This window comes from Pongo pygmaeus, chromosome 15 (assembly GCF_028885625.2).
Source record: "Pongo pygmaeus isolate AG05252 chromosome 15, NHGRI_mPonPyg2-v2.0_pri, whole genome shotgun sequence".
NCBI lineage: Eukaryota > Metazoa > Chordata > Mammalia > Primates > Hominidae > Pongo > Pongo pygmaeus.
Window position 1 is genome coordinate 9,745,454 of NC_072388.2, and position 72,089 is coordinate 9,817,542.

The 72,089-nt window shown below is 45.1% G+C and overlaps 1 non-coding gene and 1 pseudogene across 1 annotated transcript; one reads left to right on the forward strand and one right to left on the reverse strand.

Moving 5' to 3' along the window:
- Positions 1 to 20,318: 20,318 nt before the first annotated feature.
- Positions 20,319 to 20,418, reverse strand: LOC134738192 (small nucleolar RNA U13). The gene has a single exon (XR_010123804.1). It is a non-coding gene; the product is annotated as a small nucleolar RNA U13 (small nucleolar RNA).
- A 19,181-nt stretch (positions 20,419 to 39,599) lies between these two features.
- On the forward strand, positions 39,600 to 42,569 carry LOC134738100 (disks large-associated protein 4-like; annotated as a pseudogene).
- Positions 42,570 to 72,089: the final 29,520 nt, after the last annotated feature.

The window sequence follows — 72,089 nt, forward strand, 5'->3', positions numbered from 1 at the left end:
TGGACCAGGGATCTCCATGTTTAAACATGAAACCTCATAACTACTCGAAGAAAACAATGAGTAAATTCCTTAACGTTGGTTCAGAGAAAGACTTTCCAACTATGACTCAAAATCCAGAGGTAGCAAAGGAAAAAGACTGATAAATTTGACAAACCACTTTAAATGCATGACCAAAACAATAAGTCAAGGGCAACTAACAGAGAAAATACTTATTACGTACATAGCACACGTTCTGTCATGTGGAAGGGTGGGTTGAATGAACAGGTGAATTCACACAACAGGGCGCTGTGTGGCTTGAGGAAGGAGGAGGGTCCCTGTGAGGAGAAGCAGACAGGTTTCCAGGGTGGACTATCCGGTGAGAGTGGAGAAGCCCTAAGAATATTTGTCTCCAGTGCCCCCACACGAGAGAAGGAAGGGGAACAGGATCACGTGCAGCTGCCACCTGCTTACTCATTGAACCAGAAGTCTTAGAAACCGGTTCCTGTGTGGTGCGAGCACTGGGGAGTGGGAAGGGGTGTCAGGATGGGGAGAGGCTGAGCATCTTTGCTGAGTCTCTTTTCTGGTAGCTGTGACTTGAAGAACAGTCGTGATGTTCCCCATCCCTCCATCTGCTCCAGAAATGAGCGACTGTGACCCATCAGGACATTTGGTGGGGGGTAACCCAGGATGGACAATAGTCACAGAAAAATGAGCCTCATGCACTGCAGAGGGACAGATCCTGGAGGGCAGGGAGATGCAACCAACCCAGGCACCCCGGAAACAGCCTTGACTGGGCGGGGACACAGCAATCTAGTGAGTAAAGGTACTTATCGTAGCATGTGGGTTTGAAATTCTGAAACTAGAATCAAACAAATATGTAAATATGCTATAGACAAGGAGAGGCATCTTTTCACTCCTAAAGACAATGAACAACTCAGGCTAAAATAAACCGTGTTGTTGGATTGGAATCAATGAGACCTGGGGTCCTTGGAGAACTGATGGATGCCAGGGCTAAGACGGGGAAGATCCAGGACCAGCTTAGAGCATCTTGTGTTCCGGGAACCAAGGACGTGCCCCCAGAGAGGGTGTGTGTTTGTCAAGAGAACACAACAAAAAGCCTGTCCAGCCTGAAGGAGCTTCCAAGGGTCAGCGTGGGACAACTGAGGCAACAATATTTTAAAAAATGTATTTTGTGCCTTAGCATATAAATACTCATGAGTCCATACTGAAATAAGTAAATAATCAAATAAATGCATGTGCAGAGGGGAAGGGCCAGCTCTTCACTGGAGAAGCCCACCGGTGAGTCAACAGAGAGCCACAGTTAAACTCCACAGTAAAGAAGGGTCAGGGAGGTCCCCAGATGGATGTGGAAGCTGCTGGGTGGAAGATGGAGAGAAGCAGCTTTGGCAGCTCTGAGAAGACCACAGGTGCGTTAAGAGCGTCAAGGTTAAACTCCACAGTAGCCAGGGGCAGGGAGGTCCCACAGTGGATGTGGAAGATGGAGAGAAGCAGCGTTGGCATCTCCGAGAAGCCCACGGGTGAGTTAACGCAGTCACAGTTAAACTCCACAGTAGCGAGGGGCAGGGAAGTCCCCCGATGGATGTGGAAGCCAGGGGGTGGAAGACGGAGAGAAGCAGCTTTCGCATCTCCGAGAAGAGCAGCTCCCCCAGATGCTCATCACCGTGGAAGGACCCTGGCCCACATCCCCGTTGTCAGATGACCCCGCCTCAGGACGCCGTGACAGGACACTCGGGAGGCTCAGCTGGGCCCCCGGGGGGCTCCCGCCAAAATTCCATAGCCTCACTCCAGTCAGCAGAAAACACGGTGCAAATGAAACCCAGGCTGATTCTACCCAACAGCTGAACCGCCGCACAGCAAGAAGCGTGGAAGTCACAGCAGGCAAGCGGAGACGGTGAATACCGGAGGATGGAGGAGAAGAGGGGGAATATTGAATGAATCACGTGGGATCCAGGATGGACTCAGGAGGGGCATGCGTGAAAAACCGGAAGTGGCTGCGTAGGGGCCGCCCTTGGTCTGCGCGGTTGCACCAGTGCCTGCGCCCACCCCGGCAGCGCCACACGCCAACCAGCCGGCAAGGGGCGCGCGAGCCGCAGTCTCTGCAGCCATTCGTGAGTCTATCACCGGTTTAAAATAAAACGTTTGGGAAAAGTGGGATGAAAAGGGAGAAAGCTGTAAGGACTCTGCACTGCGCATTTTAGGAAGGGGGACTCATCACCACCATCAAAGGCAGCTGAGAGTGAAGAAAAGCAGAACCGACACCGGGCCAGGAGAGACGCCATGCTGCCACGGCGAGGCCCTGCTGCCCACGGTGATGCCCTGCTGCCCACAGCAAGGCCCTGCTGCCCACAATGATGCCCTGCTGCCCACGGCGAGGCCCTGCTGCCCACGGTGATGCCCTGCTGTCCACGGTGATGCCCTCCTTCCCACGGCGAGGCCCTGCTGCCAACAGTGATGCCCTCCTGCCCACGGTGACGCCTTGCTACCCACGGTGATGCCCTGCTGCCCATGGCGAGGCCCTACTGCCCACAGTGATGCCCTCCTACCCATAGTGATGCCCTGATGCCCATGGTGATGCCCTGCTGCCCATGGTGATGCCCCCCTGCCCACGGTGATGCCCTGCTGCCCACAGCGAGGCCCTGCTGCCCACGGTGATGCCCTGCTGCCCACGGCGAGGCCCTGCTGCCCACGGCGAGTCCCTGCTGCCCACGGTGATGCCCTGATGCTACGTCGAGTCCGTGCTGCCCACAGTGATGCCCTGCTGCCCACAGTGACGCCCTGCTGCCACGGCCAGGCCCTGCTGCCCACGGCCAGGCCCTGCTGCCCATGGCAAGGCCCTGCTGCCCACAGTGATGCCCTGCTGCCCACGGTGATGCACTGATGCCCATGGCGAGGCCCTGCTGCCCACGGTGATGCCCTGATGCCACGGCGAGGCCCTGCTGCCCACAGTGATGCCCTGATGCCACAGCGAGGCCCTGCTGTCCACAGTGACGCCCTAGTGCCCACAGTGACACCCTGCTGCCACGGCGAGGCCCTGCTGCCCACAGCAAGGCCCTGCTGCCCACGGTGATGCCCTGCTGCCCACAGGGACACCCTGCTGCCACAGCACCACGGCCAAGGCATTTGTGTCTGTGAGACACAGCACCACCCTCCCGAGTGTCCTGTATAACAAGACCTTTGAGACTTATTGCGTAGCAGGACTTTTTAAGCCGGGCAGTGCCCGAGTGAAGTCTGTGGCTCACCAGTTTGGCCTCAGAAGCTTTTGCAAGTTGCTTCTGTTCTGTTCTCACTGCCCAGCTGCCCTCAAATTCAGAGACGCCCCTGCTTATGGATGAGCTGTCACCACATGAGGGTCACCTTCTTGAGTGTGTGACATCCCACGTAGTGACGAAAACATCATTCTCCCATCATGACTTTAATAATACATTGTACAACGATGAGGGTCAGATGAGACCTCTGCTGACTCTCTTTTTTGATAGCTCCGACTTGAAGAAGAGTTGTGATGTTCCCCATCACTCCATCTGCTCCAGAATGAGCGAAAGGAATGGCTACTCCAAGAGTTCCCAGTAAGGTGTGAGATCACAGAGGGCCTGCTCAGTTTTGCATTAAAAAAATCCCTATAGCCGGGCATGGTGGCATGGCCCTGTGGTCCCAGCCACCCGGGAGGCTGAGGCGGGAGGCTCGCTTGAGCCCAGAATTTCAAATCCAGCCTAGGCAGCGTAGCAAGATGCTGTCTCTAAAACAGTAAAAAATAAATAAATAAACAAAAATCCCTAAATGGCCACAGATGCAGCAGCTCTTTTCTCTGTTGCCTGCCATTTTCACTCTCTGAGGGGCTGAAGTCGCTAATGCCAGGTCCTGTGCTTTTCAGTGACTAAAGTAGTGGATGCTTCCATTGTGTGCGGAGGAATCTTCTACTAGAAATTTCTGTGTACACCGTCTTACTTAACTCCTCAGCGTTTCTAGAATGACTCTTCAAAAAGTTAAACACAGAATCATCAATATGGGCCAGCAACTTCACTCCTCAGCATATGCTCAAGGGAGCTAAACACAGGTTCCTGAACTAATGTCTGCACACGAATGTCACAGAAACATTACCCACAATAGCCTGGATGTAGAAGCAACCCCAGCGTCCACCCCTGAAGGTGAGAGAAGCAGATGGGGGTTTGTCCCTGCAACACAGTGGCGTCCATCATACTGAGGGATGAAGTGCTGACCCAGGCTCCGCACAGACTAACCTGGAACACAGGAGGCAAAGGGAAAGGCGCCAGGCACAGAAGCTCTCATGCTGGGTGGCTCTTCTTATATGAAGTATCCAGAACAGCTACATCCACAGAGACAGAAAGAGGGGTGGGTGCAGGGGTGGGAGCGGGTGGGAAGAGCCTGCTGTGAGTTGCAAGATTTCCTTCTAGGATGAGAAACATGTTTTGGAACTGGACAGAGGTGGCAGCTTGCACAGAATGGAGGGTGCTAAATGCTACTCAGTCTTGTAACTTAAAATGGTCGATTTTATGTTGTTTGTATATACAAGTATCTAGAGGACAACTTATTATCCCTCATTTACAAATGAGATGACAGATTCAGAGATGGAGCAAATTTGACCAATTTCCTGCAGTTAGTAGTTGTGTTGTTTTAAAATATTATTTTAAAATAGCACGTTATTTTAAAAGTCAGACTTTGTTCACTTAGCCAACTTAGTAATTATATAATGATACTCCTGCCACTCCTAGTGGTGCCTTCTATTCCAAATGTGTATGTAAATACTTCAACAGTTACGCCTGCTATCTGGCTATAAGTCATTTGACCAGGATGTCTTTATAAAGTGCGTTCCTGTCTGGTTTCTGCTCCGTGTCTGCCTCAGCAGGGAAACGCTCCCAGCAGGAGGGGCTCTGACATTGCCTGGGGGTCAGTGGGGACCTTCAGGACGCTGAGCACAAAGTTCCCTGGGATATGGGCACCGGAAGGTGAAGCTGCAGACCCAGCCTCCTTAGAAATGATGATAGATGATGGACAGATAGATGATAGATAGATAGATAGATAGATAGATAGATAGATAGATAGATAGATAGATACATAGGCAGACTGACTGACTGAGGAACAGACTGATAGACCCACAAATACATAGATAGACAGCCAGATACTGGCCTGCTTGTCCACCTTTCTGAGAGCCCAGTGACGTGGGTCATTTGAAAATAACCCCAGCACTAATGAGCTTGGAGATAAGGGAGGAGCCAAGTTTGGGCCCCCCCAAGGTGCACCCAGTGTCCCCCGGGACTCTGCAAGGCCTCTGGGTCACCTCCCCACACCTCCTGTGGGCAGGTGCACACTGCTGGTCCTGTCCACACGCACTGAGTCCACCCCCCCAATTCAGCCCGCAACAGAGGAAGAGCCACCCATGGGATGTCCAGGCTGCTACGGCTCCTCTCAGTGCTTATGTTTTAAATCCAACATGTGTTTTCTGATTTGGACAACATTGCAACAGAATTTCACCAATGATTTTCATTAGGAATGAAGTATGAATAGCCTGCAGAGCCCTATGGAGTTCAGGATGGGGCAAAACCAGTTATAAGAGAGACCTGGGCAAGGGCGTTTATGTGCCATGGAGTCTGGGGTAAGCAGCTCACACTGAGAAAATCACATTTGTTCATGCAGAAGATCGAAGACCAACACCCCTCCCCAGAAAACAGATGGACAGAAGGAAGGTCCCTGCACCCTCCCTCAGAGTCGGAGCCCCCTGCCCTTTCTCTTGGTGATATGGAAGGACACCTGCCATTTCCCTCTGGCCCACCCGGGATGGTGGTGGCAGGACGCCTCCCCTTTCCCAAGATGAGCCAGTCGTGGCCTTCCTGTGGCAGCATTTCCCAAGGAAAGGGACCTGAGCCACTCTAAGGAGACTGGGCTCCATTGGGCAAGCACATTCTTTGCCAGGTATGTGTGTGGTGAGTGCTTTCTCCAAGTCCATGGCTTCACTTTTCCCTTTGCCAATGGTGGCTATCAAAGAGAAGAAGGTCTATTTCATGAAGCCTGCTCTACGTTGAGTGTGAGTCTCAGAGTTCATGTGAGGGAAACTTAATTCCAAATGCAACAGTGTTGGGAGGGGGGCCTTCACAGGGTGAATCTGAGCCCTCATTAATGGATTCCTGCTGCTATCACAGGAGTGAGGTAGTTATCACCGGAGAGGGTTAGTTATCCTGAGAGTGGGTTAGTTATCCTGGGAGTGGGTTAGCTGTCCTGAGAGTGGGTTACTTATCACGGGAACAGGTTAGTTATCAGGAGAGTAGGTTCGTCATCATGGGAGTGGGTTAGTTATCCTGAGAGTGGTTTAGTTATCATGGGAGTGGGTTAATTATCCTGAGAGTGGGTTAGTTATCTTGAGAGTGTGTTAGCTGTCCTGAGAGTGGGTTAGTTATCATGGGAGTAGTTTAGTTATCATGGGAGTGGGTTAGTTATCATGAGAGTGAGTCAGTTATCCTGACAATGGGTTAGTTATCATGGGAGTAGGTTAGCTGTCCTGAGAGTGGGTTAGTTATCAGAGGAGTAGTTTCATTATCATGGGAGTGGGTTAGTTATCCTGAGAGTGGGTTAGTTACCACAGAGTAGGTTAGTTACCACGAGTGTGGGTTAATTATCAAGGGAGTAAGTTAGTTATCCTGAGAGTGGTTTAGTTATCATGGGAGTACGTTAGTTATCCTGAGAGTGGGTTAGCTGTCCTGACAGTGGGTTAGTTATCACGGGAGCAGGTTATCACGCGAGTGGGTTAGTTATCATGAGAGTGAGTTAGTTATCCTGAGAGTGGGTTAGTTATTATGGGAGTGGGTTAGTTATAATGGGAGTGGGTTAGTTATCCTGAGAGTGGATTAGTTATCACGGGAGTGGGTTAGTTATCCTGAGAGTGGATTAGTTATCACGGGAGTGGGTTAGTTATCCTGAGAGTGGGTAGATATCAAAGGAGTGGGTTATCCTGACAGTGGGTTAGTTACCATGGGAGCAAGTTAGTTATCCTGAGAGTGGGTTAGTTATCATGGGAGTGGGTTAGTTATCCTGAGAGTGGGTTAGTTATCACGGGAGTGAGGAGCCTGGTCCCTTCCTTCTTGCTCTCTTGCCTGTCCACCTTCCTTCATGGGATGTGGCAGCAAGAAGACCCTCATCAGTCGCTGCCCTTCAACCTTGGGTTTCCCAGCCTTCAGAACCATAAGAAATAAATCCTTGTTCTTTACAAATTAGCCAGTCTCAGGTATTCTGTTATAGCAACACAAAATGGACTAAGATAAAGTCCAGGTTATTTCTTTTTTATGTCTTATACTTTTGTGTCCCATTTAATAAATCATTGTCTAACCAAAGTTCATAAGGACATTCTTCTACATTTTCTTCTAGAAGTTAAATAGCTTTAAGAGTTCTGTTTTGTTTAGGATTTTATCCAGAAGACATAAAGGACTATTACAACTCAAAAATAAAAAAAAATCACTTAACAAGTTAATGAGCAAGGGCTATGACTGGACACTTTATGAAAGAAGATGTAGGAATAGCCAATAATTTTGTGAAACAAATCTTGACACATTTAGTCATCTGAGAAGTGCAAATTAAACTAAAAATGGAATACCACCGCATACTGACTAGAATATGTGAATTTAAAAGACCAATGGCATAGGTATTATGAGCACTTGGAACAACCAGAACACTCACACACTGCTGGTGATACAAAAGGCACAGCGACTCTGGAAACTGTTCTGAAAGGTCAAACATCCACCTACTTACTGTATGACTCAGTCACTCAGTGCTTGGCATTCACCCAGAAGAAATGAAAATAGATCCTCAGAAAAACTCTAAGTGGATGTCTGCAGCAGCCTTATTTGTAGGAACAAAACACCAGGAATAACCCACTGTCTGTGGGCAGATGGAGGAATCTACTGTGGTTTATTTTAGGTTGAGATGCAATGGAGAGGCCTGAACTCCTGACACCTACAGCGCCTGGAGGAAGCTCACACACCCAGGTCTCACGCATGCCCAAGCTGAGCCTCTGATAACCGTTGAAAGACTGACTTCTCTGAAATTTATCAGCCAGCCCCACCTGGCTCTAGGCATGTGATCACGGGATGGGGCTACCTGAGGGCATGACCTGTGAAGGGGGGCTCATTGCAGTGAGGGGGGTTCATTGCAGTGAAGAGGGGGTTCATTGCAGTGAAGAGGGGGTTCATTGCAGTGAAGGGGGCTCATTGCAGTGAAGGGGGGCTCATTGCAGTGAAGGGGGCTCATTGCAGTGAAGGGGGGTTCATTGCAGTGAGGCCGTTCATCAGCAGGGCACAGACGGCAGGCTTAACATCGAGGGACTGTGGAGTCTGCGTGAGTGACCGTGCCTGGGGCCATGACTTGTGAAGGGGAGTTCATTGCAGTGAGTCCCGTTCATCAGCAGGGCACAGAGGGCAGGGCTAACATCAAGGGACTGTAGGGTCTGCGTGAGTGGCTGTGGAGAGGCCAGGATGCCAGGCACGGCCCCGAGGGAGGGCAGGGTTAGGAGAGAGAGGCCTTGTATGTTTTGTGCAGAGGGAGTTGAGATACTTGCTCTGAAGTAATGCACAGTAGCTTCTGTCCTGAATTTAGGAAGAGAAGCCAGGTCTAGAAATGTGGAATCCCCAGGACTTGGACATGGGGATGTGGTTGGAATGACCCGGTGGGTGATGCCAATGAGAAACACAGGGGAGGGCACGTGACAGACACCCCCCGGGGCCAGAGCTGATGCTGGGGGTCAAGGGCGAGGGCATGGCTGGAATCTCCACCTGGCTCAGGGAACTGGCGGCTGGTGAAATGCTGAAATTAGTTGCTTCATGCCCTTCTTGGACCAGGCTTGAAACTGGAGACCCTATGCCAGCCCCTGGTCTGAGAGGACAGGGTGACAGGTGCTGTCATTGCCCAGGTCAAATGAAGGGTCTGATGCTGAGGGGGTGGACAGGTTTGTCCAGGACCACACTGGTCACAGGCGCTGGAACCAGAGTGCAGACACCGTTGTTCTGAGACGGAGTGCCTTCTTACTCTCTCGGGAAGCAAGGTGGCCCCTCCGAGGAATCCTGACCTGTGGGACCACACGTCAGTGTCCCAGTAACCACAGCAGTGCCTAGAAGGAGAGAAAACCACCTCCCGGTCCGTGCAAGGATGGAGGCAGACACGAAGTGTGACATGTGTTTCCAGGGGTGAGCACCTGCCCAGGAGGTGCAGAGGGTGTGCAGGACATGGGACAAGGCAGAGAGGATGCCCAGGACAAGCTCTCCGCAAGGCCAAGGGCCCAGCAGTGCACCTCGGGGACTGGCCACACAGGCAGGTCAGCGACCAGCGGGTGAGTTACTAACAATGTTCGCCACGATTCACGTTATGCACATGGAAAGGGATTTTAGGAACAGCCGACTACAGGAAGGCGGCGTCCAGTGGAGGAGAAAGGTGGGCGTGGTGGAGGCCCTGGGAGGGGAGGCCCTTTTGCCGCCATCAGCTGCCTCGTCCACAGGTTTCCCTCTCCCACGAAGACGGCCCCAGCGGAACTCACAAGTGATTAGGGAGGAGGCAGGAGGGCCTGGGGTCTCCTTCCTGCAGTCCTGCATTTGGGAGTTAAGGCTGGGGACAGGAGCTGGAGAGGGGAGGCTGGCAGGGGATTAAGATTCCACCTGAATCCAGGAGGCTCTGCCCTCTGTGCCAGCCCCAGCTCCCCTGGCCCATGAGAGCAGGTCCCATGCCCTCTATCCTCACACGTCGCTCTAGGAAACCACCAGCTATTGCTTTGTAGGAAGGATAAGTTCTTCCATGAGCACGTTTACAAATTTGCTCCTTAAATGAAGACTATATATTAGAAAACTGTCAAAAATATTTGGTGCAAGTTTTTACATCCTATTCTCATAATTTCAAAATCTAAAATCTCCTCAACACCAAGATACTTGGCACAGAAGTTACAAATTCAGGCAACTGAAGGAATCCTTGAGATAAGTCACTGGAGGCTTTCAGTGGGAATCCGATACAGTCACGACACTCAGCCAGATACTTAGGTGGGAAGTGCTTTTCTAAAACGATATAGTTTTCTAACTTGAGATCTTATTCTAACTAATGAAAAAACATAACCTTGACTCCTCCAGAGAAAAACATCCACATTCAGGTTCAAACTCCCTTAAAGTTTATGCCTTTCACTTCACTCTTAGTTCAAACCTAGACACACCCCAGGGGCCACAGCCCTGGAACAGGGAACCTCTTGGAGGGCATCTGTGAGCTGTGCAGACACAGCAGAGACTACAAGCAGGTACATGGCACAGGTCTCCAAGAACCAGCCTTGCTCCATTCTTCACCCAGGGTAGTCCTCCCTGTCCTCCCCTAAGATGGTCTTCACCCCACTCTCCCCCAAGGATGGTCCTTACCCTACTCTCTCTTTGGTGATCCTCACCCCATTCTCCCCCCAAGATGGTCCTCACCCCATTCTCCCCCCAGGATGGTCCTCACCCCACCCTCCCCACAAGATGGTCCTCACCTCATCCTCCCCCAAGGATGGTCCTCCCCCCATCTTCCCCCAAAGATGGTCCCCCTCCCATTCTCCCCCTAGAGTGGTCCTCCCCCCATCCTCCCCCAAGGATGAACTCACCCTATCCTCCCCCTATGGTGGAGTGTATTCATGAAGTGTATTCATGAATACATGAGTATATTTGTGAAGTGTATTCATGAATAAAGAGATAACCCAAATAGCAGTAGTATCAATTAATGAAGTTAAATTTGTATTTTAAAATTTCATTCAAAGAAAACTTCAGGTCCATTGTTTTCCAAATAAATTATATCAAGCATTTGTGCAAGAAATGATATCGATTTTTTAAAACTCTTAAGACAATTGACAAAGGAGTATTTCTCAACTTCTTTATGATACAAACATTATTCAAAATAGAGGCCATTAGCAAAAAGGAAAAACAATAAGTATATCTATCTTATGAATATAGATGCAAAATGTTAACAAAATGCTGTCATATGAAATCCAAAAATATGTAAAAAAGAAAATACATTATGACCAACATGATGTATCTCATGAATGCAAGGTTGGTTTAACATTAGAAAATCAATGTAATTCAGTACAAACATACTAAAAATTAAACTGTATGGTTGCCAAAATATATGCAGAAAATCATAATATCCAACATCCATTCCCAATTTAAAAATTCTCAATAAAGAACAGGAGAGAAATTCTTCAGCCTTGTATCAGGCAACTATGCAAAACCTATGAGTGCTACCATACTCAGCTGTGGAAGACTGGAGGCACCCTCATGCTCAGGAACAATGTGAGGATATCTGTGCTTACCAAGTCTGTTATCTATCACAATGGATATTCTAGCCATGGCATATGGAAAGAAAATAAATCCATATCAGAAAGGGAGAAACAAAATGGTCTTTATTCACAACAACATGATCAGATATGTGGACAATGTTGTAAAATCTAAAAACTGGCATTTGAACAAATATGTAGTTTTAGCAAGCTTTCAGAATACACTGTCAGAATGCAAAACTAAAATTGTATGTGTTTTATTAGCAAGAAATGATATAAAATAAAATTTAGAAATCCATTTACAAAAACATGACAAAATAAAATACATTTAGAGGTAAATCTGACAAAAACTGTGCAAAATGTGCATAGCAAATACTAAAATGCATACCTACTAAAGAAGACCTAACTTGGTCAAGACACGTTCTGTCTCCAGGGATTTGAAGACTCCACATGGCCAAGATGTCAGCTCTCCCCACATTGACCTCTCCAATCAATGCAATCCAAGTTAAACTCTCAGAAGCCATTTTTTTGTAGAAATTGATGAACATTATAAAGTTCATAGGGAAACTCAAATGACCAGGAATAGTAAAACTACCTGATAGAGAAGAAGACATGCACCTGGTGGCACCACCTGACAACTATGTCCTATGAAGCTAAAGCACACTGAACAGCCTGGAATTGGGCAAAGACAGGGACGTGGACCTGTGGGGCAGGAGGCAGGAGGCCAGTTGTATGTGGCCAACTGCCTTGCCAGCATCCAACATCCATTCCAAAAAAAAAAAAAAAAAACCCAGACAAAACAAAAACAGAAAAACACACTTTTTTTTGCAAAGACAATTGAGTGAAAAAAATAATTATTTTCTAAAAACTGTGCTGAAAAAATTGGATACTAAAGAAAGGACTTTGTTCCATATCACACACTGTATAATTTCTTTCTTCAAGATGAATCATGAAGTTAAATATAGAAAACATATGGCTGAAGACATAGGAGAAAAGTGTTGTAACTTTGAGTTTTAAGAAGTATTTCATCTATGCTACCACAGAGGATAATTTCTTTAAAAAATGATACATTCATTTTCATCAAAACAGGAACTTGCTCTGCAAAAGACACTGTTGAGAGCACAGAAAAGTGAGCAACATGCTAAGCGAAAATATCTTCATCTGTAGCTCCCAGGTATGAATACAGAGAACCCCCAGCACTGAATAATTCCAAAGCAAAATACCCAACAACCCAGTGTGATTAAAACGCCGTAAGTGTTGCACAAACTCTTTTCCAAAACAGATAAATATAGGCAGAATGAGCCATGAAATAGTTCCTGACAGCTTTATACCACAGGGGACTGCAAAAGAGAATTAAAACCAGACGCCCCCGTAGGTCTACTGGAATGTCTAAGAAGACTAATCAAACCAGGGGTGAGATGATATCAGCCACTTAAAACTCTCATACTCTGCTGGAGGAAATGTAAAAAAAATCCTCATAAAACGCTTCAGCAGTTTCTTACAATATTTACCATTAACCCACTGAATTACCCAGCAAGGCCATTTCCAAGTATCTACTCAAGAGATATAAAAGCATATGTGTGCATGAGACCTGTGGAGCGGTGCTCAGAGCAGCTTCATTCCCAACATCCCACACTGAAAACCACACCAACTCTCTTCAGCTGGAGAAAAGACACACAGGTCACAATGTATTCACACAAGAGACATGAAAGCATATGTGTGCACGAGACCTGTGGAGCAGTGCTCAGAGCAGCTTCATTCCCAACATCCCACACTGAAAACCACACCAACACTCTTCAGCTGGAGAAGACACATACAGGTCATGATGTAAGTGCTCAGAAAATAGGAACAAGTAACCCCAAAAAGTGCAGAAATCTCAAAATCATTGTGTTAAATGATAGAACCCACATTCAAAAGAGGACCCAACAGAAGACTCCACATGTTCAACAGCAGGAGCAGCCATGCTAAGGAGGAGGAGGCCAGGGCAATGATGGTCCTGAGTTGGGGGTCACGCATGGTGGCAGCACACACGGGGTGGGGCCACTTTCTAGGGGAGGAATATACTGAATGGCCTTATTCGTGAGGCAATCACAGGAGCACATACAATTGTCAAGTTAAAGGTGTTAATTTAAACAATATTAGGAAAATAAGTAGGTGAACATTTCACGCTTGGGTACATAGACATTTACAGCTAGAGTCCTATGTCCTCTTCCTTAAAGAAAAGAGTGTTTTCAAATCATTCATTATCTTTAATTGGTAGAGGGGAGAGAGAGAGAAAAAGAGAGAGAGAGAGAGGAGAAGGAGGAGAGGGAGAGGGACAGAGAGAGAGAGAGAGAGAGAGAGAGAGAGAGAGATTCTCCTTGCAACTGAGGTAGTAAGCCCAACTCGACTCCAGAAGTGGGGCTTGGACCCCGGACCAGATTGAGGACTAGCCAAACCAGGGAAGAGGCAAAAGTCTCCACTAGACACACCCACCAGGGCTGTGTCACTTTACAATTGCCATGGCAACACCTGCCATGCCCCTTTACATGGCAACAACCCAAAGACCAAGAAGTTACCACCTCATTTCTAGAAATTTCTTCATAAACTGCTCCTTGATTTGCATGTAATTAAAAGTGGGTATAAATAGGAGTGCAGAGATGCCTCTGAGCCACGGCTCTGGGTGAACTGCCCATGGGGTAGCCCTGCTCCACGAGGAGCCGGACGTCTGCTGCTGCCGTGCACGGCCACCGCCTGCCACAATGGCCACCCTGGAATTCTTCCCTGGGCAAAGCCAAGAACCTTTCTGGGCTAAGCCCCAATTTTGAGGATTGCCTTCCCTGCCTCACAACCATAACATGTCAAAGCATCAGAATACGGAGACAGAGTGACAGTGAAAAACAAAAACCATGGAACATTTTATATCTGTGAATGTTATGCTTCAAAATCTCAAAAATTTTTGTTCTTCAAAGTTCAATAATGTGATTATTTCTGCAATACTAAATGCATTTCAGATTTACAGGAAGACCACTTTTATTAAGAAGTGAAGTGTTAAATACCCGGGCGATGATCATCTTAGCTGTTGGTACAATGGCTCCTTTTACTGTGGGAGTATCTGAAGGGATCTCAGATTTCAGGATAAGAATGGCTCCATGTGGCTGGAGGAAAAGAGAAACCCCCAGGTAACTGGTTCTTTTTCCCTGGTGTTCAAAATTCCGTCACATTTATAGTAGCCTGGTGTTTATCTGGATTGGAAGAAAAAAAAATCACTACAGAAACTGTTTTTCCCTAATGTTACAAAACAACCGTCATATGAGGATCAAAGCTGAGCCGAACCTGCCGGTGAAGGAGGTCCTGGGTGTGAGTGGGCACTTGCCACACACACGCTCTATCTCTAGAGAGCACAGAGTGGCCCAAACTCGAACCTGCCAGGGACTCAGCACCCAAGAGCCACTGGAGCTGCCCCTGTCGTTAGTCAGCAGAGAAGGCTACTGCAGAGGAAAACGGTTCTCAGTCCTCATACAAACAGCGGACTCAGCTGTGACCACGTATGCTCATCCAACAAGCCCAACATCAATGTGCTTGTGATGTGGTTTGGTTCTGTGTCACCGCCCAGATGTCACGTTGAGTCATAATTCCCAACGTGGGAGGTGGCTCCTGGGAGGAGGTAATGGGATTGTGGGGGTGGATTTTTCATGGACGGTATAGCACCATCCCCTTGGCACAGTTCTCATGGTAGTGAGTTCTCACGGTAGTGAGTTCTCACGAGATTTGGTTTTTAAAAGCGTCCCCTCTGCCCTCTGCCCTCTCTCCCACCCCAGAAGTGGAAGCGGCTATGTTTCCTGTACAGCCTGCAGAACGGTGAGGCAGCTAAACCTCTTTTCTTTATAAATGATCCAGTCTGGCTTCAAGCATTCAGCTTGCTTCAAGCATTCGGAAACCAGCCACTGCTGGAATTATTGATGGGCCGTGGGGATGGTTGAGAAGCAACCATCCTGATTTCACTTATGAGATAAAGACTCGGATTCCTGAAGCGGTTATTTATGCATTGTTGTTGAAAGGGCAAATAACTCCTTTGTTCTGGGCGTTACAAATGTTTCTATTTTAACAGCCTTATGATTGATATTAACTTTTTGAGCTTTACTTGGTGTGCCAAACAGACTGCAAAAATATTTTATACAAATTTTGAATTGTTGATTCATGTTAATATTAGGCTTTGGTGACTCTGAATGTGAACGTTGAGGTCAAACTGTTTGCCAAATCAGCATCTCACATTCCCACGGGCAGTGGAGGAGAGCTCCGTTCCTCACACCTCACTGACACTTGTTATTTCTGTCTCTTAGGTAATGGCCATTTTAGGGGGTGTGAAATCACATCTTGTAGTTTTGATTCTCGTATCCCCACTGACTATCGATGTTGATAATCTTGGAATGTGCTTATCGGCCACTTGTAAATCATTTTTGGAGAAATACAGTATTCTGACTACCATAGAGTTATTTATATTTTATTGTTGTGTTGTCAGAGTTTTTAAAATATCCAAGATACAATTATCTTAGATATATGATTTGCAAGTATTTTCTCCCATTCTTTAAGTTTTCCTTTCACTTTCTTAATGTCTTTTGAAACAAAACGTTTATTACTTTTAAATAAATATAACATCTCTTTTTCTTTTGTTGCTTGTGCTTTTAATATCATGTCTAAGAAGCCATTGCCTAAAGCAAAGCCATGAAAATTTTCGTGGATGTATTCTGTTAAGAGTTGTATAGTTTTATCTCTTACGTTTATGCCTGTGAGTTATTCTGAGTTACTTTCTGTGTCTGGGGTGCATGAGTAACCAACCCCACTCTTTTGCACGTGGCTATCCAGTTATCCCATTCTTTCCACCACTGGACTTTCTTGGAACCCTTCTTGAAAATGTTGGACCCCTTCTTGAAAATCAATTTACTGTAAAGGTGAGGAGTTATTCTGGACCACACACTCGATTCCACAGATCTCTGTGTTTGTTCCTATGACACCTATGACAATACGTGTCCTGATGACTGGAGCTTTCTTTTTTTTGAGACAGAGTCTCACTGTCGCCCAGGCTGGAGTGCACTGGTGCAATCTCGGCTCACTGCAACCTCTGCCTCCCGGGTTCACGCCATTCTCCTGGCTCAGCCTCCTGAGTACTGGGACTACAGGAACCTGCTGCCACGCCCAGCTAATTTTGTTTTTGTATTTTTAGTAGAGATGGGGTTTCACCCTGTTGGCCAGGATCGTCTCCATCTCCTGACCTTGTGATCTGCCTGCCTCAGCCTCCCAAAGTGCTGGGATTACAGGGATGACTGGAGCTTTGGAGTCAGCTTTGGAACCAGCACATGGGAGTCCTCGCAGTGGCCCTTTGGGGGTTTGAGGGTTTCAAGTCCCTCAAATTCCTGTGTGGAGATCTTAACCCCTAACATGGTGGTGCCAGGAGGTGGGGCTTGTGGAGGTGATGAGCTCAGGAGGGCAGAGCCCTAGGAATGGGATTAATGCCATTTGAAAAGCTACACAGAGAGCTCCCTGCCTGCCTCTCCACCAGGTGGGAATACGAGAAGAGGAGCCTGCATCCTAGAAGGTCCTCACCAGAGCCTGACCGTGTGGACTCCCTGATCTCAGAGTTCCCACCTCCAGAATTGAGAGAAATAAGTTTCTGTCATTGATAAGCCACCAAGTCTACGGTACTCTGTTACAGAAGCCTAAACTAAGACAGTCCTCTGAATTAGTTCTTTTTCAGTGTTGCCTTGTATTTTATCGTGGGTTATTTGCACTTTGAAATAAACTTTAGGATCTGCTTGTTAATTTGTGAAAAAAAGGCCACTGGAATTTTGAAAGGGATTTCATTTCCTGTGGATTCATTGGGAGAAAAATAGCACCATTTAAAAAAATGTCTTCTAATAAATGAATGATCTGTCTTTCCATTTATTTTCAGTTCTTCTTAACAGTGTTTTGTGTCTTTCAGTATATAAAATTTGTGCCTCTTTTGTAAAATGTATTCCAAGATATTTTATGCTATGTGAGCATAAAATAAAAAATAATCTTTTTTCTTAATTTTATTTTGAATTTTTATTTCTGAAGTATAGAAACCCAATTGATTTTTGTGTATTGCTCTTGTATCCTGAAAACTTGCTGAACTTGTGTATTAGCTATAGTAGTTTTGTGTGTTTGTGTGTCCTGAAAGACTGCATACAAGATCATGTCATCTACAAATAGAGAAAATGTTACTTCTTCCTTTGTAATATTCATGCCTTCTTCCTAATGTTCTTGTCCAATTTTCCTGGTGAGAACCTCTAGTACAGTGGTACCCAACCTTTTTGGCACCAGGGTTTTGTGGAAGACAGTTTTTCCATGAACTGTGGGTGGAAGGAGTGGTTTTGGGATGGTTCAAGCACATTACATTTGTTGTGCACTTTACCGTTACTATATATTGCAATATATAATGAAAAAAGTATACAACTCACCATAATGCAGAGTCAGTAGGAACCCTGAGCTTGTTTTCCTGCAACTAGATGGTCCCATCTGGGGGTGACGGGAGACAGTGACAGATCATCAGGCATTAGATTCTCATAAGGAGCGTGCAACCTAGGTCTCTCGCGTGTACAGTTCATGATAGGGTTCACACTACTATGAGAGTCTAATGCAGTCGCTGATCTGACAGGAGACGGAGCTCAAGCAGTAATGGGAGCACTGGGGGGTGGCTATAAATACAGATGAAGCTTCACTCACTCACCCGCTGCTCACCTCCTACTGTGTGCCCTGGGTCCCAACAGGCCACGGACCAGTTCTGGCCCATGGCCCGGGGGCTGGGGACAGACCCCTGCTCTAGAACAATATAAATAAAATTGGCAAGAGTAGGCAACCTTGTCTTGTGGTTGTTCTTAGGGGGAAGCCTCTGTCTTTCACCATTAAGTGTGATGTTAGCTGTTGGTTTTGTAGAAATCTGTTTAAAGGTTATTGAAGTTTGAATCTATTTCTAGTTGGCTCATTGTTTTTATTATGAAAGAGTGTGGGATTCTGTTAAATGCTTTTTGTGTATATATTGATAGTATATATTTGTCATTTATTCTATTAATGTTGCATTACATTGATTTACTTTTGCATATTAAGCAAATCTTGCATTTCTGAGATAAGTCCTACTTGGTCATGGCGTGTAATTTCTTATGCATACTGCTGGATTGCGTGTTCTGATATTTGAGAGTTTTCTCATCCATATTCTTCAGAGATATTCACTTGTGGTTTTCCTGTGAGGTCTTTGTCTGACTTTGGTATTTCAGTAATATTGGCCTCATGCGATGCGTGGAGGAGAGTCCCTTCTTCTCTGTTATTTGGGAACAGTTTGTGAAAGATTCGTGTGAGTTCATCGTTTTGTTTGGTAAATGTAGGCATGAAGCAGTCAGGTCCTGAGTTTTAGTTTGTGGGAATTTCATAAATGTAGGCATGAAGCAGTCAGCTCCTGAGTATTAGTTTGTAGGAATTTCATAATTACTATTTTAATCTTATTATTGTGATATGTTCAGATTTCCTTTTTTTCTTGGGTCACCTATAGGTTTGTCAGTTTTCAAAGCATCTTTAAATAACCAATGTTTGGTGTTTTATTTCCTTCTGTTTATTATTTTCTAGTCTCTATATCATGAATTTACATGCTACTCTATTATTTCATTCTTTTGCCTCTTTGAGTTAGTTTGTTCTTCTTTTTCCAGGTTCCTAGAGTGATGCAGCATTGACTTAAGATCTTTCTTATGTTTTAGATACATGCATTTAGAGCTATAAATTTCCCTTTTAGTAATGCTTTGACTACATTCGATAATTGCATTTAATTCATTTTGGTATGTTGTGGTTTTGTCTTCATCTCAAAGTTAGAAAACTAATTTACTTCCTGATTTTTTGTTGCTTAATTGATACATAGCGATTAATTCCCCATGTGTCCTTCTGTTGACGATGCCTAGTGTTTCCACTGTAGTCACAGAAGACACTTGTGTGCTTTCATTACTTTTAACTTTAGTCATGTTTCTTACATCTCAATGTGTGATCTTCCTGGAGAATGTTTCATGTGCAGTTAAGAGTCTGTGTTCTGCTGTTGAAATGTGGAGTGTTCTAGAATGACCACTTCGATACAGGTGGTTGATGGCACAGGTCATTTCTGTGTCCCTGATGATTTTCTGTGTGGTTGTTCTAACAATTGTTGGGAGAGGGGCCTCAAGTTCTAAGACTTATACTTAGATTCCTCTGTTTGTCCCTTCACCTCCATTAGTTTCTGCTTCACATCTGTGCAGGTGTGGTATTTGGTGCACAATTAGCATACATAATTAGTATTGGTATATATTCCTTTTAGGTTATTTTAAACATAATTGTATAAAGTCCCCTTCTGTATTTGGTAATTTTACCTGCTCTTAAGTCTACTTTTTCTGATATCAATATAGCAACTCCTGCTTTCTTTTCATTAATGATTGCATGACATTTCTTTCCCCATGCTTTTACTTTCAACCCGTATATGTCATGATATTTGAAGTAAGCATTTTGTAAATTACATAAAATTGGGTCATGTATTTAAACCTACTCTTCAAATATCTGTGTCTTAATTAGTGTGTTAGTCTGCTTACCCTTTATGTAATTATTGTTATGTTAGAGATTAAGTATGGCATTTTTTGTCTGTTTTCTGGTTCTTTTATTTTTTTGTTCTGCTTTTCATTTCTCTTTTTTTTCTACATTCTATGGCAAGAAGCAATTTTTAACATTACTTTTTGGCTCATTTTTATATCTGTGTTTTTCTTTCATCTTCTTAGAGTGATCACTCTAGATATTACAATCTATATACATATAAATTATATATAAATAATATATATAGTATAGAATATATAAAATCACAGGCTAGTGACATCATCACGTGACCAGTTTGATTACAACATATAAACATTTTCTCCATTTTGGTTCTATATTGCGTTCCCAATACATAACACAGCTGTCTTAAATATCATCCCAACAGATGTTTAGAATCACATCAGAACCACTTTAACCATCAATGAGTATTTATTCATTTTCTTTAAGTTCATGTCAGGTGGATAATGTGCTAACGTAACAGGGTTGGAGGGTGACACATCTCACATGTGTGCATGAGTGCCCGATCATCATGCTTATGAGCTAAAAAGGATCGTATTTTTTTGCTGCTGTATTTTTCTTCCTTCAGGGTCATATTAATTATCTAGGCTTCATAACAAAGCACCAAACTGGATGGCTCGAAACAGGAGAAGTGCATGTCTGTTAGATGTAGAAGCCAGGAGTCCAAAGTCAAGGTGCCAGGAGTCCAAAGTCAAGGTGCCAGGAAGAAACATCTTCCCTGAAGCCCGTAGGTGAGAATCCCTTCTGGCACCCCCGGCTTCTGATGTTGGGTATCGATCCCTGGCATGCCTTGATGATGCCAATGTTAGCTTCTGTTGTCACCTGGTGTCCTCCCTGTTTGTCAGCTGTGCCGTTGTAGCATTGCTGGAGTTATCACTGACACTGGCTGCCTGTTACGATTCTTCTTTAGCTATGAAGTCTCTCATGGGCCACTGAATTCCCTCTACCAAGGAAACTGAGCAAGTCTCTTTGCTGATAGCGTGGTGGCTTCAAAGCCCACCAGAGCAGCGTTCCGGGTGAGGGAGGGCCTGAGAGCTTCTCTCCTCTCCCCTGGGGACAGTGAAGTGCCCTGCACCACCGCCGCCTGCCCTCTGTGACCCGGGCACAGCCACCCTCACATCATGAACCCCTGCCCTGCACCGACACCGCCTGCCCTCTGTGTCTGGGCACAGCCACCCTCACATCGTGAACCCCTGCCCTGCACTGCCGCTGCCTGCCCTCTGTGACCCGGGCAGAGCCACCTTCACATCGTGAACCCCTGCCCTGCCCTGGAGACGCAGACACAGGAGTGGTCCACAGCGGTACCCTCATCCTAGGTTTTGCTCTCTGCAGTTTCAGCCGCCTGAGGTCAATGGCAACTTCAGGAATAAATGTTTCACGAGTTTAAATCATGCCCTGCTCTAAGGAGCCTGGTGAAGTTGGCCCCAATGTGAATAATCCCCTCATCCAGCATATTCAGCCATCTGGGCGACCTGCCCATTAGTCATGGACACTGCCTGCTGCTGAGGCCGGACCACAAACACCATCATGGCATGAGGACCTGGGACTACCACAGAGGGAAAGGTGTCACATGGCCCATGGCTGCAGAGGGCATGAAGACCCAGGGCAGGACAGAGGGAAAGGTGCCACATGGCCTATGGCTGCAGAAAGTGTGAGAGTGGGAGGACCTAGGCCCCTGCAGAGGGAAAGGTGTCACATGACCCATGGCTGCAGAGGGTGCCAGGGACCGGGGTCCACCGCAGAGGGAAAGGTGTCATGTGGCCCACGGCTCAGCGTGTGTCACTCACCTCTCTCATGAGTTGGGCATGTGAGCATCTCAAGAAGGGGCCTGCCATACAATGAGATATTTTCAGAGAGAGAGAAACCACATTCACATAACTTGTATTACAATATTTTATTATATTTCTATGTTACTATTAGTTTTGTTGTTAGTCTGTTATTGTGCCCACTTTGTATTTAAACTCAATCATAGATCTGTGTTTCCAGGAAGCAGCATGGTCTAAGTTGGTGCCACTCGAGGTTCTAGGCACCCGCTTGGATGTTAGAGCAGATTCCAACCACAAGGGAGATGCTGTGCTTGGAGCATTGCAGGCTTTCTGCCTGTTCCTTCTCTCACTGTGAGGCCCCGGCATGGCTGTGGAAACCTAATGTTTCTTGGTGCTCCTGACGCAGAGTAATTTATGTTTTACTGGTGTCCTCGTTCCTGCCCAGATCTGTCACACAGCCATCATTCACAGCAAGATCCCAACCCAACGAGAAATGTGAAAACCTCAGAACGCCCTGCGGCCTCCGATAACTCACTCCCAATTTGCAATTCTTTCATGAGGGCTGCAGGCTATCAGGAGGGAGAAAAATAGAATAAAGCCCAATCAAAAACGATGAATTAACAAGTAAGAGATAATTAAAATGGGCTGGTTTAAACTTAACATGCAAATAAAATTCATTGAGGTTGATATCTTGCTTCGTTATGAGCTCTGGGAAAATAGAGACTTAAAATGATTTCTGCTGAGGCGGACCCTGATCCTTGAACCACTCGGGCTGATGACCTTGCCGGGCCAGTGACGAGCCCAGACAAGTGCCTGTTCTTAAATTTACACAGAAGCACGGAGGATAAACTTAGTGATTTCAATATGTTATCCCCTTTCATTGTATAAGCCGTGAAAACTTTGAGAGTAATTGATTGAAGCATAGATTTTTCTAGTTTATTTACAAAAAAAATATTGTGTTTCTCCTAAATAAGTACAATATTTAGGACTCAAATAAGAATGAACACTGTATTTTCCTAAACTATTTCTCCTTTTGTTGTGTTTTAGTGGCACAAAAATATCCCTTTTATTTGCTGTGACAGTGTGGATAAGCCCAGTTGGCCGTAGAACACGGCTGTAATTGCATCTCGCTTTGGGTTCAGGGATAAAGCTAATCCACTTAGAGACAGATATTAGAAATTCAGATGTAATATGGCTCAAATAAATCTCATTTGAAGTAAAAGAAAGACTGCCAAATTAAGCATGCACGGAATAGCTCCTTTGAGTGCGTTCTGAGCAGAGAATGGCACCAGGTCAGCATTGTGGCTGTGATCCTGTGGGCCAGGCTCAGGTGTGAAGGCAGGGCGGGCTCAGGTGTGAAGGCAGGGCGGGCTCAGGTGTGAAGGCGGGGCGGGCACAGGTGTGGAGGTGGGGCTGCCAGGGCTGCCAGAGGGAGTGGTGAGGAGGCAACAGCAAGGGTGTGGGAGATGGGGGAGGGCTGGGGAGCACCACTGCAGGGCAAGGGGTCCTGGGCGTGGGGCTCACAGAGGAGCTCGGCCTCCCTGGATGCTGTCCTTTAAGGGGCCCAGTCCTGTGGGGGCAGCTCCCTGGGACGAAACATCAGATGGGGCCCATGATGAACCGAGGCCAGGACACCTGTGAGTGGAGGGGAAGCAGAGGCTCCAGGAGAGCAGGAGTCCACGGAGGCTCCTGCTGCTGTCCCAGCCCGAGTCTACCTGCTGGGGTCCCAGCCTGAGTCCAGGGAGGCCCCTGCTTCTGCTGAGAACCTTTTGTGTGGGGGAAGCCGTGGGATCCCTGACCACCTGTCCCATGAGGCAGTCACAGTGGGAGGCCAACCCCAGCACGCAGCCACGACCCACGGCGAGATACTTCTCATGGGAACCCGGGACTCCCGTTCCTACCTGGTATCCAACATGAATGCCAGAGACTTCTGTGTTCACACAGTGCATGCCACCTCTTCACCAAGGCCCCCTTATATAGTGAAATAATTTTTAAGTTGTAATTTTAAAATATCAAATGACAAGGTGTCATCACATGTGTGGCACATCTGTACAGTAATAAGCACTTTGGAAACATCATCATTTATCTACCAGTGTGCCTATATTAAAAGAGTAAAATACCAAATCATTGTGTATAAATTATATCTTTTTGTGTCACCCAGTATTCACTGCAGTAAATGTGGTCCAGTGTTGAGTACCAGCTCCACACAGATGAGAAGGAAACAGGAGAGTGAACGTGGAATGCAGCCCTAGGATAGTCCCCACATGGCCTGAGGGTCCTCCCTTCATGGCCTTAGGGTCCTGGGTCCTCCTCTTGCAGCACTGGGGTCCTCCCTACTTGGCCCAGGTTGCACAGGCACCCCCCATGTGAGCAGCGCCGGGCCAGCTGGATCTCCCTGGAATGTGTGCACAAATGCTCTCTCTTGCATTTTGCATTGCAAGAACTGCAGCACTCTCGTCCCTGTCTCTGTAAGTTTTTTACCCCTTTCTTTCTCCAGAGCAACTTGGGGCTCAGATTTGTGCATTTGTCTTTAAGCAGGGGCACACACCGCTCAGCACACTCCCAGAGAAGAAGCCTTGACTATGGGAATAAAATGAGCCCAGAGGGCCACAAATACGGCTTCACATTCGCACTCTTGAGAGAAAGAAGACATTTATTTCGCTTTGTTTTTAATTGGCAAGCATCTTTTAAGCCCACGCTTCTAGCTCTCAGTGGGGGGCAGAGCACTGGCCCACGGAAGATGCCACATCTGCCCCCAGAAGCAGGGTCAGGGCTACCTTGTGTGGCAACAAGGCATGAAGGCTGCCAGTCATCTGACCCGGACACTATCCTGGTATCCAGGAGGGAGGGGCAGTGTCATCTGACCAGGACACTATTTTGGTATCCAGGAGGGAGGGGGCAGTGTCATCTGACCCGGACACTATCCTGGTATCCAGGAAGGAGGGGGCAGTGTCATCTGACCCAGACACTATCCTGGCATCCAGGGGGAAGGGGGCAGCGTCATCTGACCCGGACACTATCCTGGTATCCAGGGGAAGGAGGTAGTGTCATCTGACCCACACATCTTTAAATGAGAGAGAGGAAGACAGAAGAGTCAGGGCTAGAGGGATGGGTAGAGACAAAACTCTGTGGCCATTGCTGGTTTGAAGATGGGGAAGGAACCATAAGCCAAGGAACAGGTGCCTCCAGGCATGGGAAGGAGGAAACAGAGGCTCCCGGGCACCTCCAGAAGGACCCAGCCCTGCCCACAGCTTGACCTTAGTGCCATGAGCCCCACTGCAGACTTTGACCCCCAGAACTGCAAGGGAATGAATCTCAGTTGTTTTAAATCCTCAGAATTTCATGGAATTGGCCACAGTCGCGATGGAAATGACACGGCTTCCAGTTCTGTTCGACTTAAAGAAGAATAACTTGATACTCACAGCTTGTATACCCATAAAATTGAATATGTGTGATAGAAAATACGTTTTCCAAGATAAATAGAACCTGGTATATGCCATGTCCTGTGCGCATTTTCATGTGGAAATGGGCATACTCAGTGCACAGGTACATGCCACCCACACCCTGTCCTGCCCAATCCCCTCCATGGCCCGGTGCAGAGAGAAACCCCCACTGCCGACCTTGGTCTGTGGATAGAACATTTACACGCCATACATTTCTAACAGAAACATTCCTACAAACCTGTTTGAATAATACTCAGAATTTTATTTTCTGCGCATTGGGTAATTTACTCATGACCCCTTAACAAAAGAGATGCTGATCCTTGAAACTGTGTGAGCTCCACCATGAATCAGTAAGAGATGGGAAGTGGACATACCGTCTCTCCGGTTCAGTCTGGCGAAGCTGGGATTGTGGCTGCTGGACAGCTCGGAGGAGCTGCTGAAGGACGACGAGGGTAGGGTGGACACCAGGGGCTCCTCACAGTGATCTGCGGGGAAACACCGCGACAGGTTAGCCCCTTGTTATGGCACAGGCTCATACATGACATGCTCATACATGACACACTCATAGCACATGCTCATACATGACACACTATAGCACATGCTTATACTGGACATGCTCATACGTGACACGCTTATGCATGACACACTCATAGCACACACTCATACACAACATGCTTATATATGACATGCTCAGGTGTGCACAGCTGTATTCCATCACCAAATGGAAGTGGTGTGTACGTGGTTTGGTGTAAGCCCTGAAGGCACGAGTGAAGAAGGAACGTCCCTGACCTCCACTCCTGCCACACGGCCGTCTCTCTCCTGCACCTGTGGCCTCATGGAAAATTCCCTAGATCAGCTGACAGAAGACAACTAGACTCGGGCCAGTTTTCCAGATGGTTCTATGCCATGTGCAGGTGTCGCCCAGAAGTGGGGGGGCAGCAGCACCACAGCCCCTGCCCAGGACATCGCTGAGGGCAGTGGGGAGGCAAAATCCCCCCAGTGGTCAGAACTTCAGGCAGTGACCCTGGACTCAGCATCACGGACTCCACCCACCAAGGCTAACCGGCTACAACCACCACTGAGTGCCATCAGCCAGCAGCAGAGGCTAGCACAAAGCTCCGAGGTGGCACCATTCCCCTGGGGTCGGCCAGCTGCCTGGGGCAGGTGGTCACATCCACGGCTTCCATCAGGGGAGCGGCAGCTCCCTGGGGAGCTTTTTTGTCCTGAGTGGAACAGAACTCGGGGGCATGGATTTGCCTTCCCTGTGTGCCACGCTGTGGCCAAAACTGCCATCCCTGACTCAGAAAGCCCCACCCCACCATGGGGTCCACACAGCATTTCTTCTGACCAAGGACCTCCCTGCACAGCCAAAGAAGGGCAGCCGTGAGCCCAGGCTCCTGGAATTCCGAGTTCACCAAGTCCCCACCACCCTGAAGCTGCAGGCTTTATAGGAACGGGGGATGGCCTTCAGAAGTCCAGGTACTGTGCCCACTTGGTGGTGATGCTGGCAGGGCTGGGGTGAGGCTCTCCAGAGGCCACCTCGGCTCCAAATGAGGCTCCAGTACGTGGAGCTATTGCCCCTGAGCCAGGGCTCGCTGGGCCAGGAACAACCAGCAAGTGTTTTGGAGTTTCATACAATAACTTCTGTTTGAAGTCAGTTACAGTGCACAGGAATACGTGCTATCGTGTTATTTCCAGAGAGTTAGAGTGCACAGGAATACGTGCTATCGTGTTATTTCCGTAGTTATAGTGCACAGGAATACGTACTAGCGTGTTATTTCCAGGGAGTTAGAGTGCACAGGAATACGTGCTATCATGTTATTTCCGTAGTTATAGTGCACAGGAATCTGTACTAGGGTGTTATTTCCAGAGAGTTACAGAGCACAGGAATACGTGCTATCGTGTTATTTCTGTAGTTATAGTGCACAGGAATATGTGCTAGCGTGTTATTTCCAGAGAGTTATAGTGCACAGGAATACGTGCTAGCGTGTTATTTCCGTAGTTATAGTGCACAGGAATACGTGCTATCATGTTATTTCTGTAGTTATAGTGCACAGGAATACGTGCTATCGTGTTATTTCCAGAGACTTATAGTTCACAGGAATACATGCTAGCGTGTTATTTCCGCAGTTATAGTGCACAGGAATACGTGCTAGCGTGTTATTTCCAGAGAGTTATAGTGCACAGGAATACGTGCTAGCGTGTTATTTCCAGAGAGTTATAGTGCACAGGAATACGTGCTAGCGTGTTATTTCCAGAGTTATAGTGCACAGGAATACGTGCTAGCATGTTATTTCCAGAGAGTTACAGTGCACAGGAATATGTGCTATCATGTTATTTCCAGAGAGTTACAGTGCACAGGAATACGTGCTATCATGCTATTTCCAGAGAGTTGAAGTGCACAGGAATATGTGCTAGCGTGTTACTTCCAGAGAGTTATAGTGCACAGGAATATGTGCTAGCATGTTATTTCTGTAGTTATAGTGCACAGGAATACATGCTATCGTGTTATTTCCATAGTTATAGTGCACAGGAATACGTGCTATCGTGTTATTTCCAGAGACTTATAGTGCACAGGAATACATGCTAGTGTGTTATTTCCATAGTTATAGTGCACAGGAATATGTGCTAGCGTGTTATTTCCAGAGAGTTATAGTGCACAGGAATACACGCTAGTGTGTTATTTCCATAGAGATATAGTGCACAGGAATACATGCTATCATGTTATTTCCATAGAGTTATAGTGCACAGGAGTACGTGCTATCGTGTTATTTCCAGAGAGTTACAGTGCACAGGAATACGTGCTATCGTGTTACTTCCAGGGAGTTACAGTGCACAGGAATACGTGCTATCATGTTATTTCCAGAGAGTTGCAGTGCACAGGAATACGTGCTATCGTGTCATTTCTAGAGAGTTACAGTGCACAGGAATATGTGCTAGTGTGTTATTTCCAGAGAGATATAGTGCACAGGAATATGTGCTAATGTGTTATTTCCAGAGAGTTATAGTGCACAGGAATACTTGCTAGCATGTTATTTCTGGAGAGTTGCAAGGTGACTTTTCAAATTGACTTACAAAATCATCCAGCTTTCCAGTTCCATACACTTATTGCTTAATATGAAAGGAGATAGACTGAGATGTCGCTTTGCTGGCTGTAAATAAATATTAAATATGGTGTCAGGTAACATGATTTTCAGTACTGCTGTTACACAGAATATCAAATAAAAATCCTTAAAAATGGGGATACAGGATGGGGAGTGAACGAAGATCTGATGAGGAGTGGGAGCCGTTGAGAGTGGGAAACTGGCCTCCTGTGTGTGGGGACGCTCGTGTCCAGGTGTGAGCAGATGCGGGGAGGTGGGGTCATGGCTGAGGCCCGGATGGTGCAGTGAGCATCACACTCCCAGGCAGAGCCAGTCAGACACTCTTCCCACCAATTTATCAGGCAGCAGCATCTGCCACCATTGCATTATCTAAATAGAAAGAATAAGGAGAGAACCTGCAGCCTCAACTAACCTAACTCTTCCACCTGGGGGATGCTGTGGTGAGGCCGACGCCACATCATGCCCATGTGCTTTTCATCTAAACGCTCTCATGGGTCTGTCTCTGCCCTGCTCAGATGCCGTTGGTTCTGCACAGCTGCCGTGGCTGGACGGACCTGACAGTGGCCACCCTGTCCTGCCAAGCCCGTGGGGTCCTTGTCTGAGTGAGCAGCATGGACGCAATTCCTGTTGTTCCACCCCTTCTTGCCCTGCGCAGGCCCAGCAGCCCCAGGCACCTGCCCAGGACCCTCCTAGATCCTGTCTGTTTGGTGGGACCCCAACCCCGTGTTCATGCCTGCTACTTTCTCTAGTCAGAACTTCACCTCTAGCATGACAGCAGATAGCTGTCTCATAAGCCACTGTGTGTGGGTGGCCTGTCACCTGGCATGGCTGTGGCAACAGTGGGCTTGCACAGCAGACATCCAGCCCAGAGTGCAGGGTGCTCGTTGCCCCAGCATCCCTACCCCGAGGTGCCAAAAGAGCCTTCTCTCCTGTGATCTCAGCAGACCATTCTCACCAGTGATGCTCATGCTCCCAGGTCCCAGAGGGCCAGCCCCAGGGCCACAGCTGACACTTCATAGATCAGTAGCACAGACTTCTGCCAGCTTCCCAGGCCTCTGTGGGAGCCTCTCTGTTCTCATTCCTGCTCCCTGGGATTGCCTATCTCATCAGCACAAAGTTTCAAAAACAATGTTGCAATAATTGAAAATGAGTTTCCATTTTTGGTGCCATTTAATTGTACATATGTATGCGTGCATGTGTCTGTGTGACGTGCATGTATGCACATGTGACGTGTGTGTCTGCATGTGTGTGAGCATGGCACATAGGTGTGCATTTGCTTGTGTGTGCATGTCTGCACATGTGTGTGGGCATGGCACATAAGTGTGTTTGTGTGCATGTCTGCACATGTGTGTGAGCATGGCACATAGTTGTGCGTGTGCTTGTGTGTGTGCATGTATGTGTGCCTGCACATAAGTACCTGTCTATAGTGGAGCCACAGAGAACCCTGACACCACATATTCACTCCTTACAGATCTAGAATCAGTTCCTTTTACCAACCACAGCTTTCTTCCCTGAGGCAAAGGCAACAGAATCTAGTTAGAGAAAAGAATTATCAAATAAGTCAATTATTGAATTAGGGTGTATAAAATGTTTTTAAAAATGTTTTTAAAAGATTCAAACTTCAGAATTTCCAGGTGACGATCTTAAAACATTTCTTAGGTTCTAATTTTGGGGAAAAAATTTTCCTTTCAGAACGAGTTGTATTTTTTATTGAGTCCATAAAAACAAAATTCAACTTGGGGAAAACTACCACATAAAAATTAAAATGTGATGTTTTCTGAGTTTCTCAAGGAAATTAAACCAAAAGTTAGTATTTAAATAGAAGGTCAAATAAGATTTTTAAGTGGAAGCTCTCTGAACATACAGATTGTTCCACTGCTGACCTGTTCAATCCAGAGGGTACCTCGGTCAGAAGACCTGTGCAAAACACACAAAAATAAATTCGAGAATAAATAAAACCTAGACTGACAAAAATGAGCATTTCACTACAAAACAAATTTTTTTTCTTAAATATATACCTATGTGTGTGATGTGGTATGTGTGGTGTGTTTGTGTTATGTATGTATAAATGTGTGTGGTATGGTGTGTGTGTGTGCTGTGTCTCTGTGTATATGTGGGGGTATATGTGTGGTATGCCTCTGTATATGTGGGGGTGCATATGTGTGTGGTGTGTGTATATATGTAAGTGGTATGGTGTGTGTGTGCTGTGTACATGTGGGTGTGTGTGTGCTGTGTCTCTGTATATATGTGGGGGTGTGTGTGTGTTATGGGTTGTATATGTGGGTGTGTGTGTGGTGTGTGTATAAATGTGTGTAGTATGGTATGTGTGTGCTGTGTATATGTGGGTGTGTGTATATGTATAAGTGTGTGCTGTGTATATGTGTGTGCTGTGTCTCTGTGTATGTGTGTGTGTTGTATGTGTGTATGTTTATGTACGTGTGTGTTGTGTGTATAAGTGTGTGGTGTGGTGTGTGGTGCCTATGTGTATTGTGTGTGTATAAATGTGTGCAGTATGGTACGTGTGTGGTATGTGTCTGTGTGTATTGTGTGTTTTGTGTATAAGAGTCCAATGTGGTGTGCAGTATTTCTGTGTTGTGTGTGTGTGTTTAATGTGAGTCCCCACACTCAGCCTATGGGAATAAAAAAATCATAGATCCCCTTGGCTCTAAATATGCCATAGAACAAGTGAAACTGGAATAAAAAACCTAAATATATTTGTTGGGAGTGAGACGCACGACGCGCTGATGTAAATTCCAGAACTGAATGCATCAGCGTGATGTGGAGGAACCGAAACCCTTGCGGCACTGGCCAGAGAGTTCATTGAGCAGCCACTGGAAGCTCCTGGGCTGTAACTGCTCGAGCTAATCACCTTCTCTGCTAACGAGCTCACTCCCAGACCTGCCCTCCACAGAAACAAAACCTAAGTCCAACAAAGACAAAGAATGCTCAATGCAGTGTTATTCATGATGCCTCCGAAATGGAACCCCCAAAGGCTCGTCCAGATTAGAATTTGGAAACAAGCTTTGGTGCCATCACCAACGGGATCCATGTCGAAGTTTTGATGCCTCTATTAAAATGGCACAGGTGAGCCTCAGCCACAGTGTTGGGCAAAATCAGTCAGGCCTGACTGCAAACCCCGCGATTCCCCATACACATGGCCCCAAATAGGAAAGCCATCTTTTTGGTGATGGAAACCAGAATTGCTGTCCCCAAAGGCTCAAGGGGTGCACTTGGCTGCAGGAGACACTCTCAGCTTTGAGTGGACAGGGACACACAGGCCTGTTTGTCAAATTTCCTCAGCTCACCCAAAAACAAAGATATGTTGCTGACGGTACAGGAGACTGGGCCTGGGTGTCCCACCACTTGCCCTGATGTGAAGGGGATAGTGCCTCCATCTCTGAGGGACTCGGGGTGTCCCACCACTGGCCCTGGCATAGAGGGGACAGTGCCTCTGTCTCTGAGGGACTCAGGGTGCCCCGCCACTGGCCCTGACGTGGAGGGGACAGTGCCTCCATCTCTGAGGAACTCCAGACCCCTGGAACTGGTCATCAATATCAGCAGGCCAGATATTTGGAGATTTTAGAGGAAAAAAGACGATGTTCTTAAAAACAGCCCATTAGGACAGGAGCCAATCAGCTGTATAGGCATTTGCTCAATCAGCAAATAGTTTAAGAGCCCATTGTTTTTCCTTTTATCAAATTGATGAAGATGGTTCAAATCCAGTTCAAACAGCAATGGTCAATTGCTGACTCGAGCCAAGTTGAGTCTAGAAAATGTCGCCTTGGGTCCACGAAGACCCACTGAGACCAGGAGCACAGGTGGAATTCACATCTGAGGGTCTTATAGGCCAGGCGGACCAGTCAGCCCCAAGAGGCCGGCTGCATCTAGCTTCTGCAACAGTGCAATTGCCATATTTAGAGACAAAATACACAATGTCCCTCAAATAGATCTGAGTATTTTTGCAAATGATATTCAAATGCATTTTAAAAAGTAAATGAGCAGAACAGCATATTCAAAATTCTAAACAGCACTTGCCCATCAAGGGCTGGTCAGTGAACCGCCTCCTGATGACCAGCTGATGGTTCTGGGCTACAAATATGTAAGTCAAATATACAAAAGTACTATTCAATAAAAAATGTTTTTCCTCTTTTGTCAGGAAGCATCTGGACTCACTTTATAAAAAGGCAAAGTTTGTGTATTTACAGTTTTGCTGAGGAAGCACGTGAGTCCTGGCCTTGCGGGCTGTTCCTTGTCACTGGAGATGCCCAGGGGCATGTTTTACACCTGGCCACTCCGTCCGGAGGAAGCAGGTGCACTGTGTGGGTGCTCGAGTCTCTCAAGGGGCATGTTTTACCCCTGGCCACTCTGTCTGGAGGAAGTAGGTGCACTGTGTGCAGGTGCTCGAGTCTCTCAAGGCTGCATGGCCATGCAGCGGAACACACTGGGGGACCTGGGCACAGGGCAGGGGGCTCAGACTTTCTGGTTGAATTCTCCAACCACTCTGGGACAAGATTGGTGAGTCTGTGATGCTTGCCATTGGCTGCCACGTGCCCCTTATCAGTGAGAAGAACAGGCAGAAAATGACATGCCTGGTGTATCCAAAGACCACACTTGGGAGCACCACGCTGACCATCGGGCAGTAATTCCATTTTAATTTCCAACTCCTAGAACTCGGCAGGCAGTGGGTGGGTGCTGGGTGAGGTGCACACAGCATGTCATGTTAGTTAGCTGTGATCTTTCACCCTATGAGCCCCCTGATGTCTACACAGAAAGGACACACTTTAACCCTGACTCCCATTGGACACACATCTCAAACACCTAGGAATGCAACAGTTTTCTAAGGGGAAAGTATTTAGCCCCCACTGTCCAGCCAGGTGCAGCAGCGAGTGGGGGAGGCCTTAATATTTTTGCTTAAAGGAAGAAAAGTCAGTAAACATACACAAATCACAGGAAGCATTATTTGGAAGGAATTCACACATTGAGTGAAGTCACGGAATTTTCAAATTTGCACAGCTCTACACAGCAGGACCATTAAAAAGACACAGCTGGACCAGCAGTTTGCAAACCTTAATTTCAAACACAAGAAGGGTTTGAAATTTCTTTCTTTAACGCGGGCCTGTGGGTCCAGAGCTGGATTCACTGGCAGGACCCAAGAACCCCAAGTGGCCTCGAGGCCCAACATGGGACAGAGGAGCCAGAGGCCCAGCCTCAGGAAATTCCATGTCAAGGGCCACTTACCCCCAGCACCCCCAAGATGGCCCAGGGAGTGTTTCCAACTCAGTGAAGGGGAGGCTGTAGTCACACACACCATCACATATGGGGTCTGACCCAGAGCAGGGCCCTCAGGCAGTCGGGGTAGACACTGACTCCAAAGACAGGAGCATGGTGGACAGCCACAGGCAGCAGGAGACACTCTGGAGTGAAGGAGAGGCTCAGAGGAGCAGGGCTTCAGTGAGGCCCACGAGAAGATGGGTGCTGCTGACTCCCATGCTCAGATACTCACACATGCATGCACACCCACAGGTGTGCTCTCACACATGCACCACGAGTGCTCACACTCATGCAGAGACACAGCCATGTGTATATGCATGCACACATCCACACAGTCACCTAATCAAAAAGTTCAAGACAGAGACGAGAGAAAAATATAACCCATTGTCAAGAGGTAAAACAGTCAACAGAACCAGACACAGGGAAGTCCCAGATGTTTCATCTGTTGGCTGGGATGTTCAAATGGCTAGAGTCCATGTGTTAAGGGAACTAGAAGAAAAGGTGAAAATATTTTTTAAAAAAGGTGAGGGGATTTCAGCACAGCGATGAAATCTAAAACAGGCAAAGGAAAATGCTGGGAATAAAAAACCTGATTATCAGAGATAAAGAAGTCTGTTGACAGACTTATAAGATGGTTGAACCTAGCAGAGGAAAATCAGTATACCTGAAGATAAATCAAGTTAAATTATGTAAAGTGAAACACAATGTGGAAAAAAAGAGAAGAGTGTTCAACAGCTCAGATAATATCAAACACTCCAATATATGCTTAGTGAACAAGAGGAAGATGAGAGAAACAATAGGAAAGAGGACGTATTTGAATAGACAACGACCAAGAATTTTCCATTTTCAATGAAAGGAAACAAAGTACAGATTCAAATATCTCATCTAAAACCAACCAGTGTAAATAAAACACAAAATCATATTTAAGCAGATGCATCATAACCACACTACTGAAAAACAAAGGTAAAGTGAAAATCTTGAAGACAACCAGAAGGGGAAGAGATGCCTGTGTACCAAGGGAAAAGATAAGAATTAGAGCAGAGTTATCCTCATGACTGTACAACCAGGAAACAATAAAGCAACCCCATTAAATGCTGAAAGAAAAACTGTGTTAACCCAGAATCGTGCACCAGCATGATAGTAGCTTTCAAGATATTATTTCAAGGTGAGGTAAAGACATTTCCAGGTCAGAAGCTGAATAATTCATTGCAGGTAGACCTTCACTACAAGACATTTTAAAGGAAGTTATTCAGGCAAAAGGAGTGTGATATCAGTGGAAAGTCTCGACCTAGACAAAAGACTAAAAAGTTCTGGAAATGGTAAAAGCAACGGTCATTATAAAATATATATTTAATTTTTTAATTTACTTTAAAATGTAATTGACTGCCTGAAGCAAAGATGGTAATGATGTATCATGTGGTTAATAACTACATAGGTATATAATGTATGGCAAAAACAGCACAAAGGAAGGAAAAATGGAAGTTTACCTCAGAACAGGTTGGTGTAAGATTATGTTCATTCAGACTTGAATAGGTTAAGTATGTATATGTTAAGCCTTAGAGCAGACAGTAAAAATTTTTAAAGGGCTACAGTTAATAAGTCTATCATGGAAATAAGATCTGACATAAAAATTACTCCAAAAATTCAGAAGAAAACAAGAAAATAATCATCTAGGATAGCTTCAGGATTGCAAAAGAGAAACGTGATTTCAAGGATTCCTTTTCTGTGACCACACCACTTTGCCTGTGTCTGTATCCAAACCAAGTTGAGTCACAACCAACTATCATCCTCCTGCCAGGTCGTCTTACTGGGGGATGGCTCCACAGCAGCAGGAACATGGTCCTCTCCGCACCGCACAGCCTGCTGACCTAGCCCAGCTTCTGATGCAAGCCTGTGTTCAACTAAGAGGACTTGCATGGCCGCTTAATGCAATCTTAGCACTCAATTTTCTCCCCTGGATTTGTGGACAAGGATCTAATTTTCACTGTTAGATTACTGTGGAGATGGTCATAATCACATTTTAGAGCACTGCTAAAATACTGAACTGGTTAAGTTACTTTAAAAATAATAAAACCCACAATAATTAAGAAAGAGGACAAAAGAGCTGAAGCGGAGTTTGGGTGAAAGAATCACCTCAGGGTATCAGCAGCTGATTCCTAAGAAGGGTGGCTTTTTAAACAGAGGTAAGTGGGATGTCTGCCATGCCTTTCTGCACCTCTCTAGCTTTTCCATGGACCTGGAGATAAAGTTACGGCATTTCTCTAAAATGTGTGAGATCCTTAAAGCCAAGGCAATTTATCCCGTAAAACTTCAGTGCTTGGCACTTTAAAATCCTCAGGAGTCATCTGATATAAATAAGAGTGTCTTTGAGGTTTGTGACATGTTCATATTTTATATTTTATAATATAAATAGAAAAATTTCCCCTGTGATGTCAGTTACCGTTCATAGTAACAATACTATCAAATTCACTTCAGAGAGGTTGTTTCTGTCTTCAGGTTTTTAACATAAAACCTAAATTACACAAGAAATACTTTTCCTGTCCTTTAGAAATATAGTTTTGATAATTTGGACACTCTCAGAGTATAAAGTAAGTTGAAAAAAATAACTAAAATGCAACTCAGCCAGGGACCCTCAGCACAAAACCAGGACCAGGCCATTTTAGGAAGTGCCCCTTCACGTCAGCAGATGAGCGAATCGGGGGCTTTGTGCTCCCCTGGGTGTCTCCAAAGGCACCCGCCCCGGCTTTTGCTTTTTCCCTCAGGGTCTTCCCTGGGATGGTTCCTGGGAGCGTCTGTCCACGAGGAGATGGCATTTCTTCCTGTATAACCTTGTACCATGAGGGAGTAAAACTCGTTTATGCTGAACAAAGATGTTTTCCAGAGACCACTGACAAAATCCAGGCTTCTGATTTTTTGAAAGAGAAATCAGCAATCAGAACCTGAAAAGGAAGTGGCAGCTTGCAGCTATGAGACAGCACAGGGCATGGGGCTCCAGGGCTGGAGCCCAGCGGGACGTGGGGTGGACGTGGCCTGAGTTTGTCTGTGGTGGATCAGTGAGGCTTCCAGCGGACCTACCCCTGGCAGCAGAGGATACTGCCCGGAAGTCAGCCCCAGGGCAACAGTCAGGGGTCCGCACCTGCAGTCAGGGGATGGGAGGGACACTGGGCTGCACCAGGGTCTCAGGAAAGGACCTGGCTGACTCACAGGAGTACCTGGTGCAGGCTGGCCTTTGGAGGCATCGGGAGTCCGGGGGAGGGGTCAGGCGTCTGTGCCCCTCACTGTCCAGCCACCACTCGTGGGCTCACCTGAAAGCAGCACCAACGAGGCTAGGCAACGCTCTTCAGCCAAGGGAATTCCTGGAGACAGATGGCTGTGGAGGCTGCTGGCCAGAAGCTGGGGGGGTGGCCGCCCATCACAGATGGTGATGGGGACAGCAAGACACAAATTTACCACAGGTGTTTCTACAGTAGCCCTTCTCAAAGCATGGTTCCCTGGAAGCCCTTAGGTTCCCCAAGGCCCTTCCAGGGGATGTGTGAAGTCAAAGCTATTTTTATAATAATTCTAAGACATTGTTTGCCTTTTCACTCTCATTTTCTAACAGATATACAATAGAGTTTTCCAGAAGCTACGTGGAACATCTGTACCTGTGAACCAGGCGTTGGAGAGACTGGCACAAAGAAGTAAGTCTCCTTACTCTTTGTTCCTTTGTTTTGGAAAATGAATCTTTCTGAAGAAAATATGTTTTATGTCATTCTGTAATGGGTTTATAGTGTTATTTTAAAATAAATTAATAAATGTTTAAAAACATTCTCAGTATTCATGTCTAATATAAATATCAGTAGATTCAACCCCCCAGGTCAGCGTCAGACATTTCTGGGGGTCCTCAAATATCAAGAGTCAAGAAATCCAGAGGCCATGGGGCTCAAGAGCTGCCGTGTAGAGGACGTTGTGGCTAGCAGTCCTGTGTGTCCACAAAATCAAACACACACATTGGACAAACACCAGGATACCTTCCACAAAAGAATTATTTCACTTAAGGATGTGGATTCAAAATCATACACCATTCCTATTACAAAAGCAGAAACCCAGATGATGTTCAAAGGTGTGTATACACTAGGGAGTAGGGAAATTGGAGGATGTTTACATTCCTGACGGGCCTCATGGTTTTCATTCATCCATTTATATAACCTACACAATGACAGCTATTTACGTGTTTCATACGATTTTCACCGGGACGCAGCTGATAACTGCAGGTAGAAAGTCACCTCAGAAGGCTACTTGAAATAATTTCTTAGTCTTCCATGAAGGTGGCAAGTTAAAATACTGTTCTCAGAAATCAGCAGAAGGTTCACAACCCTACCACACATATATCCGCATTTTTCTTTATAAATATGAACCTATGTCCACAAGTTTTAAGAATGATTTCAGGCCTTCAAAATTAAATTAATTTACAGAAACATTCAGGTCTTCAGGGATAGATACTGCCATTATGTGCTTATTGAAATTACACAAAAATGATAAGAAAAAATAAAACTACATTGCCTGATAAAATCTAATGTTTTCTTCCATTTAAAGGGCCTATGTAATATAGCTGACAATTCGAAACCTTCACAAACATCTAATGGTAATAATTATTGCTGAAATGTGTAATGACGCTAATAACTTCTGGAAACCACTTTTCCCTTGTGGCTAAAAAACCATGATTATAATGTTCTAAAATGGTGGAGATGGATAAAGACGGCCCCATAGCACTGTGGCCGAAAATGCAAAGTTGGGACCTGGCCCTACATGCCCCTCCTGGCTGCTCATCTACACCCTCTGTAACAAATCAGGAAATGTGAGTGTTTCCTGGGGTTCTGTGAGACGTCCTGGGAAATGACCTGACCTGAGGGGGAGGTCATGGGGACCCCACTTTGTAGGCGAGTCAGACAGACGTTAGGGTGAGATGGAGCTGGGACCCCTCCTAGGGACCTGCCAGGCCACCCCAAACATGGAAATAAAGGAGAATCTCGAGTTCATTCAAGGAAAATTACAGGCACCAAGCTGGTCTTGAAAACCAAACAAGCATCCAGGTAGGCAAGGAGGTAACAATAGCTCAGAACAACATCCGGCTCCCTCTAGAAACTAAAGATAACCCTGCCCCACATCCCTGAACTGTTCTCCAGAAGCCCAGAACCTCACCACCCGGGTCTAAATCCACCGGCACGCAGACCCCCGATAACCAGAACCAGGGAGTGAACTCAACCTGCCTTTGGTTCTAAATTTCTTCCCAAGGAACCTGAAGGAGGAGACCCCCACAGTCTAGAACTTGGCATTGGTTTCTGCTGACCCTAGAGTTTTGGATACAGCTTCTCCTGCAAATCAGAGAATCTTTGAATCCACTTATGACCTATGGGTCTCACTTCAAGATATCTCTTTATTTTTTTTAAGGTGAAACCTATGGTTAGCTTCCAAGTATTGGTTTGTGACTTTACCAGCAATCTCTTCCTCCCACCTTTAAAATCGTTACCTGTAGGCCACTGAGGAGCTCGGGTCTTAGCAAGAGCTGCCCGATTCTCCTTGCTTGGTGCCCTGCGAATAAACATCCTCCTTTCTCCACTGCAAAACCTCAGCGTGGACGTTTGTCTTACTGCGCCAGGCAAGAGGACCCGATTTGATTTGCGAACGGGGGTGCATCCCCCGCCGCTGGTGTCTGAGGCAGGCAGTCTGTGGCACTGGACCCTTCGCCTGCTGGGTCGGTGCTGGCTCTGGGCAGTTAGTGTCAGAATCAAGTTAAACTTTCGACACCAAGTCTGTGTCCAAGAGAACTGAGAAATTGCTTGGATGAAAACCCCACAATTGGTGTCAGAAGTGTTGTGCGTGTGGAAAAGTCATTTTCTTTTAGCCATTACTCAACTGTACATTCAAAAGGATTTTCAGGTGTGCCGCGCCGGCCGGAGGAGATACATGGGGCGCCCGTGGGCCAGGGCCAGGTGCGGGGACCTGTGAGCGGACCCCAGAGGCGGCGGCACAGTGGAGCTGCTGAGCGGGCTTGAGGCTGCAGAGGCGCCCGGCGCAGGGTGGCTGCCTCCCGGGGGAGGCGACCCGGGGGCCCTGCTAGGGTGACGGCTCCTGCCCTCGGCCTGGGGTCATGAAAGGTCTCGGTGACAGCCGCCCCCACCACCTCTCTAGGGACAGCCTAGACCCACCCAACGAGCCCGTTTGCAGGGACTGACCACAACTCCTACCTGCTGTCGCCCACGGACGCCTTTGCTGGCAAGGCCCGCTTCCCTGGGCAGGACACCCTGCTGGGGGATGGCCTCTTTCCCCACAACAACCAGCTGCCCCCGCCCAGCAGCACCTTTCTCTACATCCACGACAACTCCCACTTCGAGGTGCCAGAGGAGAGCCCCTTCCCCAGCCATGCCCAGGCCACCAAGATCAACCGGCTGCCCACCAACCTCCTGGTCCAGTTTGAGAAGCAGCTGCCCATCCACTGTAGTGGCTTCAGCACCCTCCAATTCCCCCATGGTGAGACCAAGGCCCGTGGCGAGAGCCCTGGCTGCATCCGCCACCTGGTCCACTCAGTCCAGCAGCTTTTCTTCACCAAGCCACCCTTACTGGATGGCACAGTGGGCAAGGTCGGTGGCAATGGCAGCAAGAAGGGTGACATGGAGGACTGGCAAGGGCCAGAGGGCCAAAAGCAAGGAGCGGGCCAAGGTTGGGGAGCCCAAAGGGCGCAGCCGCTCCAACATCTCAGGCTGGTGGAGCGCCGATGACAACTTGGATGGCGAGGCCGGCACCTTCCGCAGCAGTGGCCCAGCCTCCGGGCTAATGACACTAGGCCGCCAGGCAGAACGCAGCCAGCCACTCTACTTCATGCATGCCTACAACACCCTCAGTGGGCACATGCTCAAAGCCACCAAGAAAACACCACCCAGCTAACGGTCCCACCACCCCCGCCTGCACCCCCAGCCACCTGCCCCAGCCTTGGGGTGGGCACTGAAACCAACTACGTCAAACGGGGCTCCTGGTTCACTCTGACCCTCAGCCACGCCCACGAGGTCTGCCAGAAGACCTCGGCCACATTTGATAAGAGCGTGCTCAAGCCCAAATCCTGCCACCAGGGTCTAGCCTACCATTACCCGCAGGTGCCTGGTGGTGGCGAGTGCAGCACCACGATGCTGTCCCCATGCGAGACGGATGCCGCAGCCGACGGCCCCAGCCCGTTCCGGCTCATGCGCAGCAGCAGCTACATCAAGGCCATGGGTGACAAGGACAGTGACGAGTCCGGCCGCAGCCCCGAGCCCTCACCCAAGACTGCAGCGTGGCGCCAGAGCTATCTGAGAGCCACGCAGCCGTCACTGGGAGAGCAGAGCAACCCCCACAGGAGTCTGGACCGCCTGGATTCAGTGGACATGCTGCTGCCCTCCAAGTGTCTGGGCTGGGAAGAGGACTACATGCCCATCAGTGACAGCCTCAACGACTCCAGCTGCATCAGTCAGATTTTGGACAGGCCTCCCTGATCCCCCAGTTGTTTGGCCATGAGCGGCAGGTACGGGAGGCAGAGCCGAGTGAACAGGATGAGGCGGCCTGCGAGTCAGCCTGCAGCGAAGCAGAGTCCACAGCGGCGGAGATGCTTGATTTGCCACTGCCCAGCTGCTTCCGCTCCCACAGCCCCAGCTACCTGCGTGCCATCCAGGCAGGCTGCTCGCAGGAGGAGGACAGTGTCTCCCTGCAGTCCCTCTCCCCACCACCCAGTACCAGCAGCCTCAGCAATAGTCACAGCCTTCCGAGTTCATCATGCCTAGTGGCGTATAAGAAGACCCTGCCACCGGTCCCTCCATGCACCACTTCAAAGCCGTTCATCTCAGTCACAGTCCAGAGTGGTACTGAGTCTGCCCAGGATACCTTCCTGGACAGCCAGGACCACAAGAGCGAGGTGACTAGCCAGTTGGGCCTGAGCAACTCATCAGACAGCCTGGACAGTGGTACCCGACTGCCCAGCATGACACGGGGTGGAGTCGCCCCAGCCCCTGAGGCCCCAGAGCCACCCCCAAAACATGCAGCTCGGAAAAGTGAATAAGGGACGCTGACCAGCTCTGAGTCCCACCCCGAGGCCACCCCCAAAAGGAAACTGTCATCAATAGGAATACAAGTTGACTGCATTCAGCCAGTGCCAAAAGAGGAGACCAGTCTCACTACCAAATTCCAGTCCATCGGGGTTCAGGTAGAGGACGACTGGCAAAGCAGCGTCCCCTCTCACAGTATGTCCTCCCAACAGGACACGGACTCAGATACCCAGGATGCCAATTACTCAAGCTATAAATCATCTGAGAGGAGCCTTCCGGACTGTACCCTTCACCCCAACTCCATCAGCATCGATGCTGGTCCTTCACGGGCCCCCAAGATTGCCCAGATCAAGCACAGCCTCTCCTATGGAGACAACAGTGACCCTGCCCTGGAGGTGTCCTCGCTGCACCCACCAGACCCCAGCTCGAGACTTCTTCCAGCTCCCCAGCAGAGCCGGCACAGCCACGGACCTGCCACCGAGACGGCTACTGGTTCCTAAAGCTACTGCAGGCAGAAATGGAGCAGCTGGAAGGCGGGTGCTGCCAGATGGACAAGGAGACCAAAGAGTACAACCTCTCTGAAGTCTTAGGAAAAGTCCTCAGTGCTGTGGGTAGTGCCCAGCTACCAATATCCCAGAAATTCCAGCAGTTCCTTGGCCTCTGTGAGCAACACTTGAACCCTGATGCCAACCCACGCCCCATAGCCCGGGACCTGGCAGGGTTCTGGGACCTGCTACAGCTGTCCATCAAGGACATCAGCATGAAGTTCGATGAACTCTACCACCTCAAGGCCAACAGCTGGCAGCTGGTGGAGACCCCCGAGAAGAGGAAGGAAGAGAAGAAACCACCCCCTCCGGTCCCGAAGAAGCCACAAATCCAAGCCGGCAGTGAGCCGTGACAAGGCCTCAGATGCCAGCGACAAGCAGCACCATGAGTCCCACAAGAGACTCCCGGTGGCCAAGTGGGCAGCTTCTGTGAGGCAGAACTCAGCCACCGAGAGCATGGAAAGCATCAAGATTTATGTCCTGGAAGCCCAGACCAGGCTCTGAGACCATGCAGGAGGAAAGAAAACGATTTTAAATCATTAAAAAACACAAAAACCAAGTGTGAATGGAAAAATAAAAAATAAAAAATGATTTGTAAATAGATCGTCTGGGACTTTCAGGTATTCTGTTATGAACACCAAGCCTGCCTTTCTCCAGGGATCGCCTCTGTCTACCCTGAAGTTTTCCTCTTTACAATTCTGATTTTTTGTTGTACGTCCCCTCTGTCTGTAAACTGGTGTGACATTTTGGGAGAGATTCTCGGCTCCATTTTCTCACTAACTGAGGATCCAGTGTGATAGTAATCATGCTTCCACAGCGGTGATGGGGTTCCTTCATTTTCCCGATATCCCACTGTTTATTTTGTTTTAAGTAAAACATCTTCCCCTTCAACCTTAGTATCAGGCCCATGTCCCCTGAAAGGCCCTTTGTCAGCTGTGACGTTTTTCCTCCTGGGATCTTTGCTGCTCTGATGGCTGACCTTCTCTTTCAGGGCTGCCTTTCTTGAACCCTGGGCTCCGGTGTCTTTCTGGCTGGTGGTAGATGCTGGTTGGTACTGGCTCCTGCAGGCCTCTGGTAGGTTTCCACACTCTTGCTTGGGGGCCCACAGCAGTCTCCGAGGTGCAAGGCCCTATACCCCTGGTGTCTGTGGCCCCAGGCAGGACCCTGCCTTTCCAGGGGCTCCATGCTGCTCACACCCTGTCCGGCCCCTCAGGATCAAGGGGTTGTTTCCTGGACCCGCACCCTCGGGGGATGCAGAGCTGGCATCCTCCTAGGCCCATGGCCGGCTCAGCTGGTTCCCCTAGGGCTGCTCCCGTCCCTGCCCTCTGCCCCTTCTAGGTTTGTCATCGTTTCCTCCTGAGAGGTTTGTGTGCTTCTTCTTTAATCCAAGGCTGAAGAATTCCTATTTGCACACTCTGTTTACAACACGGTACCACCACGGCGCCTCTTCTTCTTTCCTGATATGATTCTCAACCTGTTTGTTACCTAAGGATGTTTGTTGTTGGAAAGGCCGTGCCACGCCACCTGACAGCCGAGGGCACAGGGTGACTCTGGGCTGCATCCTCCATCAAGTATTGGGCCCATTTCCCATGTGACTTGGAAGGACCCCCGGGAGATGGTCAGAGGACAGGTTCAATAGTTGCCCTTACTAGGGAAAAGCCACATCCTCAGAGGTGATGCCGCAGGTGTCCTGGGGGCTCCCTGCCAGTGTGTGAGGGCAGGTGCCAAGCCAAAGTGATGGGACAGCACAGGACGCCGTGCAAACAATGAAACCTCAGTGTGTGACTGGTAGCTCCCATGTGCTGATGCCCTTGGATCACCACTGCAGGGCTCAGGTGGGGTGTGGTGGCCACACAGCCATGCAGTGGGGATGGTGCCTCTTGGGCAGCCACAACTGCTATGGCCTGAAAGACCCACCCACCACACACAAACCCCAGAGCAAGGCTGCATCCCATAGACTTTCATCACGACGCTGAGGTCTGAATTTCACCTAATTTTCACCTGCCACAAAGTATCATTCTTTTTCAACCACTGAAAAATGGGGAAAAACAACCCCTCCCAAAAAAAGCTTAGCTTGTGGACCAGAAAAAAGAAGCAATGAGCTAAATTTGGCCCCTTCTAGAGGTGTTAAGACAGCAAGAGGTCATCACCTTGAAACACAGTAAAATATGTATCACAACTGTCTACTCCACATTATAAATAACAGCATTTTTATGGTCTGTAAAATACACAGGCTTTGAAACAAAACCAGAGTGGTTCCCTGCCCTGTGCTCTGGCTCTCTGCACACCACACACATGCAGGTACTCCACACAGGCACACATATGCTCACAGGCGCTCCACACACATGCGGGTGCGCCACACACATGCAGGTGCTCACAGGTGCTCTGCACACATGCAGGTGCTCACAGGTGCTCTGCACACATGCACGTGCTTACAGGTGCTCCACACACACACATAGGTGCACACAGGTGCTCCGCACACAAGCAGGTGCTCACAGGTGCTCCACACACACACAGGTGCACACAGGTGCTCTGCACACACATAGGTGCTTACAGGTGCTCCACACACGCACACACACAGTTGCACACAGGTGCTCTGCACACAAGCAGGTGCTCACAGGTGCTCCACACACACACAGGTGCACACAGGTGCTCCGCACACACGCAGGTGCTTACAGGTGCTACACACACACACAGGTGCACACAGGTGCTCTGAACACACACAGGTGCTTACAGGTGCTCTACACACACACACAGTTGCACACAGGTGCTCTGAACACACGCAGGTGCTCACAGGTGCTCCACACACACACACACAGGTGCACACAGGTGCTCTGCACACAAGCAGGTGCTCACAGGTGCTCCACACACACACACAGGTGCACACAGGTGCTCTGCACACAAGCAGGTGCTCCACACACACAGTTGCACACAAGTGCTCTGCACACAAGCAGGTGCTCACGGGTGCTCCACACACACACATGTGCACACAGGTGCTCTGCACACAAGCAGGTGCTCACAGGTTCTCCACACACACACAGGTGCACACAAGTGTTCTGCACACAAGCAGGTGCTCCGTAAATGCACAGGTGCACCCAAGTCCAGCATGAAGGCCTGGGGTGTTCACTGCCCAGCATATTCACCGTCTGACCCGAGGGAGCCCCGGGCCGGAGCTGGCAATGCGCACTCAGGAGCCTCCCTGTGCCCTCCCAGGCCCCACTCTTCACGGACCTTTGTCTCCTATGCAGATTTTCCCAGTACAGTGACGCGGCTCCACCATGACAGAAATACAGCACAAGGCCTCGGTCGATGTCCCAGACACTCTGCTGCCGCCCCCGAGAGTTCCCCTTAAATCACCCAAATTCTAGAACTCAGTGGGCCTTGGACGCGCACAGCCCACGAGGAAAGGGCCTTCCCACCGATGCCTCCCACCCAGGACCAGGCTTTGCTTTCCCGGCTCTGGAGGTCCCGTCTGACTATTTTCTCTTTACCTTTGCCTGGGAAACAATGACATCATTCGATTTATACATTTATTACCGTGTAAATAAACACAGACTCCGCTTTTCTATTTCCTGCTGGGCTCATGACGCTGGAAGAAGCCGGGAAGGTTCGAGGATGGAGGCTGGTGGCATTTTTCCAAAGGACGAAGCTACTCCTTTAACCTCCAGCAGGAGAAAGATGTGGAGCCGCAGCTGCCCTCAGGGAGCGTGGGTCGCAGGGGGTCGGGAGCCCGGGGAGCCTGCGATCCTTCCCCATCCAGACCTTTCCTGTCTCATCTTCTCCACCGCCCCTTCCCGCTCCCGTGTGATTTGAGGCCTGGGGTTCTGACCTCGCAGCTCCCGGCCGGGCTGTCTATGCTGCGCCCCAGGGAACACGGCATCTGGGTTCGCGCCCTGGCTCAGGGCCTCCGTGAGAAACGCGGTGTCTGCGGGGGCTACCAGCAATGGGGCGGCCTCCCTCCCTCCCTCCTGCCAAAGGTGGGATGATGGGTGACTCCTGGCCCGGTGTCCACTCACTGCCACACCCACAGCTGTACCCCTGCCACTGCCCCTGCTTCTATTCAATCCAGCTTCTATTCTTTCCCTTCCACTTTCCATTCCATTCCATTCCACATTCCATTTCATTCCATTCCATTCCACATTCCATTCCACATTCCATTCCATTCCATTCCACATTATATTCCACTCCATTCCATCCCATTTCACACGGCATTCCACATTCCATTCCATTCCTTTCCACGTTCCATTCCATTCCATTCCACATTCCATTCTACATTAAATTCCACTTTCTATTTTACATTTCATTCCACATTCTATTCCATTCCATTGCACTTTCCATTCCATTCCATTCCACTTTCCACTTAATTCCATTCAATTCCACCTTCCATTCCATTTCATATCACATTCCATTCGATTCCATTCAAAATTCCATTCCATTCCATTCCATTCCATTTCACATTCCATTCCACATTCCATTCCACATTCCATTCTACTCCATTCCACATTCCATTCCATTCCATTAAACATCGCATTCCACATTCCTTTCCATTCTATTTCACGTTCCATTCCATTCCATTCCACATTCCATTCTACACTCCATTCCACTTTCCATTTTACATTCCATTCCACATTCCATTCCATTCCATTGCACTTTCTATTCCATTCCATTCCACTTTCCACTTCATTCCATTCCATTCCACCTTCCAATCCATTCCATATCGCATTTCATTCCATTCCATTCCACATTCCATTCCATTCCATTCCACAATCCATTCCATTCCATTCCACATTCCATTCCATTCCATTCCATTCCATTCCATTTCATTTCACATTCCATTCCACAGGCCATTCCACATTCCATTCCACATTCCATTCCACTCCATTCCACATTCCATTCCATTAAACATTGCATTCCACAATCCATTCCATTCCATTTCACGTTCCATTCCACATTTCATTCCACATTCCCTTTCATTCCATTCCATTCCAATCCATTCCACATTACATTACATTCCATTCCACCTTCCTTTCCACTCCACATTGCTTTCCATTCCACTCCACGTTCCATTCCATCTTCAATTCCACGTTTCTTTCCACGTTGCTTTCCACGTTCCATTCCACGTTCCATTCCATTCCATTACAGATTCCATTCCACATTCCATTCCATTCCTTTCCACCTTAAATTCCACATTCCATTCCACGTTCTATTCCATTCCATTACACGTTCCATTCCACGTTCCTTTACATTTCATTCCACATTCCTTTCCACATTCCATTCCACGTTCCTTTACATTTCATTCCACATTCCTTTCCACATTCCATTCCATTCCAAACCACATTCCAATCCATTCCATTCCACAATCCACTCCATTCCATACCACATTCCATTCCACGTTCCACTCCATTACATTCAACATTCCATTGCACATTCCATTCAACATTCCATTCCACATTCAATTCCATTCCATTCCACATTCCACTCCTTTGCATTCCATTCCAGATTCCATTCCATTCCATTCCACTCCACATTCCATTCCATTCCACATTCAATTCTATTCCATTCCACATTTCATTCCACGTTCTCTTCCACGTTCCATTCCACTTTCCATTCCACGTTCCATTCCACATTCCAATCCATTCCATTCCATATTCTATTCAATTCCATTCCATTCCATACCATTCCGCATTCCATTCCATTCCACATTCCATTCCATTCCATTCCACATTACATTCCATTCCACATTCCATTGCATTCCATACCTCATTCCATTCCTTTCCATTCCTCATTCCATTCCACATTCCATTACATTCCATTACCTTCCAAATTCCATTCTATTCCTTTCCACATTCCGTTCTACATTCCATTCCATTCCATTCCACATTCCAATCCACATTTCCTTCCATTCCATTCCACATTCCATTGCACGTTCCATTCCTCTTTCCATTCCACTTTCCATTCCAATCCATTCCACATTCCATTCCACATTTCATTCCATTCCATTCCACATTCCATTCCATTCCATTCCACATTACATTTCATTCAATATCAAATTCCATTCAATTGCATTGCATTCCACATTCCATTCCATTCTATTGCACATTCCATTCCAATCCATTGTATTCCACATTCCATTCCATTCCACATTCCATTCAATTACATTCCACATTCAATTCCATATTCCATTCCACATTCTATTCCATGATACATTCCTAATTCCATTTCACATTCCATTCCATTCCATCCCACATTCCATTACAAGTTCCATTCCATTCCATTCCATATTCCATTCCATGTTCCATTCCATTCCATTCCGTTCCACCTTCCATTCCACGTTTCATTCCACGTTCCTTTTTAAGTTCCATTACACGTTCCTTTCCATTCCATTCCATTCCATTCCACCATCCATTCCATTCCATTCCTCATTCCATTCCACATTCCGTTCCACAATCCTTTCCGTTCCATTCCACATTCCATTCCACTCTCCGTTCCACATTCCATTCCACATTCCATTCCGTTCCATTCCACATTCTATTCCACATTCCATTCCACATTCCTTTCCTTTCCATTCCACATTCCATTCCACATTCCATTCCGTAACATTCCACATTCCATTGCATTCCATTACACATTCCTTTCTACATTCCAATCCATTCCATTCCACATTCCATTCCCTTGCATTCCACATTCCATTCCACATTCCATTCCACATTCCATTCCATTCCATTTAAAATTCTATTCCACATTCCATTACACATTGCATTCCATGCCATGTTCACTTCCACATTCCATTCCACATTCCATTCCACATTCCATTCCACATTCCATTCCATATTCCTTTCAATTCCATTCAACATGCCACTCCAATCCATTTCACATTTCATTCCACGTTCCAATCCATTCCATTCCACATTTCATTCCATTCCACGTTCCCTCCCACGTTCCATTCCATGTTCCACTCCACGTTCCATTCCATTGCATTCCACGTTCCATTCCACATTCCATTCCATTCCATTTCACTTTCCATTCCACATTACATTCCACATTACATTCCTTTACATTCCATATTCCATTCCACATTCCATTCCAGATTTCATTCCTTTCCATTACACATTCCATTCCACATTTCATTGCATTCCATTCAACATTCCATTCCATTCAACTCCACATTCCATTCCACACTGCATTCCATTCCATTCCATATTCCATTGCACATTCAATTCCGCATTCCATTCCATTGCATTCCACATTCCATTCCACTTTCCATTCCATTCCATTACACATTCCATTCCACATTCCATTCCGTTCCGTTACACATTCCATTCCACATTTCATTCCAAAACCCATTCCACATTCCATTCAAATTTCCAAACCACATTCCATTACATTCCAATCCTCCTTCCTTTACACATTAAATTCCATTCAATTCCACATTCCATTCCACTTTCCATTACATTCCATTCCACATTCAATTCCACTTTCCATTCCACGTTCCATTCCACGTTTCATTCCATTGCATTCCACGTTAAATTTCATTCCATCCCACTTTCCGTTAAACATTCCATTCCACATTCCATTTCCCGTTCCATTCCACATTCCATTTCACTTTCCATACCATTCCATTCCACAATCTATTCCATTTAATTTCACATTCCATTACATTACATTGCATTCCACATTCGATTACATTCCATTCCGCATTCCATTCAATTCCTTTCCATTCTATTCCACATTCCATTTCATTCCATTCCACAATCCATTCAATTACATTTCACATTCCATTCCACATATCATTCCACATTCTATTCCAAGATCCATTCAACATTCCATTCCACATTCCATTCCTTAACATCCCACATTCCTTTCCACGTTCTATTACTTTCCATTCCACCTTCCATTCCACGTTCCATTCCACGTTACATTCCACATTTCTTTCCTTGTTCCATTTCACGTTCCATTCCATTCTATTCCATATGCGGTACAATTCCTTTCCATTCCATTCCACAATCCTTTCCATTCCATTCCACATGCCTTTCCACATTCCGTTCCACATTCCATTCCGATCAATTCCACATTTCATTCCACTCTCCTTTGCACATTCCTTTCCACATTCAATTCCGTTCCATTCCACATTCCATTCCACACTCCATTCCACATTCCATTCCACATTCCATTCTGTTACTTTCCACATTCTATTCCACATTCCATTCCACATTCCATTGCATTCCATTCCACATTCCATTGCATTCCTTTCCACATTCCTTTCTACATTCCAATCCATTCCGTTCCACATTCCATTCCATTATATTCCACATTCCATTCCACATTCCGTTCCACTTTCCATTCCACATTCCATTCCATTCCATTCCATGTTCTGTTCACATTCTATTCAACATTCCGTTCCACTTTCCATTCCATTCCATTCCACATTCCGTTCCACATTCCATTCCACATTCCATTCCATTCCATTCCACTTTCTATTCCACTTTCCGTTCCACATTCTTTGCACATTCCATTCCATTCCTTTCCACATTCCATTCCACATTCCATTCCATTCGATTCCACGTGACATTCCATTCCATTTCACATTCCATTCCATATTCTATTCCATCCCATTCCACATTCCATTCCACGTTCCAATCAACGTTCCATAAAATTCCATTGAGTTACATTCCAGGTTACATTTCATTCCATTCCACATTGCTTTCCAAGTTTCATTTCACATTCCATTGAACATTCCATTTCACATTCCATTCCACTACATTGCACATTCCATTCTTCATTCCCTTCCACATTACATTGCATTCCATTCCACATTCCACTCAACGTTTCGTTCCACGTTCCATTCCACTTTCCATTCCACAGTCCATTCCACATTCCATTCCCTTCCATTACACATTCCCTTCCAGAGTCCATTCCACATTCAATTCCATTCAATTCCACATTCCATTCCACACTCCTTTCCATTCCATCCCACATTCCATTCCACATTCCATAGAATTCCATTCCACATTCCATTCCACTTTCTATTCCACGTTCCATTGCATGTTTCATTCCACGTTCCATTCCATGTTCCATTCCACGTTCCATTCCAAATTACATTCCACATTCAATTCCATTCCATTCCACATTACATTCCTTTCAATTCCACTTTCCTTTCCACATTGCTCTCCACGTTCCATTCCATATTCCATTCCACGTTTCATTCCCTTCCATTCCACCTTCCATTCCATTCCTTTCCACGTCCCATTCCGTGTTCCATTCCATTCCATTCCACATTCCATTCCACATTCCATTCCATTCCATTACACATTATATTCCACGTTCCATTCCACATTCCATTCCACGTTCCATTCCACTTTCCATTCCATTCCTTTCCATGTTCTATTCCACGTTGCATTCCACGTTCCATTCCACGATCCTTTCCACGTTGTATTCCATTCTATTCCACCTTCCATTCCACATTCTACTCCATTCCTTTCCACGTTCCTTTAAACATTCCATTCCACATCCCATTCCATTCCATTCCACATTCCATTTCACATTGCATTCCACATTCCATTTCATTTTCCATTCCATTTAATTCCACATTCAATTCCATTCCCTTCCATTCCACGTTCCATTTCTTTCCATTCCACATTCCATTGAATTTCATTCCACATTCCATTCCACATAGATTCCTTTCCATTCCAGATTCCATTCCATTGCCTTCCACATTCCATTCCAAGTTCCATTCCTGATTCCATTTAACGTTCCATTCCTTTCCATTCCACATTCCATTCCAGATTACATTCCATTCCATTGCACATTCCATACCATTCCATTCCATTGCGTATTCCGTTCCATTCCATTACAGAATCTATTCCACATTCCATTCAATTCCATTCCACATATCATTCCACATTCCATTCCATTCCATTCCACATTCCATTCCATTCCATTCCACATTCCATTCCTCTCCAATCCACATTACATTCCACATTCCATTGCAGGTTCCAATCGACATTCCATTCCACTTTCCATTCCACGTTCCCTTCCGTTCCGTTCCACTTTCCATTCCACGTTCCATTCCATATTCCATTCCACGTTCCATTCCATTCCATTCAACATTCCATTGCACGTTCCATTCCACATTCCATTCCACTTCCCATTTCGCGTTCCCTTTCATTCCATTCCACTTTCCATCCCACGTTCCATTCCACTTTCCATTCCACATTTCCTTCCACGTTTCATTCCATTCCATTCCACATTCCATTCCCCATTCCATTCAACATTCCTATCCATTCCATTCCACATTCCATTCCACATTACATTCCACATTCCATTCCACATTCCATTCCACTCCTTTCCACAATCATTTCCTCATTCCATCCCATTCCATTCCATACTCCATTCCATTCCATTCCACATTCCTTTCCATTCCAATATCCATTCCATTCCACATTAAATTCCATTCCATTCCACTTTCATTTCCATTCCATTCCTTTCCATTCCACATTCCATTTCATTACCTTCCGTTCCACATTCAAATCCTTTCCATTCCACATTCCATTCCCCATTCCTTTCCACATTCCTATCCATTCCATTTCACATTCCATTCCACATTCCATTTCACATTCCATTACATTCCATTCCACATTCCATTCCACATTCCATTCCACTCCTTTCGACAATCAATTCCTCATTCCATCCCTTTCCCTTCCACATACCATTCCATTCCATTCCATATTCCATTCCATTCCACTTTCCTTTCCATTCCACATTCAATTCCATTCCATTCCACTTTCCTTTAGATTCCATTCCATTCCATTCCACATTCAATATCATTCCCTTCCATTCCACATTCCATTCCTTTCCATTCCACATTCCATTGAATTTCTTGCCATATTCCATTCCATTCCATTCCACCTTCCATTCCACAACATTTCCTTTTCATTCGAGATTCCATTCCATTCCATTCCGCATTCCATTGCACTTTCCATTCCATTCCTTTCCACGTTCCATTTCACGTTCCATTACACATTCCATTCCATGATACATTTCATTACATTCCACACTCCATCCCACATTCCAATCCATTCCAATCCACATTCCATTTCTCGTTCCATTCAACATTCCATTCCATTCCTTTCCACGTTCCATTCCACGTTCCATTCCACATTCCATTCCATTCCATTCCACATTCCATTCTTGTTCCATTCCATTCCATTCCACATTCCTTTGCATTCCATTCCACATTCCATTTCATTCCATTCCATTCCATTCCATTCCACATTTCATTCCATTGCATTCCACACTTCATTCCACATTCCATTGCATTCTATTTCACATTCCATTCCATTACACTGCACATTCCATTCCAGATTGCATTCCACATTGCTTTTCACGTTCCATTCCACATTGCATTCCGTTCAATTCCACATTCCATTCCACATTCTTTCCATTCCATTCCACATTCCATTCCATTCCATTCGACCTTCCATTCCACGTTCCATTCCACGTTGCATTCTGTGTTGCAATCCACTTTCCATTCCATTCCATTCCACAAACCATTCCACATTCCATTCCATTTCACATTCCATTGAACATACCATTCCATTGTATTCCACATTCCATTCCATTAATTTCCACATTCCAATCCTTGCCACATTCCATTCCACGTTCCACTCCATATTCCATTCCATTCCATTTTACTTTGCATTCCACATTCCATTGCAGATTCCATTCCACATTCCTTTGGGTTCCATTCCACACTCCATTCCCCACTCCACTCCACCATCCATTACACAATCCATTCCGTTCCACTCCACATTCCATTCCACATTTCATTCCACTTTTCATTCCACATGCCTGTCCATTCCATGCCACATTCTATTCCACATTCCAATACACATTCCTTTCCATTCCATTCCACATTACATTCTATTCCATTCCACATTCCATTCCAATTTACATTCTACATCCTATTCCAAGTTCCATCCAATACCACTCCTCCTTTCATTCCACCTTACATTCCATTCCTTTGCACTTGCCTTTCCACATCCCATTCCACATTCCATTCCATTCCATTCCACATTCCATTCCATTCCATTCCATTCGGCGTTCCATTCCACGTTCCATTTGACGTTCCAATCCACTTTCCATTCCATTCCATTCCACAAACCATTAAACATTCCATTCCTTTCCATTCCACATTACATTGCACATTCTATTCCATTCAATTCCACATTCCATTCCATTACTTTCCACTTTCCAATCCTTGCCACATTCCATTCCACATTCCATACAACATTCCATTCCACATTCTAGTCCATTCCATTCCACATTCCATTCCGTTGCATTCCACGTTCCATTCCACACTCCATTCCACATTCCATTACATATTCCATTCCGTTCCACTCCACATTCCTTTCCACACTCCATTCCACATTTCATTTCACATTCCATTCCACATTCCATTCAAGATTTCCTTTCATACTAAATTCCATTCCATTCCACATTCCATACCATATTCCATTCCACATTCCATTCCATTCCAGTCCTCATTCCATTCCACATTCCATTCATCTTTCCCTTCCACATTCCATTGCATTCCAATCCAATTCCATTCCATTTCACCCCACATTCCATTCCACATACCATTTCATTCCTCTCCACATTCCATTCCACATTCCATTCCATTCCATTCCACATTCCATTCCACAGTCCATTCCACGTTACGTTCTATGACCTATTCCAAGTTCCATCCATTAACATTCCTCGTTTCAATCCACATTCCATTACATTCCATTCAACTTTCATTTCCACATTCCATTCCACATTCCATTCCACATTTCATTCCACATTCCATTTCACATTCCATTCCGTTCCGTTCCCCTTTCCATTTCACAATCCATTCCACATTCCATTCCACAGTACATTTCTCATTTCATTCCACATTCCATTCCATATTACATTCTGTTCCATTCCACATTCCCTTCCACATTCCATTCCACATTCCATTGCAGTCCATTCCACATTCCGTACAACATTCCATTCCACATTCCATTCCATTCCACTCCACATTCCATTCCACATTCCATTCCACATTCCCTTCAACATTCCCTTACATATTAAATTCCATTCCATTCCACATTCCATTACACATTCCATTACACATTCCATTCCCTTCCATTCCTCATTCCATTCCACATTCCATTCAACATTCCTTTCCACATTCCATTCTATTGTATTCCACATTCCATTCCACATTCCATTGCACTCCATTACACATTCCATTCCATTCCCCTCTACATACCGTTCCACATAGCATTCCATTCCTCTCGACATTCCTCTCCACATTCCATTCCATTCCATTCCACATTCCGTTCCACATTTCAATCCACATTCCCTTCCACATTCCATTCCATTCCACATTCCATACCATTCAATTCCAAATTGCTTTAAATTCCATTCCATTCCACATTCCATTCCATATTCGAATCCCTTCCATTCAACATTCCATTCCATTCCATTCCACATTCCATTCCACGTTACGTTCCACGTTCCATTGCGCGTTCCATTCCACCTTCCATTCCTCGTTCAATTCAATTCCATTCCACACTCTATTCCACAATCCATTCCATTCGATTCCGCATTCCATATCGTTCCATTCCATTCCATTCCATTCCATTCCACAATCTATTCCATTCCATTCCACTTTCCATTCCACGTTCCATTCCATTCCTTTCCACAATCCATTCCCTTCCATTCCACATTCCATTCCGCATTCCATTCCTTTCCATTCCACATTCCATTCCACCTTCCATTCCATTCCTTTCCACAATCCATTCCATTCCATTCCACTTTCCATTCCACATTCCCTTCCATTCCATTCCACATTCCATTCTACCTTCCATTCCATTCCACTCCACTTTCCCTTCCATTCTATTCCACATTCCTTTCCACATTCCATTCCATTCCATTCCACATTGCATTCCACATTTCATTCCATTCCATTTAACATTCCATTCCACAGTGGATTCCCCTCCATTCCACATTCCATTCCATATTACATTCCACATTCCATTCCACTTTTCATTCCATTCCTTTCCACCTTCCTTTCCACGTTCCATTAGATGTTCAATTCCACTTTCCATTCCATGATCCATTCCATTACATTCCACTTTCCATTCCATATTCCATTCCATTCCTTTCCACAATCCATTCCTTTCCATTGCACATTTCATTCCACATTCCGTTCCATTCCTTTCCACATTCCATTCCACTTTACATTCCACATTCCATTAAATTCCATTCCACATTCCATTCCACGTTCCATTCCATTTTCCATTCCAGGATCCATTCCACTTTCCATTCCACTCCATTACACCTTCCATTCCATTCTATTCCACTTTCCATTTCATTCCCTTCCATATTCCTTTCAACATTCCATTTCACATTCCATTCCACTTTCCATTGTACATTCCATTCCATTCCACATTCCATTCCATTCCATTCCACATTCCATTCCATTTCATTGCACATTCCATTCCACATTCTCTTCCACATTCCATTCCATTCCATTCTATACCACATTCCATTACATTCCATTCCACATTGTACTACATTCCATTCCACATTCCATTGGACATTCCGTTCCACATTCCATTCCATATTCCATTCAACATTTCATACCATTCCATTACACATTCCATTTCATTCAGTTCCACTTTCCATTGTACATTCCATTCCACTCCGTTCCATTCCACGTTCCATTCTACATTCCACTCCATTGCATTCCACATTCCATTTCACATTCCATTCCAGATTCAATTCCACATTCCTTGTACTATCCATTCCACATGTCATTCCACATTCCTTTTCCAGTTCCATTCCACTTTCCATTCCATTCCATTCCTTGTTCCATTCCACGTTCCATACCATTCCATTCCACTTTGCATTCCATTGCTTTGTACATTCCATTTCATTCCATTCCATGTTTCTTACAGTATTACATTTCACATTCCATTCTGCCTTCCATTCTTTCCATTCCCCCTTCTATTCCCCATTGAATTCCATTCCATTCCAATTCCAATTCCATTCCATTCCTTTCCACTTCCCATTCCATTCAATTGCACATTTCTTTCCATTCGATTACTTTCCATTTCACATTCCATTCCTTTCCATTCTACATTCCATTAAGTTCCATTCCACATTCCATTCCATTCCATTACACATTCCATTCCATTTCATTCCATTCCACATTCTGTAACATTCCATTCATTTCTATATTCTATTCCACTCCACTCCACATTCCATTCCATTTCAATCAACATTCCATTCCATTCCACTCAATTCCACATTCTATTCCATTCCATTCCACATTCCATTCCATTCCATTCCACATTCCATTACCTTCCATTACACATTCCATTTCATTCCATTCCACATTGCATTCCACGTTCCATTCCACTATCCTTTCCACTTTCCATTCCATTCCATTCCACATTCCATACCATTCCAGTCAATTTCATTCCGGATTGCATTCCATTACATTCCACATTCCATTCCTTTCATTTCCAAATTCCATTCCTTTCCAATCCACATTATATTCCACATAACATTCCGTGTTCCATTCCACATTCCATTCCATTCCATTAAACATTCCATTCCATTTCATTCGATTCCACATTCCGTAACTTTCCATTCATTTCTACAGTCTATTCCACTCCACTTCACATTCCATTCCATTTCAATCAACAGTCCATTCCATTCCACTCAATTCCACATTCTATTCCATTCCATTCCACATTCCATTCCATTCCATTCCACATTCCATTCCACATTCCATTACCTTCCATTACACATTCCATTTAATTCCATTCCACATTCCATTAAACGTTCCATTCCACGTTCCATTCCACTTTCCATTCCATTCCATTCCACATACTATACCATTCCAGTCAATTTCATTCCAGATTCCATCCCATTACATTCCACATTCCATTACATTCCACATTCCATTCCTTTCATTTCCACATTCCATTCCTTTCCAATCCACATTATATTCCACATAACGTTTCGTGTTCCATTCCACATTCCATTCCATTCCATTACACATTCCATTCCATTTCATTCCATTCCACATTCCATAACATTCCATTCATTTCTACATTCTATTCCACTCCACTCCACATTCCATTCCATTTCAATCAACATTCCATACCATTCCACTCAATTAGACATTCTATTCCATTCCATTCCACATTCCATTTCATTCCATTCTACATTGCATTCCACGTTCCATTCCACTTTCCATTACATTCCATTCCACATTCCATACCATTCCAGTCAATTTCATTCCAGATTCCATTCCATTACATTCCACATTCCATTCCTTTCATTTCCACATTCCATTCTTTTCCAATCCACATTATATTCCACATAACATTCCGTGTTCCATTCCACATTCCATTCCACGTTCCATACCATGTTCCATTCTATTCCATTCCACGTTCCATTCCGTTCCATTCCACTTTCCATTCCACATTCCATTCCATGCTCCATTCCGCACTCCATTACACGTTCCACTCCAAGTTCCATTCCAATTTCCATTCCACGTTCCATTCCATTCCATTCCGCGTTCTGTTCCACATTACATTCCATTCCATTCCACATTCCTTTCCGTTCCATTCCACATTCAATTCCGCAATCCTTTCCACATTCCATTCCAGATTCCATTACATTCCATTCCACATTGCATTCCACATTCCAAGAATGGAATGGAATGGAATATGGAATGTAATGTGTAATGGATTCCATTCCGTGTTCCATTCCAATTTGCACTCCATTCCAGACCACATTCCATTCCACATCCTATTCCATTCCATTCCACATTCCATTCCACATTCCATTCCACTTTCCATTCCATTGCATTCCAGATTCCATTCCACATTCCAATCCATTACATTCAAATTCCCATTCCACATTTTTTTCCACAATCCATTCCATATTCCATTCCATTCCATTCCACGTTCCACTCCTCTTTCCATTCCATTCCATTCCACGTTCCATTCCACATTCCATTGCCAATTTCATTCCACTTTCCATTCCACGTTCCATTCCACTTTCCATTCCATGTTCCATTCCACGTTCCATTCCATTCCATTCCCCATTCCATTCCACTTTCCATTCCACATTCCATTCCACGATGCTTTCCATATTCCATTCCACGTTCCATTCCAATTTCCATTCCAAGTTCCATTTCACGTTCCATGGAATTCCACTCCACATTCATTCCATTCCATTCCGCGATACATTCTGCATTCCATTCCATACTGCATTCCACATTCCATTACATTCCATTCTACATTGCATTCCACATTCCATTCCACGTTCCATTGCATTCCATTCCACATTCCTTTCCACATTGCATTCCATTCCAGTCTACATTACATTCCACATTCCATTCAATTCCATTCCACATTCCAATCCATTCCATTTCACATTCCATTACACATTCCATTCCACATACCATTCCATTCCATTCCAGATTCCATTCCACATTACAATCCATTCCATAACACGTTCCATTACAATTTCCATTCCTCAATCCATTCCACATTCCATTCCACGTTCCATTGCATTCCATTCCACATTGCATTCCACTTTCCATTCCATTCCATTAGACGATCCATTGTACATTCCATTGCCCATACCATTCCACGTTCCATTCCACATTCCATTCCACATTCCGTTCCACATTCCATTCCACCTTCCATTCCATTCCATTCCCTATTCCATTCCACGTTCCATTCCACTTCCCATTCCACATTGCATTCCATTCCACTCCCACTTACATTCCACCTTCTATTCAGTTTCTTTCACTTTCCATTCCAAATTCCATTCCACATTCCATTCCACATTCCATTCCTCATTCCATTCCATTCCATTCCACATTCCATACCATTCCATTCTATTCCATTCCACAATCCATTCCATTCCTTTCCACATTGCATTCCACATTGCATTCCATTCCATTCCACATTCCATTCCATTCAATTCCACTTTCCCTTCCACGATACATTCCACATTGCTTTCCTCATTCCATTCCACTTTCTATTTCACATTCCATTCCACGTTCCATTTCATTCAATTCCACGTTCCATTCCACATGCCATTCCATTATATTCCACATTCCATTCCACATTCCATTCAACATTCCACTCCACGTTCCTTTCCATTCATTTCCACATTCCATTCCACATTCCATTTCATTCCATTCCGATTTGCATTTCAAATTCTATTCCATTTCATTATAAATTGCTTTGCACATTCCCCTCTATTCCATTCCAGCCTCCATTCCACGTGGTATTGCATTCCATTCCACGTTACTTCCCACGTTCCATTCAATATTCCATTTCACACTCCATTCCACATTACTTTCTATGCAATTTCACGTTCCATTCCATGCTAAATTCCACATTCCATTCCACACTACATTCCACATTCCATTCCACATACCATTCCACGTTCCATTCTACGATCCATTCCACGTTCCATTCCACGATGCATTCCATTCCATTTCGCGTTCCATTTCACATTCCATTCCATCTTCTAGTTCACATTTCCTTCCACATTCCATTCCATTCTACATTCCGTTCCACATTACATTCCACATTCCATTCCATACAATTTCTCATTCCATTACACATTCCATTCCACATTTTATTCCACATTTCATTCCGCATTCCATTCCACATTCCATTCCATTCCATTCCACATTCCATACCACATTCCATTCCATTGCATTCTATTCCATTCAACTCCACATTGCACTCCATTCCGTTCCATTCCGCATTCCATTCCTTTCCATTGCACATTCCATTCCATTCATTTCCCCATTTCATTGCATTCCATTGCATTTCATTACACATATTATTCCATTCCACATTCCATTCCACATTAAATTCCACGTTCCATTCCACGTTCCGTTCCATTCCATGCCACTTTCTATTCCATTCCAATTCACATTCCATTCCATTTCATTCCACATTCCATTCCATTCCATTCCACATTCCTCTCCACGTTTGATTACATTACATTCCACATTCCATTCCACATTCCGTTGCGTTCCTTTTCATTCCATTCCATTCCATTCCAGTCCACATTCCAGTCCATTCCATTCCATTCCACATTCCATTCCATAGTCCATTCCATAGTCCATTCCATATTCCACTCCACATTCCATTGCCTTCCATTTCATTCCACGTTCCATTCCTCATTCCATTCCTTATTCCATTCCACATTCCACTCCACATTCCATTCTAATTCCACTGCATTTCATTCCACATTCCATTCCACATTCCTTTGCGTTCCAATTCACACGCCATTCCACGTTCCATTCCATTCCATGCCATTCCATTCAACATTCCATTCCACATTCCATTCCATTCCAATCCACTTTCCATTCCTCATTTCCTTCCAATGCTTTCCACATTCCATTCCACATTCCATTCCATTCCATTCCACATTCTATTCCATTCCATTCCATTCCACTTTCCTTTCCAATTACCATAGAAATGCATTCCACATCCCATTCCATTCCATTCCACGTTCAATTCCATTCCAATCCACAATTAATTCCACATTTCCTTCCATTCCATTCCACATTCCTTTCCACAATCTATTCCGCATTAATTTCCATTACATTCCATTCTATTCCATTCCACGTTCCATTCCACATTCCATTCCATTCCATTCCACGAACCTTTCCACACTCAATTCCACATTCCATTCCACATTCCAATCCTTTCCATTCCTCATTCCATTCCTTTCCAATCCACATTCCATTCCACATTTCATTCCAATGCTTTCAACATTCCACTCCGCATTCCATTCCATTCCATTCTATTCCATTCCACTTTCCATTCCAATTGTCATAGAATTCCATTCCACATTCCATTCCATTCCATTCCACATTGCATTCCATTCCAATCCACAATTCGTTCCACATTTCCTTCCATTCCGTTCCACATTCCATTCCACATTCCTTTCCACAATCTATTCCACATTCATTTCCATTCCATTATATTCTATTCCATTCCATGTTCCATTCCAAATTCCATTCCATTCCTTTCCATGTTCCATTGCACATTCCATTCCATTCCATTCCACTTACCTTTCCACACTCAATTCCACATTCCATTCCACGTTCCATTCCGTTCCATTCCACATTCCATTCCACGTTCCATTCCTTTCCATTCCACATTCCATTCTACATTCCATCTCACGTTCAATTCCACATTTAATTACACGTTAAATTCCACGTTACATTCCACATTCAATTGCATTCATTTAACGTTCCATTCCCATTCCATTCCATTCCATTCCAAATTCCATTCCATATTCCTTTCCACGTTGCATTCCATTCCATTCCACGTTCCTTTCCATTCCATTCCATGTTCCATTCCACATTCTATTGCATTCCATTCCGAGTTCAATTCCATACTCCATTCAATTCCATTCCACATTCCATTACACCTTCCATTCAATTTTCCATTCCAAGTTCCATTCGATTTCATTCCATGTTCCATTCCATATTGCATTCCTTTCCATTGCACTTTCCATTCCACATTCCATTCCACATTACATTGCGTTCCATTCCACATTCCATTCCATTCCATCCCATTCCACATTCCATTCCATCCCATTCCACATTCCATTCCACATTCCATTCCACATTCCATTCCATTCCAAATTCCATTCCATTCATTTATTGCATTCCATTCCATTCCACTGCACGTAACATTACATTCCACATTCCATTCCACATTCCTTTCCACGTTCCATTCTACGTTCCATTCCATTACATTCCACATTCCATTTCATACCATTCCACATTCCATTCCACATTCCATTTTATTCCATTCCACTTTCCATTCTATTCTATTCCAAATTCCATTCCACATTTGATTCCTTTCCATTCAATATTCGTTTCCACATTCCAGTCCATTGCATTCCATTACACGTTCCTTTCCACATTCCATTCCACATTCCATTATACATTCTATTCCATTCCATTCCACATTGCATTCCCCATTCCACTCCATTCCTTTCCACAATCCTTTCGACATTCCATTCCATTCCATTCCATTCCTCATTCCTTTCCCCATTCCACATTCCATTCCGCAGTCCATTCCATTCCATTTAACATTCCGTTCCATCAATTCCACATTCCCTTCCACATTCCATTCTATTCCATTCCATTCCAGATTCCAATGCATTCATTCAACATTCCATTCCAAATTCCATTCCATTCCATTCCATTCCACTTTCCAATACATTACGTTCTACTTTCCTTTCAATTACATTCCACATTCCTTTCCATTTCGTTGCACATTCCATTCCATTCCATTCGTCATTCCATTCCGCATTCCGTTACAGAATCCATTGCATTCCATTTCACATTCCATTCCACATTCCTTTCCACATTCCATTCCAAATTCCATTCCATTCCATTCCACATTCAATTCCAGATTACATTCCATTCCTTTTAATACCACATTCCATTACACATTCCATTCCACATTCCATTCCATTCCCCTCCACATTCCATTCCACATTCCATTACATTCCTTTCCATTTCACATTGCATTCCACATTCCATTCCACATTCCATTCCATTCCATTCCACATTCCATTGCATGTTCCATTCCACATTCCATTCCACATTCCATTCCACAGTTCATTCCGTTCCATTCCACATTCCATTCCACATTCCATTCCAAATTCCATTCCATATTCCATTTCACATTCAATTGCATTCCATTCCACATTCCATTACACAGTCCATTCCATTCAATTACACATTTCATTCCACATTCCGTTACATTCCATTCCACATTCCATTCCACGTTCCATTACATTTTCCATTCCACGTGGTATTCCACGTTCCTTTCCATTCCATTCCTTTCCACGTTCCATTCCATTCCATTCCACCTTCATTTTCAACCAGTACCATATTCCATTTCACATTCTCTTCCACATTCTATTTCACTTTCCATTCCATTCCACGACACATTCCATTCCATTCCATTCCTCATTCCAGTAAATTCAATTCCGTATTCCATTCCATAGTCCATTCCACATTCCATTCCATTCCATTTCCCTTTCCATTCCATTCATTTCAACATTCCATTCCACATTCCTCTCCATTCCATTCTACTTTCCATTCCATTCCATTCCACATTCCATTCCATTCTACTTTCCATTCCATTCCAATCCGCATTCCATTCCATTTCATTCCACATTCCATTCTATTCAATTCCACATTCCATTCTATTCCATTACACAATCTATTCCACATTCCATTCCACATTCCATTCCATGTTCCATTCCATTCCATTCCACATTTCAATCCAATCCATTCCACTTTCCATTCCACATTTCATTCCATTGCATTCCGCATTCCATTTCAAACCACATTCAACTCCATTCCATTCCATTCCACATTCCATTCCTCATCGCATTCCATGTTACATTACACGTCCCATTACACGTTTCTTTCCTTTCCATTCCACATTCCATTCCATTCCATTCGACATTCCATTCCATTCCATTCGACATTCCATTCCACGTTCAATTCCACGTTCAAATTCATGTTCCATTTCATTCCATTCCACATTCCTTGCCTTTCCATTACAGATTACATTCAACATTCCGTTCCACTTTGTATTCAACATTCCTTTCCACATTCCAATCCATTCCATTCCACGTTACATTCCACATTCCATTCCACATTCCATTCCACGTTCCTTTCCATTCCATTCCACGTTCCATTTCACTTTCCATTCCATTCCACTCCACGTTCCATTCCACATTCCATTACAGATTCCATTCCACATTCCATTCAACGTTCCTTTGCCTCTTCCATTCCATGTTCCGTTCCATTCCATTCTACGTTCCATTACACATTCCATTCCTTTCCATTACACATTCCATTACCAGGTTCAATTCCACATTACTTTCCATTCCATTCCACGTACCATTGCATATTCCATTCCATTCTATTCTACGTTGCATTCCACATTTTATTCCATTCTTTCCACAATCCTTTCCACATTCCATTCCAAGTTCCATTCCACATTCCATTTCATTCCTTTCCAGGATACATTTCACATTCCATTCCATTCCATTCCACGTTCCATTTCACATTCCATTGCATTCCATTCCACAATCCATTCCACATTCCGTTGCACATTGCATTCCACATTCCATTCCAATCCTTAACACGTTCCATTCCACTTTCCATTCCATTCCGTTCCATTCCACATGCCAATCCACATTCCATTCCACATTCCCTTACGCATTCCATTCCACATTCCATTCCATTCCACATTCCATTCCATTCCATTCCACATTCTATTCTACATTCCGTTCCACTTTCCATTCCACATTCCCTTCCACATTCCATTGCATTCCAGTCCACATTCCATTCAATATTCCTTTCCATTCAATTCCACATTCCATTCCACATTGCATTCCACGTTCCATTCCATTCCATTCCACATTCCATTCCACATTCTATTCCATTCCATTCCGGTCCACATTCCTTTCAATATTCCATTCCATTCAATTCCACATTCTATTCCACATTGCATTCCACATTCCATTCCATTCCATTCCACATTCCATTCCACATTCTATTCCATTCCTTTCCACATTGCAGTCCACATTCCATTCCACATTCCCTTCCTCGTTTCATTCCATTCAATTCCACATTCCATTCCAAATTCCATTTCGTTCCATTCCACATTCCATTCCACATACCATTCCACATTAACTTCCATATTCCATAGCATTCCATTCCACATTCCATTCCACTTTCCTTTCCATTACATCCACGTTACATTTCACATCCTATGACACATTCCCTTATGCATTCCATTCAACATTCCATTCCACATTCCCTTCACGTTCCATTCCATTCCATTCCACATTCCATTCCATTCCTCTCCACATTCCATTCCACTTTCCAATCTTTCAATTCCACATTCCATTCCACATTCGTTCACATTCCTTTGCACATTCCTTTCCATTCCACTCCACATTCCATTCCACATTCCATTCCACGTTCTATTCCATTCCATTCCACATTTCATTTCACGTTCCATTCCACGTTCTATTCCACGTTCCATTTGACGTTCCATTCCATTCAGTTCCACGTTCCATTCCAAATTCCATTCCACATTCCATTCCATTCCATAACATTCCACTCCACGTTCCATTCCATTCCATTCCACATTCCATTACATCCCTTTCCACATTCCATTCCCTTCAATTCCACATTCCATTCCACATTCAAATCCACTTTCTATTCCACATTCCGTTCCACAATCCAATACACTTTCCATTCCATTCCATTCCACTTTCCATTCCACGATCCATTCCACATTCCATTCCACGTTCCATTCCACTCCATTCCATGTTCCATTCCACGTTCCATTCCACTAAATTCCACTTTCCATTCCACATTCCATTCCACTTTCCATTCCATGTGGCATTCCACTTTCCAATCCACGTTTCATTCCAAGTTCCATTCCATGTTCCGTTCCATTCCATTAAACTTTCCATTCTACATTCCATTCCACATTCCATTCTACATTGCATTACCTTCCATTCCACATTCCATACCACTTTATGTTTCACATTCCATTCCACAATCCATTACATTCCATTCTATTTTCCATTCCACATTCCATTCCACATTCCATTGCATTCTATTCCACATTCCATTCCACATTCCTTTCCACATTCCATTCCACATTCCTTTCCATTACTTTCCATTCCACATTCCATTCCACATTCCATTCCACATTCCATTCCATTCCGTTCCACTTTACATTCCACTTTCCCCTCCCCATTTTATTCCATGTTCCTTTCCGTTCCATTCCACATTCCGTTCCACATTCCATTCCACGTTCCTTTCCGTTCCATTCCACGTTCCATTCCACTTTCCTTTCCATTCCATTCCACGTTCCATTCTACGTTGCATTGCACATTCCCTTCCACATTCCATTCAGCGTTAAATTCCATGTTTCATTCTACGTTCTGTTCCATTCCATTCCATGTTCCATTTCACATTCCATTCCATTCCATTCCAACATCCATTCCACATTCCATTCCCAGATTCCATTGCACATTCCATTGCACTCCATTCCACGTTCCATTCCAAATTCCATTCAGCGTTAAATTCCATGTTCCATTCCACGTTCTGTTCCATTCCATTCCATGTTCCATTACACATTCCCTTCCATTCCATTCCACCATCCATTCAAAATTCCATTCCATGTTCCATTACACATTCCATTCCATTCCATTCCACCATCCATTCCACATTCCATTCCCAGATTCCATTGCACATTCCATTGCACTCCATTCCACGTTCCATTCCACATTCCATTCCATTCTATTCTACGTTGCATTCCACATTCTATTCCATTCCATTCTGCAATTCTTTCCACATTCCATTCCACGTTCCATACCACATTCTATTTCATTCCATTCCATGATACATTCCACATTCCATTCTGTTCCATAACACGTTCCATTCCACTTTCCATTCCATATTCCTTTCCAGATTCCATTCCGTTCAGTTCCACATGCCACTCCACAATCCATTCCTCATTCTATTCTGCATTGAAGTCCACATTCCACTCCATTCCATTCCACATTATATTCCACTTTCCCTTCCACATTCCATTCCACATTCCATTCCACATTCCATTCCACATTCCATTTCATTCTGTTCCACATTTCATTCAACATTCCGTTCCATTCCATTCAACATTCTATTCCACATTCAATTCCAAATTCCATTCCATTTCACTTTCCATTCCATTGCATGCCACGTTCCATTCCATTCCTTTCCACATTCTATTACACATTCCATTGCATTTCATTCAATAGTCCATTCCACATTCCATTCCATTCCATTCCACATTCGATTGCACCTTCCGTTTCACATTCCCTTCCACATGCAATTACATTGCTATCCACTTTCTATTTCATTCCTTTCCACGTTCCATTTCATTCCATTCTACGTTCCAATTCATTGCATTTCAAATTCCATTCCGCATTCCATTTCACATTCCATTCCATTCCTTTCCACTGCATTCCACATTGCATTCCATTCCAATCCACATTCCATTCCATTCCATTCCACGTTGTATTCCATTCCACGTTCAAATCCCTTCCGATCCACCTTTCATTCAATTCCATTCCACATTCCATTCCACTTTCCATTCCTTTAAATTTAATTCCACATTCCATTCCACTCCATTCCACATTGCATTCCACATTCCATTCCACATTCCATTCCATTTTATTGCACATTCCATTCCATCAAATTCCATTCCATTCCATTCCACATTCCATTTCATTCAATTCTATGTTCCATTCCATTCCACATTCCATTCCATTCCAGTCCTCATTCCATCCCATTCTATTCCACATTCCATTCCATTCCAGTCCACTTTCCATTACATTCCTTTCCACATTACATTCCATTCTATTCCACATTCTATTCCAACTTCCGTTCCATTCCATTCTATTCCTCATTCCATTCCATTCCATTCTATACCACGTTCCATTCCATTCCATTCTATTCCACATTCTATTCCTCTCCAATACACATTTCAATCTATTCCATTCCACATCCCATTCCACATTCCATTCCATGTTCCACTCCACAATCCATTGCATTCCATTCCACATTCCATTCCATTCCTTTCCGCATTCCATTCCACATTCCATTCCATTCCATTCCACATTCCATTCCATTCCATTCGACATTCCATTCCACATTCCTTTCCACATTAAATTCTATTCCACATTCCATTCCACATTGCTTTCAACATTCCATTCCATTCCATTCCACATACCATTCCACATTGCATTCCATTCCATTCCACATTCCATTCCATTCCATTCCACATTCCACGTTCCGTTCCACGTTCCTTTCCACGTTCCATTCCATTCAATTCCACCTTCCACTTCACATTCCATTCCATTCCTTTCCATTCCACATTCCATTCCTTTCCATTACACATTGCATTCAACATTCCATTCCATTCCTCATTCCATTGCATTCTATTCCACATTCCATTGCGCATTCCATTCCAATCCAAATTCCATTCCATTCCATTCCATATTGCATTAGACATTCCATTCCATTCCATTCCACATTCCATTCCATTCCATTCCACATTGCATTCCATTCCACATTCCATTCCGTTCCAAATTCCATTCCATTCCATTGCATTCCAAATTCCATTGCATTCCATTCCATTCAATTGCACTTTCCATTTCACATTCCATTCCATTCAATTGCACATTCCATTCCCTTCCATTCCAAATATCATTCCATACCATTCCAATCCATTCCACGCCACATTCCATTATAATCCATTCCATTTCACCTTCCATTCCATTCCATATTCCATTCCACATTCCATTTCTTTCCACATTCCATTCCATTCCATTCCACGTTCCATTCCATTCCATTCCACATTCCATTCAATTTCATTCCATTCGACATTCCATTCCTTTCCATTCCATTGTACATTACTTTCCATATTCCATTCCATTGCATTCCACCTTCCACTCCACATTTCATTTCACATTCCATTCCTTTCCATTCCAGATTCCTTTCCACATTCCATTCCATTCCATTCCTCATTCATTCCACAATCCATTCCACTCCATTCCACATGATATACCACATTCCATTCCATTCCACATTCCATTCCATTTCATTCTACATTCCGTACCACATTCCATTCCATTCCATTCCACATTCCATTTGATTACATTCCACATTCCATTCCACTTTCCATTCCATTCAATTCCACGTTCCGTTCCACGTTCCATTAGGCATTCCATTCCACGTTCCATTCCATTCCATTCTAATTTCCCTTCCAAGTTCTATTCCATTCCATTCCACTTTCCATTCCATTGTATTCCACATTCCATTCCATTCCATTCCACATTTCATTCCATTCCATTCCATGTTCCATTCCATTCCATTCCACGTTACCTTCCACTTCCATTCCACATTCCATTCCTCGTTCTTTTCCTGTCAATTCCACGTTCCATTCCATTCAATTCCACGTTCTGTTTCATTCCGTTCCACGTTACATTCCACATTCCATTTGAAATTCCATTCCACATTCTATTCCATTCCTTTCCACATTCCATTCTATTCAATTCCACATTCCATTCCATTCCATTCCATTCCTTTTCTTTCCACATTGCTTACCATGCCATTCCCTTCCACATTTCATTCTTTCCATTTCACATTCCATTTCATTCCATTCCACACTGCGTTCCTTTTGATTCCACATTCCATTCCATTCCATTCCCTTCCACATTCCTTTCCACATTCCACTCCCTTCCATTCCACACTCCTTTCCACTCCATTCCACATTCCTTTCCATTAAATTCCATTCCATTCAACAGTCCATTCCACATTCTAATCCCTTCCATTACACATTCCATTCCACATTGCATTCTCTTCCATTCCACATTCCATTCCATTCCATTCCACATTCCATTTTACGTTCCATTCCACTTTCCATCCCACGTTCCATTGCATTCCATTTGGCATTCCATACCCTTCCTTTCCATTCCTTTCCTGATTCCTTTCCATTCTACTCCACTTTCTATTCCACTTTCCATTCCATTCCTTTCCACATTCCATTCCACATTCCATTCCATGCCATTGAACTTTCCATTACTTTGAATTCCACATTTCATTCCACATTCCATTCCACGTTCCATTCCATTCCATTCCACATTGCATTCCACGTTCCATTTCACTTTCCATTGAATTCCATTCCGCGTTCCATACCACATTCCATTCCATTCCATTCCAAGTTCCATTCCACATTCCATTCCTCTTTCCATTCCATGCACTATTCCACATTCCATTCCATGTTCAATTCGAGATTCCATTCCAAGTTATATTCCAGGTTCCATTCCATTCCATTCCATCTTCCACTCCACATTGCATTCCACATTCCATTCCACATTACATTCCACATTCCATTACATTTCATTCCACATTCCATTTCACATGCCATTCCGTTCCATTCCACGTTGCATTCCACAATCCATTCCACATCACATTCCATTCCATTCCACATTCCACTCCACATTCCATTACACGTTCAATTCGATTTCATTCCACATTCCATTCCACATTGCATTCGATTCCAGTCCACATTCTAATTGACATTCCAGTTCATTCCATTCCACATTCGATTCCATTCCAGTCCACATTCCATTCCACCTTTCATTCCATTCCATTCCACGTAACACTCCACCTTCCATTCCACAATCAATTCCATATTCCACTCCATTCTATTCTGCATTTCATTCCATACTGCATTCCATTCCTCTCCACATTCCATTCCACATTCAATTACATACCATTCCACACCCATTCCACTCAATTCCACGTTCCATTCCATTCCAATTCACTTTCCGTTCCACATTCCATTCAACATTCTACTCCTCGTTCCTGTCCACATTCCATTACACATTCCATTCTATGTTCCATTCGACATTCCATTGCATCCCATTCCACGTTCCATTCCACATTCCATTCCATTCCGTTTCATTTTCGATTCCATTCAATTCCACCTTCCATTCCATTCCATTAGACATTCAATTCCATACAATTCCGAATTCCATTCCATACCATTCCTTTCCACATTCAATTAAATTCCATTTCACATTCCCTTCAACATTCCATACCATTCCTTTCCACATTCAATTAAATTCCATTTCACATTCCCTTCCACATTCCATTCCATTCCTTTTCATTCCATTACATTCCATTCCATTCCACATTCCAGTCCATTCCATTCCATTCTACATTCCATTCCACAGTCCATTCCACATTCCATTCCGCATTCCATTGCATTCCATTGCACATTCCATTCCATTCTATTCCATTCCATTCCATTACACATTCCATTCCAC